At 41.8% G+C, this 72,089-nt stretch overlaps 2 protein-coding genes across 8 annotated transcripts in view; one reads left to right on the top strand and one right to left on the bottom strand.

The window, feature by feature from the left end:
- Positions 1–31,641: 31,641 nt before the first annotated feature.
- On the top strand, positions 31,642–39,960 carry LOC147613893 (CAAX amino terminal protease family protein). 7 transcript variants are annotated; one of them, XM_086781893.1, is made up of 5 exons: positions 31,642–31,881; positions 32,146–32,207; positions 38,319–38,465; positions 38,661–38,725; positions 39,202–39,840. In XM_086781893.1, exons 1-5 carry the CDS (start codon positions 31,746–31,748, stop codon positions 39,350–39,352), a joined length of 561 nt encoding a protein of 186 aa, XP_086638019.1. In that variant the 5' UTR covers positions 31,642–31,745; the 3' UTR covers positions 39,353–39,840. The 7 variants fall into 7 exon arrangements, with proteins under 7 accessions (XP_086638019.1, XP_086638021.1, XP_086638020.1 ...); XM_086781895.1 differs by having other exon boundaries at positions 31,645–31,881; positions 39,165–39,799; XM_086781894.1 differs by having other exon boundaries at positions 31,645–31,881; positions 38,319–38,460; positions 39,202–39,407.
- Positions 39,961–59,881: 19,921 nt separating this feature from the next.
- LOC147613892 (sm-like protein LSM4) overlaps positions 59,882–72,089 on the bottom strand; it is a 23,027-nt gene continuing 10,819 nt past the window's right edge. The window contains exons 2-7 of the mRNA XM_086781251.1: positions 61,212–61,253; positions 61,022–61,120; positions 60,843–60,920; positions 60,620–60,659; positions 60,365–60,538; positions 59,882–60,278 (exon numbers count right to left, since the gene is read on the bottom strand). Of these exons, the coding sequence (XP_086637377.1) occupies positions 60,256–60,278; positions 60,365–60,538; positions 60,620–60,659; positions 60,843–60,920; positions 61,022–61,120; positions 61,212–61,253 (456 nt within the window). The 3' untranslated portion in view covers positions 59,882–60,255. The remainder of the gene's footprint in view (positions 60,279–60,364; positions 60,539–60,619; positions 60,660–60,842; positions 60,921–61,021; positions 61,121–61,211; positions 61,254–72,089) is intronic.

Genomic DNA, 72,089 nt, shown 5'->3' with positions numbered 1-72,089 from the left:
TTACCCTCTCATCATTTGAATGCAAAGATTGGATATTGCCAACTGCACAAACTAGTGAAAGTTACAAGATCAGGTTGTATCAAGATATACAAAAGTCTCTTAAGGCAAAGAATGTTAGGTTGACTATTTTTATGCCTATTGAAGTATTTGTTGACTTTTTCTTTGATGAAGTTGGAACCATCCCATGAGATACAAAAATGATGTCTAGTTATTTTGCAAGCGGGCTGATATGAGGGGATCAATGACACATGTACAATTTTGTACCTCTTTTGGTAGAAGTGATAAACCATACCTAAAGGCAACAATGAATAAAAAGTAAAATTATAATTTGTGAAAAATTAGTCCACTAGTACTTACAGCACAATCATGCATCATACCATAGTGTCACACAAGTACAACTTTGTATATGTAACTTCCATGAATCCACAACACCGCATAATATGGAAATCCTCTGAATCAATGTTGGTGACAACTCGTGTGTCTCGAATTGTAAACGCCACCCTCACCGGTGTATCTCTCTACAAAACATTTAATTCTTTGGCATTATCTACTTCTATGGCATTAATTTCGATCCATCTTCTGTAGGCTTCTTGGGTTGCATAAGATATGCAAGATTAACATTTTCACCTTCATTGTGGCATCTCCCTTTGGTTGTGGCTATGCGGCATCTACCTTTGATTGTGGTTGTGCCTCTGGTTATGGTTGTGCGGCATCTTGCTATGGGTGTTGTACTTTTATTCTTTTCCTTGTCTGAGATTGGGTGTCCCTATTGTGAGAAGATTGGGTGTTCTCAATTGGCCTTGCACGAGGATGGACCGTCAAGATCTCCCGCACACAACGATTCACTAACAAAGCAAGGAACTAATGTCCGATTAAATATGTATCTCAATGTCCGGAGTGTGTTAAAATCTCTCGGCATCATTGTAAGCCTATGGGCATGCGTAGCGAGGAAGTATGAATCTTCAAAAAATTCAATCAGCCGGTCTTTAGTAATTTCCTAGAGAGACAAAATTATAGATTCTTGCCAAAGTATACCAATACTTTGCTATTCACAAATATCATGAATGAGCCTCTGAAATGGGAGCCTTGCTATTGCAGGCTGTATATGATGCTCTATCTGTCGTAGCTCTTGTAGAACTGATGTGTGGGCTTGATATCTTCTCCTCCTAGCTTGCATGTGAAGTGACTCCATAGTATGATCATCACTTGTACCTTGCCTTCAAGCAGATTTCTTGGTATGCACCATCTTTTAGCTTAACTCAGTTAGAATGACAATGAAAAACATTGCTTAAAGTCAGTACTAAGCAATAATCGACTAGCCGGATGCTCACGAGCAACGTATCTTAGTATTGACCCCTGCTAACAAGATCTTATTGGGAGTTCGTGAGCAACATGACCCTAAGGAGGGTCAATTCCAAGTGATATAGGGCCAACAGGATGCCAACGAGCCTCTTATCGCTTGGTGCTGACCCTGTGAGCAACATGACCCTAAGGGGGGTCAGTACTAAGTGATATGGGGCCAACAAGATGTCAACGAGCCTCTTATCACTTGGTATTAACTCAGTGAGCAACATGATGGGGGTTAGTACCAAGTAATATGGGGCCAACAAGATGTCAACGAGCCTCTTATCACTTGGTATTGACTCAGTGAGCAACATGATGGGGGTTAGTACCAAGTAATATGGGGCCAACAAGATGCCAACAAGCCTCTTATCGCTTGAAACTGACCCCGTGAGCAACATGACCCCCTAAAGGGGTAAGTACCAAGAGATATGGGACCAACAAGATGCCAACGAGCCTCTTATCGCTTGGTACTAACCCCGTTAGCAACATTACCCTTGGGGGGGGTTTATTCCAAGTGATAATGGACTAGCGGGATGCTCACGAGCAACTTATCGCTTGGTACTGACCCTCGCTAACAAGATGTTATGGGGGTCCATAAGCAAGATGACCCTAAGGGGTGATATTGGGCCACTAGGATGCCAATGAGCCTCTTATTGCTTGGTTACTGATCCTGCACACAACATGAACCTAAGGAGGGTCAGTACCAAGCGATATGGGGTCAGCAAGATGCCAACGAGCCACTTATCACTTGGTGCTAATCCGGTGAGCAACATGACGCTAAGGGGGCCAGTACCAAGTGATATGGGGCTAGCAGGATGCAAACAAGCCTCTTATTGCCTGGTAATGACCCCGTTATTAGCAACATGACCCTAAGGGGGGTCGATTCCAAGTGATAATGGACTAGCAGGATGCCCACGAGCAACTTATTGCTTTTGGTACTGAGGGTCGATTCCAAGTGATAATGGACTAGCGGGATTCCCACGAGCAACTTATTGCTTGGTACTGATCCCCACTAACAAGATATTATGGGGGGTCCGTGAGCAACATGATCCTAAAGGGATCAATTCCAAGCGATATGGAGTGAGCAGGATGCTAACAAGCCTCTTATCACTTTGTATACCTTTAGATAAGGTCAGCACCAAGCGATAAAGAGCTCATAGAATGCTTACGAGCCCCTAATTGCACGATACTGACCCCTGAACGATCCCTAAATCCTAAGTCAAAAAATGTCAACAGTACCTACAAACATGATGGATGTAGAGGGGTCAGTGCTGCAGAAGACCACGAAGGAGATGGTGGAGATGAACGCTCAAAGTCAGAGGAGACTGCTGGTGATGGCGATGGCATTGGCTAATATAGGGGAGGTTGATGAGGAGGCAAATGGCAATGGCAATCAATGCAGAGGCAAAAACAATAGGGCACCGTGATAAATAAATCAAACACATGTAGGAGAGGAGTGAGTACCTACCATTTTGATGTGTCATTTATGCGTTTCCACTTATGATCAATATGAGTGGAGCTAAGACCACGTGGTACCAGAAAAAAATAAAATAAATCAAACACATGCAAGAGAGGAGTACCTACCATATTAACGTGTCATTCATGCATTCGTTTCATAATCTCTCTCTCTCTCCCCTTCCTGCATATTCATTTTTTAAACCTATTCAAGATTTCTCTCTCTCTCTCTCTCTCTCTCTCTCTCTCTCTCTCTCTCTCTCTCTCTCTCCGCTACATATTCACGATCTCTCTCTAATTAATAGGAGCCAATAGGAGAGGAGTACCTACCATATTAATGTGTCATTCATGGGTGAGACCTTATAAATGCCATTTTATGATCAGTACACACCACACGCATGATGTTAAGACCACACAAGGATCTTAACATCGCGAATCTCCCTTGGGACATTCATTTGTGTCGAGTTCTCTGAGAGCCCTCCCATCACTTCGGTGTCGAGCTCTCTACCCTTCGCGTCATCCCTCTGCATCACCATCATCACTCCACCACATGGCCATCATCTAACCTCTACCTTGCCATTGCCTTGGTGTTGAGCTCCCTTGCCGCCATCCTTGTTGCCATCGCCAAAGAAGGTATTATTGTAGTGCCTTATAGCTTGTTATACTGACTCCCTTTTCTTTCATTTTGTTATCGGGGTCGGTACCAAGCAGTCAAGGGATCTGAAGCATCATGTAAGCCCCTTATCTCTAGATACTAAACCCATTTATTTTCTTGTTTTTGGGATTAGAACCAAGTAATAAGGGGTTGACCCCTTTAAGTTTCTTTCATAAAAGGGCCCAATCCCTAGCGGTGAGGGGCTCATGGACATCATGTAAGCCCCCTACCGCTTGGTACTAACCCACTTGAAGTCCCTTTTAAGCGCTAAGGGGCTCATGGGCGGATATCCCTGTAGCTCCATATGGCCTCATACTGACCCTCTTTTCTTTGCTTTAATACACAAGGTGTCAGTACTAAGCGGTAGGGGGACTGGCATCACGTAAGACCCTTATTGCTTGATATTGAACCCCTTTTGTGTGTCGCAGAGCAGGCATCGCATCCCCTTATCGCTTGATGCTGACCCCCTTTTGTGTTCTTTTGTTTTTGGGGTCAGTACTACCAAGAGACAAGGGGCTTGCACAGGCATCGTTCGCGTGAGCCCCTTATCGCTTAGTATTGACCCCTTGTGTATTAAGCATGCTTCTCCTAATTAACTGAAATGTTTCTTTAGGCATGTCGGCGAATGAGTTGGACATTCTCTTGTATTCGGATGACGAGGTGTAAGAGACATGCGTAGAAAAGCTATATATGTTCTTATACAATGCACATACCCACCATCATACTCCTGAACTGTTCTTAATGTTTGTTCAATGCACAATTTCCTTTTGAGAACATCATCAAGACCTCTTGGATTGTTCTCGGTGACCAAGAACAAGATTATGAAAAGATTGTTTCTAGCAATATCATGATGTCAGATGGTGAACAATATGTTCATCCATCTGATTTTATGACAGATAAAGTCATGAGGAGAAGGCTCAACCGTTGTCTTGAAAAGATCCCCAACTGCATCATTAGAGTAGAGGGTAAATGCCCAATAAACTAAAAAGAAGTGTTACCTTCTCCAATAAAATTATGGATTTCTTTTCTTTCTACATCTCCTTACTGATGACTATGAGCCCTAGACAATAGATTTACCAAGCAGTCAAGTGCCAATCGAGGATGATGGAGTTGAGGAATGGAGAGGGTAGAGGTCAGAAAGGAAACATTTTCGGTAGCTAGTACATCCCTTGTCCCTTTCGATGTAGCACCTATGAGTATAAACCCATTGGAAGCCAATCAATGTAATGAGGATGAATAGGGGGACTTGTCACTTCATTATATGCCGAGCTTTACTATGGTAGACCAATCTAATTATGCATTATTAATAGACATAATGCATCATTTTAATATTTGTGAAGACCATTGCTTGGCTGCTTTAGCAAATTATAGTGAAGCAGACATGGGGTGGGTAGAGTGGTGAAGAGAACAAGAGTCTCAAGATCATCTGATGCTAGTAAGTAGTTCAAAATCAATAGGTCATCAAAAGGATGCTAATCTCACTGAATATATAAGATATTTGAATCATCAAAAGGTACATACAAATTATGACACTGACACTTGATTATAATTGATAGTTAGTTGACTTGAATCATGATGATTATAATTTTGATGTGTAGATCATTATATTTCATAAAGAGTTCTCAAAAGATAATTCAAAAGTTTCTTTATTCGCATTGAAAGTACTTTCCAGGTTTTGTGGTGGATATGATGTGCCTTTGAATGTCAAGAAAGTGGTGCTAGTTGAGAAATAGTTTGCATTATGGGTGTTTGGTCAAGGGCATGGATGTCAAGCGATAAGATTCTCCTACTACCTATCATACACAACTCACGTTGTTGCATTGGGAATTAAAGAACCAGATACACTTCCTCCTTATGAGAAAAGACATCTGAAGAGGACAAGAAAGAGCCGATGTGTTCCTCATCCAGAACTGTTGCCTCCAAAGGTGCAATTGCCAAGAATAGATCTCCCGACAGATGAAGTTGAAGAAGAAGAAGAAGAAGAAGAAGGAAGACCACTGAAGACGATCAAGCCCACCTCCTCCCAAACCTGAGTCTTGACTGATGCCACAACTCATGGTGCTCTTTTTTGCAGATGACTGATTCGAGGCGCGTTGTCGTTTTTCTTTATTAATTAATTGTATTGCACGTGTCAATGATGAGGACTTCAATGTGTCTTTTTATTGTGCTCTATGAATCAATTTCCTGTAAGTCCATTGATGTAACTCTAGAAGACTATTGGCCTGATTCTTACCTCCACCATGTCCAGTGTGCTTAAGTAATATGTTCTTGCCATGTAATGTGACTTCTCCATGCCTTGCATTGACCATATTGACAATGAACTGTATGCCTTTACAAAGTACGGTGTATGATTATACAGTATATGCTACAATCAATGATGACATAACAAAATCATATGTATGTATAAATTAGACTCGAAGTATTGAGATTCTTTTAAGTCTTTTAAGTTATTACCATGCAATGAGTTACATGTTGATCACCCCACGCTGCACAATAAATGCCTTCTTCCAAGTATCTAATATGTTTCCAAATAATTCAAGCTCGCTGTTTCTCCATTTCTTTTTCTCCATGAATTCAAAGATTTTGTCAAGTGAAATCCACACATCTGCCTTCCAATTTTGGATTGCACCTCCATTTGCATTGTCCTTGACTGCATTATGGAGATCTTTCCATCGATATATTGACTATCTCCATGAATTCAAAGATTTTGTCAAGTGAAATCCACACATCTGCCTTCCAATTTTGGATTGCACCTCCATTTGCATTGTCCTTGACTGCATTATGGAGATCTTTCCATCGATATATTGACTATCTATGACAAAAATCTTGCTTTAACACCACCTATTGATGGTTTTGCCTGTTCCTATATTGACTGTCTTTGAGTCACTATGACAAAAATCTTGCTTTAACACCACCTATTGATGGTTTTGTTGGTGACTTACTCCTCGACTCTTTGCATTTTCACCTTTGCTACCATTATACATGCATTTTAGAGTCTTCAAATCACCTGCCATGTGCCACTCCATTGTATAGGCACCGAAACCATCCACATGAAGCACCCTTCCATTTCTTTTCTCACTAATCAGTGATGGAATTGTAGTTTGATAAAACACCCAATGCAAAATCTCAAAGTCTTCTTTATCCACCTGTGTCATTGTCAAGTAGCTCATGTTCAATATATATTTCATGTTCAATTTAATTCAATGCAATACACAATAATATTTAATGATTAAGGAGATACCTCAAAATACCCAAGTGAAAATATGTTATTCTCCGATTGGACACTAAAATATCTTGTATCATCTTTTGTAAATTGATGGGTCTAAGGCCTTGTTCATTAGAGTGATAGTAACCCTCTCCATTTTTCTGTTCTTTAAAATCTCACACTCATCTAGTTTCAAAACAAATTTCCGAACTCCGCCACATTCTTCTTGACCAATCTCAAAGAACTCAACTGTGTACCTTTGAAAAGCTTCAAGATGAAAGAAGATATTGTTGTACTGGTTAAAGACTACCTCTCTGTCTTTAGCAACATATGTTGCTTCAATATGTATTGGTGAACTAGGCTTCTCAAACACCTCTGAGTTCACATGTTGGCGTGCAAAGTGTAGTTGCATTGGTTTTGGTAGTAATGAGGCTTTATGCTTTTTACTTTGACATTTCTCTGCTAGTGCTTTAAAAAGTTTGTTATATCCTTTTTGAGAGATGATAGTCTCATCCAAAATCACCTGCACACACCTGCATTGCATCGAGCTTGTTCTTATTCATAAAGAAAGACACATGCATCTCATTGATTTTTTGAAACTTCTTTTGATCCAGCATCTCTTCCACTATTTTGTTTGGTGCCAAATGACTATAATGCACTCCAGCTTCGAAATGTATATTGGACTCTAGATGAAGTAAAGCTCTACAAATAGAACAACATCATTGATTACTAATGACTACTTTCAAACAAACAACCTAATTAGAAACAGGAATATATATGAAATGAGAGTCTACATTACCTCACAGCTTGTTCTTGCTTCTTCATCTCTCCACTTCTAACTTTCATTTTCTCTATGTTGCTAAGTCCCCTTTTCCTTTTATGTGGCCCTAATGTTGTGTCCTCTATCCTCAAAGCATCGATCTTCTTCTCCAAGTCTTTAATTGTTTTATTTCGATACTTTTCTTTTGTAGTAAATCCCTCTATTATTCTACAACTATTGCTTTTGCTTCCAAGTGTTGAGTGTAACCCAATAAACCTTGTCTACCGAGTCACTTGTGAAATGTAGTAGGTTAGTAATGTTGGAAAATGAAGGTGGTGCATTTGTAAATCGATCCTTGGATACATTGATTCATCAGTTCCACAAGTCCAAATGGCTCTCTCCGTTGTTCCTCCTTTGTTCTTTTTTCTCATGGGATAAATAAAATGCCTTGTTATGTTTCTTCAGTGGGCTGGCACTCAGATTGTACATCCACATGAAGATGGTAAGTATGATATCTACTTCTTTGTGCACCATTTCTATTACTGTTACTCAGTACTTGAGTGTCTCCATGTGTCGACGTTGGATTAATTGGAATCCCCAAATTAGGATTAATGCTCTCATTTGCAAATCTAGTGTTCTCTATTGCCATTTTTAAGATTAACAAGTTGAAAAGGGAATTAGCTCGATCATAACATTTTTTGAAAAAACCCCCATGGGCGCGAAATTCTTTATTGGTAGATGAATCATTAAAACTTCCATACATAACTACCTCAAATCTACGAAATATTCATTTTGACAAGGTTAACGTGCATCCAATCAAATATTCAAGAGAATTAAATCATTGAAGCTACATTTTTAAATTATGAATGCGGCCACATCTGAAAATTGATTGAAAGTAGTAGTATTTTATGCGTATTTTAATGTATGGAAAATATTTATTATAATATTAAATAATGGATGAAAATGAGCCGAAATGCAATTTCGGAAATTTTTTTGACCTTTTCGATTATCTCTTTCTAAGTTGAGTTGACACTTCGTAGGGGGCCCAAAATTGAGTCCAAGTTTCTCCTAATGCCTTCAACCAGACCCAATGCTAGTTGTAGGATAATTGACTCCACATATGCTTAGGATAGCAATGGACATAGGGAGGGAGGTAGCTAAGTGGGTAGCAACAATAGTTGTAGGAGTATTGACTCCAGTATTGCCACTTATGCTATTAATGGAAATAGGGAGGAGGGTAGCAACATGGATAGCACCATTAACTAAAAGAGGATTGACTCTAAATATGCTTAGGATAGCAATGGAAATAAGGAGGTTGGTAACTATGGGCATACCACGAGAAGTTGCAACACGATAGCACCTAGACAATTTGACAAGTTCAACCTATCCAAATTGTAAGCTCATGATTTGTCAAAATTCAACTAGAGTATAGATTTTATTTCTCATCTAGAAATATTTGACCAAATGTGTGAACCATGTGGTTGACTAGATAACCAAGTAAAGGTGGGTGGCTTTGGCTTCACTGTGGAGGGAAAAGCCAAGCAATAGTTTTGAAGGGTCACTTAAACGACAAGGCAAACTTCAATGCCATAAAGCTTGCTTTCACAATCAGAGGGGAACTTGATGGAATCCTTGGATTAGCTATATCATGTGAAGAAGCTTGAGAAGGAAACAATCAACAATTATATTAATTGGGTGATAGAAAATTAACCAAGAGATTCATAAAAAGGACTCCGAAACGTCACATTGCACAATGCTTTATATAGACAAAAATATATGTCCTTTTAGCCATGTTGCATAGACTTTCATGATAACCTCATGGGAACACACAAGCACACAATAACATACATACATTATTCAAATCAAGTGCTTACCTTAGCCTTGTCAAATTATATGTTGTTAGGCCTTGCATTTGAGCTGTAATGTGGAACTCCCTAATGTGGGTGCACTAGCTTGTTTGTCACATCCTCATTCCATCCTCATTGTTATGGCCTAGTTTTACCCTTCCAAGAACTCTCTCTCATTCCATAATTATGGCCTAGTTTTACCCTTCCAAGAACTCTCTCTCATTCCATAACATACATACATTATTCAAATCAAGTGCTTACCTTAGCCTTGTCAAATTATATGTTGTTAGGCCTTGCATTTGAGCTGTAATGTGGAACTCCCTAATGTGGGTGCACTAGCTTGTTTGTCACGTCCTCATTCCATCCTCATTGTTATGGCCTAGTTTTACCCTTCCAAGAACTCTCTCTCATTCCATAATTATTGTTATGGACCATTTCTACCCTTCCAAGAACTCTCTCTCATTCATGAAAGTATTGAAACAAATAACAATTGTCATGGGATTCTTACCTTGCTTATAAGACCAAGATCTCCGTGACCTCCAAGCTCCACCAGTGGTTTCTAGCTCTGAGCTTCCAAGACTCTTGTACCTCATTGCAAGGGCTCACCTCTCTCACTCTCTACACTCTCTCACACTAAGCATAGAAAGGCACATGTGCAAGGAGCAAGAAAGCTTCTCCTCTCAACTCTCTCTCTCTCTCTCTCTCTCTCGCATACATATACACAAAAGAAAGAGCAAGGAGAAGATGAGAAATAACTTAGCATAAAGAGGGATTGCTTCATTTAATTATGAGAAGGTATCTTATATATGACTGGCTCTTATTCATATTTGGCCACCCAAAACTTAAAACCTAAGTAATATAGGATTGTGTCATTTCACTATAAGAAAGTACCTATATATAACTAGCCCTTATTCACAATTGGGGGTGCCTAAAACTTAAAACCTAACTAATAAAATCAGCTAGCTTTTTTCATAATCTTTACAACTCTTATAGTGCCTTTTCATGACACTTATTTGCTACTCTCCTATATATAATAGAGAGTGCTTTTGTTAAACCTAAAATGGGGTTAATATTCCCCCCTACCTTATTGAAGTTTTGTAAGATCCCATTCCCAAGCCTTAAAGGTATTAAAATGATAAATTAAATTCTTTATAAAAAGAAAGAGAGTGCACATAAAGAGAGAAAAGAGAGCGCACATTGATTCGGAAAACATGCTCGAGAAATAAGGCTAAATAAATATCTGAGATTATTTTTCCAAGCAAGCTAGACAAAATTTAATGTGTATAAAATTTAATGGAATTTTCTCATGTGCACATATGTAACCCCAAAATCACAAAAAGGTTAGAAAGAGAAACATTAGCAAACCTTGTGAAATAGTAAAATTATAAATTAATAAAATGCAAGAAAATAATAAACTAGATTAAATAGAAAATGTTTTCTCTCCTAGAGTTAGAAGAAATCTCCTTTTGGAAAATAGTGGATTAGTATATGCTTATGATTAGAAATTTATGAGGTTGAATCAATAAATTTTGAAGAGATAATATTGAGACAAAGAGAAAATTTCTAGCATATATCCTTAAGTTGATAAGATGTAAAGGCGTAAATGTATCTACAACCATGTATATATGCCTAAGCCTTTTAGTCTCAAATGTGTGTTTTCCATGGGAATAGATGTTATAAAATTAAGGTCTATTTATGATTAATATGAAAGAAGTATTTTAAAGAGGTAAAAATGATAAAATAAGAAAATATACATATATTTGTAGACTCCACTTAACTCAAAAACGAATTTGCATGACGGCTGTAACATGAGTTGCATGAAGGCTCTACCAAGAGTTGCATGGGAGCTAACTTGAGTGCATGAATGGTTGCATGAGATTGCATGTGATCTCTCCCCCATGCACGGTGGGCTAACCCTTTTTCTATATGAGAAGGTTTTTCTATATGAGAAGGCTTTTCTATATGAGAAGGCTAGAGGGAGGACAATATACAACACTCTTCTTCTCTAAGAATGTTGTTTTCAAACACCCTTGATAACACACATTTTGCACCATCATAATAGTCAAATTTTCTTTGGGCCGAAGCTATAAAGCTGTGCAACTACTCGTGGGATTTCAAATGCACTAATTTTGAGTTTGGGAGCTCTAGTTATGAGTAAAACACTAAATGATAGATTTCTGTAAAATTCTACAAGGTATGATTTTAGTAGTTCTTCAACCGTTTATCATTCTTGGGGGCCAAGGCATGGCCCGAGCTTCTCTATTGCTTATTGATTATGAGAGAATTGATTGATTAATCATTAATTAAAGTTTAATTAAGAATATGTTAGGATTATGCTAGAGATCATTGATTCATTAATTAGGTCATTCATATCAATGGTTAAGCCCCTATTTCAGAAGCTCATACATCATAGATAAATTGTAAAGAGATAAGAATTATGTTTATGGGTTTGATTATCCATGATGAATGGGTTCCCAAAGCATAGATCATGCATAGTTGGAATGAGAGATATAAAGGAAATAACCCTAGCATTACCTATAAGGTTGCACACATGCCTAAGTGCATAAGTGCATCATGTCAAAGTTTTTATGTGACTAAACATAGATCTTAAAGATAAGAAATCCACTAGAGCTTCATGTAGAGAAGATTAAGATCAAGGTAAGGTGGAAATGTAAGATTGGGGAATCTCATTAAGAAAAAAATTGTACTACACCTTCCTTAGTAGTTAAGGCTAAACAAAACAAGAGTAAGATTTGAAAGAATTTGAACCTTAGGAAATTATGAGTTCTATGATTAAAGTTATCAAAGCAAGGTAGGAATTTGTGAGCCATGTGATCTTTAGGTAGTCTAGTCTCTTATGTTTAAGGGAATAAGATGACCAAAGAGTTTAGTAACTCTTGACTAATGTCGCGGACCTATAATTTGATCAAGTGTCTCATTATTGAAGTGTTACCTTAAGTTTACCTAAATGGGTTGGAATTGATAGTATATCTGAGGTTGGAGTCAATCTTGAGGAAAGAAATATGACCTTGGCAAAATCTTAAGGCTGGAGTCAATCTTGAGAGAAAGAAATACGACCTTGGCAAAATCTTAAGTACATTCATGTTAATAATTCTAGTGTTGTTGAATGCTTCATGGGATATTAAGCCTAAAGAAACTAGAAAGAATGTATGCAATAGAATCCCTTGTTGTGTGATTGGGGATAACCTCGGTAACCTTGAAGGATCATTGAAGAAATTAAGCCTAAAGAAACTATATGCAATAGAATCTCTTGTTGTGTGATTGGGGATAACCCTTGTAACCTGGAAGGATCCTTAAAGAAATTAAGATAATTATAATTAAATTGAATCATGTGAGCCATGGTAGAGACTCACCAAAAAGGATCAAGTTATTGAGTCTGATTTGTAATGGTTTACTTGGTATAACTATGGATAAAATCGGTTGGTGCAAGTACTTAATAAAAATGTGCTATGAACTGTTGTGATCTCAGATGGGTAAATCTTGGGAAATTTGGACATATAATTCCCACGGTATGAGAATATTAAACTCAATTGGGTAATACCTAAGAATCACAAAAGGGTAATTCTTAGGCTATGAGAATATTAAACTCGGATGGGTGATGCCTGAATGACCTAGAAGGGTAATTCCTAGGCTATAAAGGTTTTTATTTATGTTGTTTTCTTTTGTAAAATGTATATTTTTATTATGTTCTTTTGTAAAATGTATGTTGTAATGGGTTTAAGTAAATCAAATTAACAAGCTAATATATATTATAATACTTGAATTAAGAATTGTTTGAGAGAGATGGGTATGCTTATATTTTGAAGTGTGCATGATAGTCAAGTGTTGATTAGGGAGCATGGGAGTAAATCCCCTAGTATTCATGCACAAATCAACAACTTTAATTGAAACGCTGGATCCATAGACACAGTGGTCAAGTGGAATGCCAGACCCATGCGATTGGGTGGGCCTAGGCTATGGGCCTATGGAACTAGTCAAAGTATATAAAGGATAAAACCATTGGAAAGTGGGTGGTAGGGTGGACCCAAGCTTGCGTGTAGTTTTTGAACAAAACCAAAATTATTTTAAAAACTTAAAAACTTGGGATAAACTAGAACTAGATTTTTAGAACATAGGAAACCTAAGTCAAAATGTGTCAAGGTTATTATCTTCATTATCAAGGAGTAAGACATTGGTTGAGCCTAGGGAGCCAATAAATCACCTCTTACTTGTTATTATGAAGGAGACATGCATTTGGAGGAATCATATGCATTTCTTAGTGGATAAAGAAGCATCGAGAGGAAGGGATTGGCATAACATTCAATAGTGATAGGAGACAAAGGATTTGATGGCAAAGCTTGGGTTGGGCCCTCCAAATCAGGCAAAAAAGAAGAGATTCAAGACCACCCTTCAATGCTCGATATCTATGTGGGAAAGTACCACAGGCAAGCAAAGTCCCCAATACCCCACCACCAACTTCTCCATGTCCACGAATGACATCCATGAGTGATGAGGTCACTCTCCCTAGCATGCCCATCCTGGAGCCTAAGGTATTGAGCACTTTATTGACCCAAAAAGAAAGCCTACCTCTGTCATAACAATAACACCAAGCGGCATCTTCTTAGGATTCAACTGGCCCTTTTGAGTTGGAAAAGAACTAATTTCTTGAGTCCAAACCCGAGCCTCATAGATGAACCCTCATCCTCTAAGAAGCATGCACAGATAGAAAGTATTCAAGTAAGTTATGGGCGAAGAGTTGGAAATGGTAGCAAAAGCGAGAAGAAGAGCACAAAGAAGAGGAATCCTTCAAGTCGTGTCTCCTACAAATACAAGACATGGACACAATAGCTAGGAGGGTGGTTGTACATGAGCTCGAGAAGGGACTTCTTCACTGCCTTGACCCAAAGTACAATATGGTGGAAGAGTACCTGAAATATCCACCCTCCTACAACTAGGAGGGTGGTTGTACATGAGCTTGAGAAGGGACTTCTTCATTGCCTCCACCCTAAGTACAATAAGGTGGAAGAGTACTTGAAATAGGGAAAAGAGAGAATTATGAGATGGAGGCCTTTATCTTAGACCTCAGCATCTTATTAGCACAAATGATGGAGCACAATTTCTACATGTTAGCCTTTGCCAATTGCATGCTCAAAAGATAGCACCTTGACAAGGCTCAATGCATAAGTGATGGGGCAGAGGTGGATCAGGTCACCAAAGAAGCTGAGCTTAAGCAAAAGGAGGAAACCAATTCCAACCAGCCCTCACAAGACAAATACAAGTGCTCCTAGCAGCTGGAGTCCCATAAGCAAGAAGTGATGAATGAAAGATCCCACAATACAAAGATGCATATCCAAGTGGAGAGCCTCATCAAATAGCACAAGCTCAAAGTTATTAAATTACATGCAAAGGCACATACCCAAATGCTAGATACATATAAGCCAAGCTAACTGATGAGGAAGATAGCCACCATGCCCTGGCAAAAAGACTAAAAGAGAAAGATAAGGAACTGCATGCTACTGAAACGGGCTTAAAGGTGTAAATGATAGCTTTGGAAGGTTAATTAGTGTAGGCCAAGGATATATATGAGATCAGCTATGAAAATTATGAATTCCAAGAAAAAGATCTCAAAGAATACCTGTAGAGCTTGCAAACAAAAAAAGTCACCATGTTTTAAGGCATCAAAAAAGTGATCCACATTTGAATGAGAAAATTTTGGATGCCCACAAAGTAACAACATGTCTACAAGCCAAATTGGTGGTCCTCACAAAGGAAAAAGATGGCCTCATCACTCAAAACTTGCACTTCACTAAAGCTCGCCAACAAAGGGAACTAGAGGTGGTGTGGCCAAAGCCTTACCCAACCACCAAGTTGTTGTTGGAGTGTTATTATATGAGCTTCATGGTTCAATGCCAACCAAGCCCTCACAAGACAAATACAAGTGCTCCTCAAGCATCTGGAGTCCCATAAGCAAGAAGTGATGAATGAAAGATCCCACAAGATATAGCCTGTAGATCTAGGTGTAGAGCCTCATCAAACAACACAAGCTCGGCTTCCTTAACTCTTCCAGCACATTTGCTTCTGTAGTGCTTCCTTAGCTTACTTCTCTTGCTTGGCTTAGCCATAAAAGCCTTAAATCATTTTATCATTGGCTCTACAATGTCTTCACCATGCATTTTCTTGGCAGTTTGGAAGGCTACATTTCTCTTTGTTAACTTCACTTGGGTGATGTCGGTGCTATGTTCAACTCTCTTCCATTGTCATCTATGAGTCCTTCTGCATCTTCCTTACAGTTGTGCTTGCTTGTAGCTCCGTTTTCACTGCTTGTATTTTTTTTTTCAATTTTCGTTTGAACTCTTGAATAACTAATCCTTCTAGCTCCTGTACGTTCACTTTGAGTGTGGATTCACTATTCACTTCCATCAGCACGTGCTCCTTGAGCTCATTCAATGGTATGATGTCCATGGCTTGTGTGTTGGTCTCCACGTCACTATTTCTTTTCCCCTCTTTATTCGTTCTTGCTAAGTCAACACCTTCTTCCCTTTTGATTTCAACTTTGTGAATTTCTTTATATAAATCTCTAGCTCTTGCATCAATTTCTCATTTTATGTTGAAGTTCCTCCACTTCTTTGTTGCTCCTTGCACTATCACCTTCTTCTGGTCCAACCAACCTTTTTTCTTTCCTACTCTCCAGTTAGCTTTCTAGATTCCGGCCCTATTTTGGAAATCCTCCCTTGTTGTTCTTTCCCTCCATATGGACTCTAGTTCTGTTTCCCATAAGAGATTATTTGGCTGCAGGTGGGTGCGGAACCTTCATGATAGCTTTTTAACTTTTTTTAAATACTCATCCCAGACCCCCTTAATCTTGTTCCTCTATCTCTTCAACATCAAGCTCAAAGATTTATGGGCACTTGTCTTTATCTAGTACCCCCACATCCCCTTAATCTTGCTAGCATGTTCCTCGCACACCCCCTTAATCTTATTGGCATCTTCCTTCCATTCCTCCATCAAGCTCAAAGATTTCTGGGCACTTGTCTTTATCTAGTAGTACTAGTCAGTGCTGTTTGGGCTTTCAATTTCTTTTGATCTCTTAATATCTAACTCGCTTTGGCCTCTCTATGTTTTTAAGTCAAAGCAAGGCTACCTCCAAATATTGTTTCATCTTTAGTCCCTACTCTTATTTGAAACACAATACCTTTCAACTCCTTGACTTCCCTTGCCATCCCTTTGTTTGCCTCTTATGGCCCCCTTATCACGTGCAATTATAGTTCCTTATTCTAGGTTGCTTCTCTCTTCAGCTTCTTTACTTCTTCTTACAAGGATTCCTTATAATTTTCCCTTGCAATGCATTGGATTTTTGTTGTTTCCTTCTCTTTAAATTTTGTATACATTCTTTGAATCTTTCTTTACCCCTTAATCATGTCAATTGTTTCTAACCTGGCTCATCTAGGCGATAATAATAAAAACTTCAACCAATCAAAATAAAGACAACTGAGGGAGCACCTAAGACTGGAGATGAGGAGTGCTCTGTTGTAGCTTGACAGTGACAGGTGCGGGAGCAGCCGACGTCGAGGGTATATCTTTAGTATGAAAATTGTTGGCTGCGGTTGGGGGTCACAGTGTCGTTATGAAGCTTTTGCTTCCCTTTCTCCTATGTGGTCATCATGGTGGAGGCCACTTTGGGTATCGAGTGAAGGGAGGGTGACTGCAAAGTGACAAGAGTTGGGAGTTGGTGCCATGGTGATTTGGGGACCTAAATGTGGCGATTGCCCTCATAGAAATGTTGAGCCTGTAGGTAGAAGTTTTGGGATCCACTAGGAGGTTGTTTCTGGGCATGGCTAAGGGTGTGATTGAGGATAGTTGGGCCTTGGAGAGAGTTTGGGCCGGCATTTGTCCTATACCCTATGGGCTTGTGGTTGTTGAATTGGTTGCCTATGAGGGAGACGAGGAGCTCGGGGTGCCAGTGTATGAGAATGAGAGTTGGATCATCGGGAGATCCACAAAGTAGAAGTACCCTCATAATACCCTTGAGCATTTAGGAGCCTTTTAGGTACCCATAACGAGAAGGCATGCCCTGTGTGTGTTTGCTAGTGTGGTTAGTTTTTTGTGGTAGGTCAGTAGCTTGAGTGGCTTTTGAGATGTGGGAGTGGGCTGCTATACTGAGTGGGGTGGTGGAGAGGATGTGAGAGGCAGTTATGTGTTCGAAGTGAGGAGTGGCCTATTTTTGAGTGGTATGGATTTGTGTTCGAAGTGAGGAGTGGCCTATTTTTGAGTGGTATGGATTTGTGTGGATGGGAGGGGGGTGGTAGAATGATGGTGGTGAGTGGAGGAGTGACTTCTTAGCATGGGGGAGCAACGGGTAGTACGAGTTCTTCATCCGTCATGAGGACAGTAACTTGGTCGGAGGCCAGCTATAGGGTAGGCGTCCTTGCATCCCAGTCAATGTTTAGATTATGTCCCATCCAACCCCTTCTGAGAGGAGTATCTCTTTGCGCATTGTCCCATCCAACCCCTTCTGAGAGGAGTATCTCTTTGCGCATTGTTCCTACATGCATCACATAAAACTTCCCTTCCAAGGGATTATTTCCAATGTGGAACAAAAGTGTGACTGTGCCTAAGCAGTAAACTTCTTGAGATGCCACTGTTGGGACCGTTGTAGGAGTCTCTTTCAATGGGGGTTGCTCGATGGAAAGCCATGTCTCATGAGACATTAGGTTGTATTTAGCCCCTATATGTACAAGAGCTAATTTTTGGGTGAAGCTCGTAGGGCTGTCATTCCTAACCATAACCGAGCAAGCTTCAGCTCCCAATCTTCTTCTTCGAGGTCGACCACTTGGGCCATGTTGACCATGATATTTTTCTGTCGAAGCTTGTTGGCTTGCCTCGCTTTAGCCTCTTGTCGAGTGGCTTGTTTCATTTCCTCATGGTCTTTTTTTGTCATGAATGACCCTGAGGGTAGTTTTGGTTAGTGGGCCATAGTAGTGTTCTAACTTGCTACCGTTGAAATGTCCCGCCGTTTCGACACAGTCAAGTGTCTCTATGCGCACAGCGCCTTGCGGGTTTATCTTAGTGACAAGGAAAGGTCCTAAGCCTCCGAGTTTGAGTTTCTTTTTATGTGTTTTTGTGCTGAATAGGATGACCATGTCTCCCTCGTTCATTTTCTTGTCTTTCAGCTGGTCGTCGAACCATTGTTTACGCCTTAGCTTTTCTGCAATCATGCTATATATAGCTAGAAGGCATGTTTCGTTAAGCTTTTCAAGCTTGAAAAGGCGACAACCTAAGACATTCCCCATGAGTTTCTCTTGTACACAGCAATGCGTAAGCTTGGGACCAAGAACTCCATTGGCATAAAATCGCTTCAGTACCACATGTCAAACTGAAGGGTGTGGCATTGGTAGCTGCCTCTTATAGGAGGTTCTATAGGCCCATAATGCTGCCGGTAACTTTTATTCCTAATTGTTACGACTAGCCTCAACAATTTTAGTGAGAATAGCACACAAAACTTTGTTAGTTCTTTCGGGTCGACCATTAGCTTAGGGGTAATATGGGGAGGACTTTCTATGAGTGACAAGGAATTCTTGTAAGAGGAATTGGATCACCTCATTAATGAAGTGCGTTCCATTGTTGCTCACAAGCTCAAGAAGGTAACTGAAGTGTGTGATGACTGACTCATAGAGAAATTTTAAAGTCGATCGCACATCAGCTTTACAGGTAGCCCAAGCAATAGTGCGTGGCAGCGATTATATATCTAGCTTAAGTGTGCTGGACTAATGGGCCCAATGAAATCAATGCCCCACTTTTTGAATAGTTACAAGGACACAACAAGGTTCAGGAGCATGTTGTCCTTAAAGTGGGGGATTACCACTCGTTTGGCATTCATCGCACCACTTGATGTACTCTGCTACATCAACCATTAAGGTGGGCCACCATAACCTAGCTGTGAGGACTTTGCGTATAGTGATATCGCTGCAAAGTGCCCCCCAGTACAGGTAGAGTGATATTGTTCTAGAAGGAAGACATATTCGTCTTCACGGACACAGCGTTTGAGAATCTTGTCTTTCCCCTGCCTCTAGAGTTGGCCTAGAATGAGTTGGTAGGGGGCTGCCTATTTAATGAGGTGTTGGGCATGATCCTTGTTTAGGAGGGGGTCCACTAGTAAAGCCATTGGCTAGAAAGTGTGCTACCTCCTCGCCCCACTCAAGAATTAGATATAATTAGAAAGTTTGCTACATCCTTGCCCCACTTAGGAATTAGATATAATTGGAATAGGGCAGCATTTGGTAAATCATCATCAACTCCCACGGGCGGCTCACCACCGTAAAGGGATTCTTGACATGTGGTCTGCCAAGACATGCTGTGAGCCCTTCCTCACCGTGTGACGGTGAAGTTGAACTCAAGCAAGATCAACAGCCACACCTGGTGATTCTTCTTGTTGTACAGGGCTTGTTTACCAACAGGTATAGAAGAGCTTGATGGTCTACGAAGAAGATGAATTTGGTCGCCCCCAGAAGATAATGGCGAAACTTCTTAACGGTGTAAACCATGGCCAACCCTTCCCTTTCATTCGTGGTATAATTTCTCTCGGCCTCATTTAGTCAGCAGCGGCTGGCAAAACTGATGGGAAAATCCATCCTGTGTTTACGGAGTTGGGCCAACACACATCCAACAGCAAAAGTAAAGGCATCGATGTGGACATGAAAGATAATGTCCCAATTGGGGGACATAAGAATAGGAGCACTAGCCAAGGCTTTCTTAAGGGTTATATAAGCCAGTTGGCATTCCTCTGTCCACTCAAAAAGGACCAAGAGTCCGTAAAGAGGTCGAGCTATATCAATATACATAAAAATGAAACGCGTCGATAATAGCCAACATGTCCCATGAAACACTGGACTCCCTTAAAATTGGTGGGTGGGGGAAGCTCAAGGATGAGTTGCACCTTGCTATCATCTGCGGAGATTCCCTGTCGGGAGACAATGTGTCCTAGGATAACTCCATTCCTAACCCAAATTGGTATTTGAGTGGGTTCAATGAAATGTGATACAGCCTGCATCTTTCTAACACCTTACGTAAGCTGTCAAGGTGTGCCTTCCATGAGGTGTTGACACAAAGGTCATCCATAAAGACCTCAAGGAATTTTTAAAGATATTCCTTATAGGCCGTGCACATTAGTCGTCTCGCTAGAAGGTGCTGGGGGCATTGGTCAACCCAAAGGGCTTGACGCGGTATGCAGAAGTTTCCCATTCTATGGTGGCAAAGGCTATTTTATGCTAATCCTTGGGTTCGATCAATACCTGGTTGTAGCCGAAGAATCCATCAAGGAAGCTATAGGCTTCCTTTCCTGCTTCTGCGACCCGTTCAAGCACATGTTCGGTGAAGGGTAAGGGGTAATGATCTTGTATGGTGGCGGCATTGACCTTTTTAAGGTCCACGCACACTCTTACCTTCCTATTCTTTTTGGGCACTATCACGATGGGTGATACCCATTCTGTGTGCTCTATTTCGTAGATGAATCCGACGTCAATGAGTCTATCGATTTCTTCCCGCACCATCTTGGAATCCTTCTGGTTCATAGGGTAAGCCCTCTGTTTGACCGATCTCGCTCCATCGACCATCGGAATAGTGTGCTTGACTACTTCAGGAGGTACACCCTTCATGTTCATGTACTTCCAGGTACAGCAATTCTAGAATTCTGTGAGTAGAGCGATCACCTCGATCTCTTCCCTCTCGGTAGCGAGGTCGTCTCCAATGTATAGTGGCCTCGGGTCTTCACCCGAGCCTGCCTGGTTAATTTCTTTTACCTTGGCTGGACCATCATATGAGGTCCTTGGTTGTCCATTGTGGAACCTTTGGGCCGAGACATATTGCACAAATCTATCGATCATCTAAAGTGTTTGGGCACTTGTTTGCCGCCAATGCTAACTTCTTATTGCGTGCTTTGCATGCAATGAGTGGCAAAGCTTTTCTGGCTCGGGTTTCGGATCAATGGGCTCCATTGGCTTTGGGGTGGTCATGTGGACTAGAAGGGAGCTATTTATGAACTCCTTTTGCCATATTTGGTTGAAGTGATCATGTGCTTCAACCGCCCCAACATATTTTAGCTAGTGGGTGTCTGAATCATCAAGGAAAACATAGCATTCTGGACCTAAGGAATCCATCAGGCTTGGGAGTTCTGTGTGAGCGTGTTTTCCTTGATGGTTCCGCTTTAATGGCCTATGCAAGTTCCTGAGTGGTGACATTAGGCAGGTATGCAGTGCTAAGCATGTAGAGAGATGTGATCTCCTGCCCTTCTGTTATGGCGCAAACCTAGTTCCTATATGTGTCTAGGAAGTATGTCCAAGGTAGCAAGGATATGCATCCAATTCTTAGAGTCTTCTGGCTCTGAGAGGTGCACATTCCTCACGATCCTTTTCATCTAGTGTTTTGTGGCATGTTTGACACAAATGGACTCTAGTGGATGAGTCCTCTGCAAAGGGTCTGCCACTCATGGGATGTACCTTCCACGTGCGTAGGTTGATCTTGATTGTCTGATCTTTTCATCGAATGTAGATATGGTCGGTATCCCAATCATGGATCATTTTGGTTTCCCTCATGAATGGTCTCCCAAGGATGCAGTCATATGAAACTGGCTAATGTCCAAAGTTCATCACCACAAAGGTGTGGCAGGAAGGTAGTTCCAAGGATCTTTATTTTCAAATCCTTCAATAGACCAATGGGTCTAGCAGTGGCTTCGTCAGCGAGTTTGACCACCAGTAATGTTGTGTCATCCATGGCGGGTGCTCCCCATTTTTCCTAGCATTATTTGGTAACAATGCTCACTCCTGCTCCCCCGTCCAGGATTGCTGTGACCTGGAGGCCATTGAAGGTTATCAGCAATGTATCATTGAGTTCATCTCACCTTATGATAAAAGTAACACTTTTATAATTAAAAAATAATCTTTTATGCATACTTCTATGCATGAAAATCAATTATGATAGGGGGTGCTAGTGATCTCGTGGGGTTCAACAAGCTCGTCTTCCTCTGACTCATTAGGGCTATCTAGCTCTATGGATTCTTGCATACCTTCCCCGAGGCGTCCCTCCATCCAATCCTTTAGATCTTTCCATAAGCTTGGGCTACCTTGAAGCAAGGTGCCAATGGGTATCTGGAAGAAAGAGAGACCAGCAATGTCTCTAGGAGCTGAGGCTGTTCCATGAGGAAGGTCGCCTTGGCTTTATGTAAGCTCTTATGTGTATACGGTATTTGGATGGGGATCTCTATGTCTGTTCTTTTGAGATGGTCATCCCCCAGGTTTCTGAGATATTCAGCTACCCGGTTTCCCTAGTGGGGGCTAGTTGTTGCAGTGGGTGTTGTTGCTTGTGTTGGCCTATGTGGGTGTGACGGGTCTGGGAGCTCTCTAGTATATACATAAGCTTCTTCAAAAGCGGCTCTCATGTTGAAGACCGAAGGGCATGGTTCGAGGTAAGCAGTAGGAGGCTCATCTTCTATCTAAGCTTGGCAGTCCTTGACCAATTCTTGGGCTGCCAAGAGTCTTTCCTTTTCCTCTATGGAGTTAGGATATTCGTCGGCAAGCTTTTTAGGGAGCTGGTTAGTGTCAATATGTTCCCTGGCTCAGGTGGCTAAGTGTAGCAGATCTTCCTCTTCTTACGAACAAGTTGACGTACGTGTGGTTGTGCCATCTTCCCAACCACTCTTGATAACTACCTGGCTATCTCCCTTGCCAATTTTCATAGTTTTCTTTCTCGAGCGTCTAGTTTCTCGTGCTTGTTTAGGGAAATTATTCAAAGATAAGACCTTTTCTTGTCCCTAGTCTCATAAGGTTGATGTCTCTACTACAGCATGAGCTGCGGCCCTCTGTCTATTTTGCAATCTGGTTACAACATTGAGAGCGATTGTATGAATAAAGCCATCTCTTACGTTTCAACAGGTTAATGCTGGTGTTAGAATTAGCTTCACGAGGCTTCCTTGTCGTCCCTAGTCTCGGCGGGACAATCCTTATACATATAGTCTATCCCACACCCAACACATATAAAGGGGTTAATGAGAAAGTGCCTACATAGGTACTTGCCATCCCTTTCTCTTGATTGGACACTCAGCCACTCGATGAGGTCTTGCGCAATGATAGCATTGCATGAGTGGTCGTTTTGCCATTGTATTCATGTCCCGATCCCATGGCATTGGGGCAGCTAAGTACACTGGAAACATTTGGTCACCCTCCATCACGTAGTGGCTTAGAATTTGGGAGGGTGGACTAGTTGGCTCTAGAGGATCATACGTAGGACTGGGAATTTCTCCCTCGTCCCCTTCTTCAAATATTTTTGTCCGGGTTAGTTGACGAACATGTGTGATTCACGAGACAATGGGGGGTTGAGGTGGGAGCACAGGGGGTGGTAAGGGTATTTCAGGTACCCTAAGAATTCCTCTTTGGGTCACTTCTTGGCCTGGTTGAGGTACATTGTGAAGAGCATGTGCTAGCAAGGCTAGCGATTGCCTTGGGTTTGCAGGCAAGGCTTGAGGTGGAGCACGGGCTTGAGCAACCCTTTGCTGATAGTAGTTCGTGACTTCCTGATTTTCCCATCTTTGGCAATACGTGTAATAGAGGGCGGAACGGGGTTGCAAATGTGGACACTCCGTGATTGTATGGTTAGCTCGATAAATCGGGCACCACACTAGCTCCCTCTTTGAATAGAGATGGGGTCTGGCCTTGGCCGATTCTCCAATGTTGGGTCATTTTCTACATTAATGCAATGGCCAACTGCTTGACTTGTTGTCCAGAAGTGGAATCCTTGCTCTTTCCATCAGATTTTTTTGCTGGTGGTCTTGAATAAGGCTTCTAATGTACCTTCATGAAGTTCTCGGGAACGTGTTCCCTTAAAGTTGTCCTCGAAGTTTATAGAACTCCTACAGCATTGCTTGAAGGAGGTATGGGCCAAGGCATACAAGGAATTGTGTAGGGTTGCAAATGTGGACATTCCGTGATTGTATGGTTAGCTCGATAAATCGGGCACCACACTAGCTCCCTCTTTGAATAGAGATGGGGTCCGGCCTTGGCCGATTCTCCAATGTTGGGTCATTTTCTGCATTAATGCAATGGCCAACTGCTTGACTTGTTGTCCAGAAGTGGAATCCTTGCTCTTTCCATCAGATTTTTTTGCTGGTGGTCTTGAATAAGGCTTCTAATGTACCTTCATGAAGTTCTCGGGAACGTGTTCCCTTAAAGTTGTCCTCGAAGTCTATAGAACTCCTACAGCATTGCTTGAAGGAGGTATGGGCCAAGGCATACAAGGAATTGTGTAGGGGTACATCATCTAGACCTTCTAGAAATTTCCCTATTAACCTTTTATCAGAGAACTTGTCTCTGGCAGCACAACATGAGTGGAGATATCTGACTCTGTTTATGTAGTCTCGGATGGTTTCACCATTCTTTTGTTTGACATTATGTAGTTGCGCTCCACTAGACTCCATCTAGTTCCCTGATGAGAATATTCAACCTTGAAGGTCTCTTTCAAGGTTTCAAAGCTGGCCTTGTCCTCAGCTTTCAAGGACCTAAACATTGGCTAGCTTTACCATCTAGGGTAAGGTGAAAGGCACTTACCTTAACTTGATCTTCCACATGGCCAAAGGCTTCACAGATCTGGTTGAACATCTCCAAGTGTGGGATGCTCCAAGTGTGGGATGGGGTCTCCAGTCCCATCGAATTTAGTGATTAGATTTGAGATGTTTGCACGTTTATTCTGCTCTATTTTGGGTCATGGTGCTAGTGGCATGATGCCCGCAACCACCCCCTCCCTATTTTCATGGCTAATCTTAACATTTTTGGTGTTAGCCCTACCATGATACTACTAAAGCGGGTGCTGGTTAGGGAATGATTGGTGAAGGAGCGGTGCCATGCAGATAATAGACCATTAGAGTCCCTTGTCTCATGGGTGGGTTGGACTGTGCCCCTTGTGGACCCATGTGGTACCCTAGGTATGCTCCCTGTGGTGGTGGGTATTGTTGATATACAGGTGGACTGGGCTGATGAGACGGGGTCGAGTAGGCCCTTTCTCTCTGGTATGATGTTTCCAGCTTTTGGGAAGATGGATCTGGTCCTGGGTTTTGTATGGGTCTCTGGGCCCTGAATGAATTAGCCACCCGTGAGACAGGCATGGCTCTCCAGAGCCTAGTGGTTGAGTCTGGGTCTGATGGCTCTCGCTTTTCCCTATTTCCACTCTAGGCTCTAGAAACGGCGCGGGCTCACTTTCCTGCTGATGTTCCATACCTCTCACCCTGGGTTATGGCTCTTCCGACTGTGTGTTACCCAGAATAAAGTTACAGAGCCTTGAAGCAAGGCTTCTGTGTGAATGTGTGGAGAGGTAGGGTCTTTCTCTTAGACAGGTGGTCTGTCCATACACTGAGCTTTAGGTTCTCCTGTTTCCAGGTCGGGAGTTTCTTGTCCCGTGCTAGGATGGTCTTTGTTCTCACTGGTGTTGTCAAGGATAATCACCGTTGGCTCCAAGTGGTATAGACAGATGGGTCTAACCTTATGAGAGGGAGGGAGCTCATGGAGAGTTTATATCGTCAAAGAGAGGGTTGTTGCTCACCAATTTACCCAAACATAGGTGCATAGATGTGTGGAACTACTGTGCAGAACTTCATGTGAACAGTCCTTTTTTTTAAATGATATGACCGTACACTTTAAGATGGTACATGCAGACGCTTCAAAAGGGAAGGGGCGTACGCTTCTCAGGAAGTAGATGGTGTGGGTGTACGCTTCCTGAATGACACTGACGTGGCTTTAAGAAGGAACGAGTATATGCTTTTGGTTGGAGATGGTACATGCATGGCAAGCAAATGGTACGGGTGTGGTAAGTTTGCCATGAGCATACGCTTTAGAAAACAGAAATGGTATAGACGTGGCACAAATGGCACAAACGTATGCTTGCTGTACCCAGGGCAAAAGAGAATGATAGGGGCATGGCTTCAAGAAGAAACGAGCATACGCTTTTGGAAAGGAATGGCCGTGGCATTTCCAGATTTTTTAGAATTTCTCACTACCACCTACAAAATTCTCTAACAGTGCAGTTGTACCCCTTGGTTAAATGCAATTTATGCCTACTTGATGTAAATATTCTCTTTTTAATACTAACTACCAAATTAATGGTGGCTGAAGATTTTTCAAGATTTGCCAAGGAGGAATAGAACAGGCGTGGCAAAACGACCGTGTCCTGTGTGAATCGAACAGGCGTTCGCTTCTCAAAGGTTCATCCAGAATGGGATTTTCACCTTGTTTCCTCCTTTGATTTTTGCAGATTCATGTATCTTCCCAATGTTTTTTGGATTTTTGTTTTGATAGGGAGCTAGAGCTAGTCTCTAGCTACCTATTGATGCCTAGAATGCGTAAAGAAACCTAACAAGTTAAGATTAATTTGAAAATTAAACTATGGTGCAAACTTAATGAAAGATGAACAAAAAATAAAAAATTCTATGAATGTCAATGGTTAAGATTGAACACTTACTTGTGTCTCCCGCACTTGGTGAAGACCTCGATGCTCCAATGCTCCGGTTGACCTCCATGGCTCCATGAAACACCATTAAAGAAACAAACAACAAACTCAAACACAAGCAAACAACCGGTGGATTTGCACTCCAACCAGGCTAAATGAGGACTCTTGCAAATGAAATAAGTGGAGGACCCTAAGCTAAGTGCTATCCCCGACAACGGTGCCAAAGGTGTTAATCCAAACATATAACCTTGCACACAAGAGAGGGAGAGAAGAAGAGATACAACCATGCAAGGTACGAGTCGGAGATGTGCACTTAGCTAACCCTAATGAGGGTTAAATCCCCTTTGTGAGGCCGCTAAGGGCTCACTCCACCACCACTTGTGTCACCCACGTGGAGATTCAAGAGCTAGTTGAAGAGCAAGAAGGAGGGAGCTATGGACAGCTCAACCTTCACTCCATGCCACATGCATGCAAGAGGGACCTTGGTAGAGAGACAAGAGAGGGGAGAGTAGAGGAGAGGCTAGATCATCACCATCCCCAACATGCATACACCACAACAATCAAGCATGCAAGCATCACTAATACAATCATGCATCCACAAGCGAGAGCGAGAGAGAGAGAGGCAAAACTCAAATGAGAGTAATGGGATTGTCCCTTTTCATAGTTCATAAAATGTCTTATATACAAGAACTCTCATTTTACAATGGCCGGCCACCCATTTACAATTGGGGGCCCAAAACTAGCTTCCTAACTTTATGTACATCTCTTTCCTATGACTAGAATTACACAAGCCATAAGCTCGATCATCCCATATCTCTTTTATCATTAAGCACTTTGGTGTGGTTACAAAAAGATAAGTTATAAGAAGCGTAGCCATGCTTGAAAAATAATGTTAACCGGAGTGGTTAACAGCTGTGAGATACGAGATATGGAAAAAAAAAGTGATGCACCCATTGTGAAATATGCAAGTGAAGTGCATGCTTAATGGGCGGAAGGTGTGTCCTTGTGTGTATAATTCTCCACCTTGAAGATTTCTCCAACTTACGTGCTTTCTTTGACATTTACTCAATATACCTGTCCTTGGGAGTCAAGATTATTAAATTATTGAGGCATGGCACAACAGACTTTACCCATAGCTAGGATGCAACTAGGTAGCCTATGTGGCTCAAGGTATTGGTGTTATCAAGCACTGGTGGAAATAGAGGCAATGTGGATCAATGGGTGGCAGGGTCAAAGAAGGCTACTGAAGATTCCTGCTAGTTTGAGGAAGGTCCAAGCGATGGGTCTTACCATGGGCCAAGCTTGCACTGGCCATGGTCTCCCCGTCCAAAAATGTACTTGGTGTTGTACGACGATGAGGCTTAATGCTCATGCTTGAGATATTAGTGTCTATTGATGTGTCTATTAGATGCAGAGCCCATATGTATCTTACAGGTGTCATGCATGGGCATTGGACAAAAGGTGGACTCATGTAGAAGCTCCTTTTGGTGAAAACTTCAACACATCGCTTGCTTCTTGGTTCTCATCTTCACCATCATCTTATTAGATGAGTCTTCCTCCCTATTTTCAAGTTTATTTTCAAGGATTGGTAACCTTTACTTTTGTAAATGTGATTGGTTTCCTAATCATGGACTAGCCTTACATCTCTCATGTAAGGCCTTCTAAGGATTATAGTGTATGGGTCTCTTCTCTGAAAATCTATCACCATGAATGTGTGATGGAAGCTTAGCCTAAAGGTATTAATCTTTGCATCATCCTGAAGGATATGCAAAGGTTTAGGTGTGTTCCTATAGGCAAGCTTGACCACGCAGTTTGTGTGCCTAAGTGGTGGGATTTCCTAGGTCTCCCAGCAATCCTTGGTGATTATGCTAATATAATACGAGCACCACCATCTAAGATTATAGAGACCATTATGCCTTTATAAAAAAAACAATAGGTAACACAATGTTCATTTCATTGCTTTCAAAGTAGTGTCCCAGCTTGTTTAATGTGGCATGACTCATAGAAGTGTGGACTCTTAAGTTCCTAGACATCCAATTGGATAAGTCTCTCCAAAGCTTAAAATTTCCTTATAAAACAAAACTTATTGGGACTTGAAATTATGAGGATAAGAAGGTTGTGAGGTCCACTATGTTCCTTGTGCATTATTCGCGCTCACTTGGTTTGTAGACACTCGGAGGTGTGCTTTGACTTGCCAATGTGCACTGATTCTTCCCTTAGGAGGCAATGCCTCTAATGGGATCAAAATGAAGTCATCACCTATCACATCAAAGAAAATATTGTGATAACTACGATGATCCATGGAAGGCCAACTTTCACCTCCCCCATTGTGTCCTCCTTCATTACATCTAGCAATGTGGAATCTGGTTGGATTGTTTCAAAGGCAGAGGCTCCAGAACTGGCTCTTTTTATAGCTTCTTAAGAATGGCCATGGGTTCAGCTAGGGCCTTTGTTACGCTCTTAGGTTCCCTTACTGGTTCTATGATTGACTCTTGAATGGGGCCAGAGATATGATTAGGCAGGGTTAGTGGTCTATACTTGACCACTTGCTCAAGCACAGGCTCTCGTTCGGTCTAAATCTTACAAGCGCTTGGGCTTATTTCATTCACTCCTTCTCCAATATAGGTTTGGGGTACTCTTTGAGTTTCTTTATAAGGTTTGCGTAGTCAATGGGTTTCTTCTCTTTAGAAAGATCTAGTTTGAGTGAGAGCTCCCTTGAGGTCTTTGCAAGGGAGGTAGCTTCGAAGCTATCATTTGAACCACTTTCAATGGTCATGGCATTGTTGCCCTTGATACAACTAATCATACATTGCATTTTTGGGTGCTATTTAATGTTTTCTTCTTTTGGACCTCCGGTTCCCCAATCCTTTAACCTTTTTAGGGGCTACTGCAACCTTTAGGGCTTGCGCTTCAAACTCTCTATTGGTTGTTGGCTTCAAGGTTGAGGCACTAAGCTTTCTACTTCTTAGCTGCCTTTGGATGTTTCCTTGGTAGCTTCCCTTGTCTTGGTTTGGAGCCTTTGATGGCATTAAGGGGGATTGTATGAATAAGTCTTACTCATAATGGGGGGTGTTACAGACATGAGCTAGCTAGACAATACAATAGGAGGGTGGAGCATTGATATCTAACACCCCCCCTACAATAATATTCGTCGGTACATGTATAAAAACACTTATTGCATGGACTAACACCGCATCTTTTTGTATGCACGTGTAGTAGCTTATTTTAACACAAAGCATCACACTTAGAGATGATGGCTCTACATAGAATTAATAGTTATATCTTTTCCAGGGAAAGTTTATGGGCATCACCAATGTCAATTGTAATGGCTATCTTTATGAATGAAAGTTCATACTATCTTCTCTTTTGTCTTTTGAAATGTGAGAGTAATGATGTTTAAATCTTCATTTCTATTTACTTCAATGATTACCAATAGTATTTGTGTCAATTGTAAAAAGATAACTAATTGTCCAATAATTGATAAATGGAAAATTAAACTAGTCCATTTGGGTTAGCAAATGATACAGTTGAGAATGTAGCTAATCTAGTTAAATAACTAATAGAAAACTGGAAAGCTAAACTAGCCCATTTAAGATAGCAAAAGGCACCTTCGTCCTTACCCAAAGAAATAAGAGTTAGGAAGAGTCTTAATGAAACTTATAATCAAGCTTAGGGTGTATTTTTGACATTAACAATACCTTTTAAGGTGTGCATGGTTTATTTCTAGCATTGGGGATGTGCTATAGCCATCATCCTCTATAGCTTGGTGGGTGACTTGCACAACTAATTTCCAAATGGCATCACATAGTCCATGGTTGAGTGATTATTCTAGAGACAAAACCCTAATATGCCTTAAAATATAGTGAAGGTTCTAGCCTATCAGCGTACAAACTTGATGGTCAATCATTGGTGTAGACAAATATTTTTTTATGCTCTCCAAAGTTAAAAGCTTGGATTTGTAATAAACTTGGGCCACTAACTATGCATCACTCACATCATTTCCTACTCAATAGATAGATGAGCTCATCAAAGTAGCTTCAATAGTTCCACTGCTTTGAAATGCATTGGTGACGCTAAAGTCTTAAAGAAAAACACAAAGGTGTACCAACTCTTTGCCCACTTAGTCTAGGTTATATGCCACATTAACACATTATGAAATGGGGTAAGCAACTATTGAATAATGACCAATGTATCTACATCAATCTAAATAATCTCCATGCACACGTGAAGTGCATACAAAATCAAATAGGAGCTTGACATTTAGCCCTTAGACAAGCTTATAAGATGTGTCATGAAAACATGCAAAAAGCAAGCCGAGGTGGATACACTGCTCATGACAATATCACACCAACTGAAAAGTTTGAGCAAGGTTCAATATAGTTTATTTTCTTTTAGCAAATTGGATCTCACAAAAAGGAGAGTTGAAAAAACAACAGTCTAGTCTACATCATGGCATGTTTGTGGAGTAGCAAACGTGCAACATTGGTAGTTAATGTAGTTCAAACTAGATGAAGAAATGGTGGAAAGTCAACACCCTTGAAACACCATTATTCAAAAGGATGAGACACATAATCACCAAAACCTACTTGCACCCTTATTTTAGCCATCATAGTGAAATCATCAATTTCCACAATGCCCATCGAGGTCAAGCATGTAGGAGTGCCTCCCCAATGTAAATTTGGGAGGGTGGATATAGTCCATCAGCTCAACAAACGTGCCATCCACCGTGTAGGTGTGTGACTAGCATCGAACTTGGGTCCCTATCATGGAACCTGACCGTTCTACCAGCCCAACTACACACCATTAGGCTACCCCCCCTCCCTCCCCATGTAAATTTCACATAATGTGAAGTGCCATTTGAACTATGACTAAAGGCAGCATTGTGAAAGGTCATACTAGGTGATTTTTTTCCCCTTACCCTTCTTCTCAACAGTAAACCCCATCTTTGAAGGGATCCTTCAAATTTTAGACCTGCGATTGAGGCCACCGAAGGAGGCCATGGCTACCGGCCAATCGCTTCTTCTGCCCGGCCACTGCCCTTGGCCATCTTCAGGTGGTGCGGGGAGGCAGGTGAGGAGAGGTCCTTCGCTTCGCTATTTCCGTGTTGTTGCAGGGAAACCAGATCTCTACAGAGGTGGGTCTGCTGCGTTTCTTGCACATTCAAATGTGCACACGTGCGCGCGTCTGTGTGTGTGTGTGTGTGAGAGAGAGAGAGAGAGAGACGTGTATGTGTGTGTGTGTGTGAGTGTGAGAGAGAGAGAGAGAGAGAGAGAGAGAGAGGTCTTCCGTGTTTCTTGTCATACAATATGCACACGTGCGCGCCTCTGTGTGTGTGCGTGTGTGTGTGAGAGAGAGAGAGAGAGAGATTGATTTGCCTCATTTGCTCTTCCTTTGGCAGTAATGGGTATGGCCTTGAAAACTGCCAGGAATGTTCTAGAAGCCGGAACTAAGCTAGTGCCTGTAAGTCCTTCCCTCCCTTTTTTATTTCTGTTAAAAAAAGGTTGTTAGCTACTTGATTAATTCTTTTGTTAAAACGGGTGAAACAGAGCTTGTGCCTGGAAGCTTGGCAGCTGAGTTGCCAGCACTACTCCTGTTGCTAAGAATAGGTGTGGAGCCTGAGGCTCGTTGCCTTCAGAAACGTGACATTTATGAACTTTAGGTTACCGCAGTCCCTTTCGTTGGCGTCAATGTGAGAATCATGAACTCTAGGTTACCGCAGTCCCTTTCCTTAGCTTCAATGTGAGAATCAACTTGTTTGTCGAAAATGTCCTCTTCATTTTTGAGTGACATCAAAACCATACTTGATTTGAAAAGTGATTACTTTATGCTTGCTCTTAGACTATGTGGGGAAGGCCATTGGGGGGCCTTTCCCGTGAGGAATATGGGTGAACAGCAGCAGCTGCTAGACCTTCTTCAAGGAAAAGTTCGATTGTTTGTTGCCATCATGGGCCCTTGAAGGGAAAGCAACTGGGCAAGTCGTAATCTGAGCTGACAGGATCCCTCTTAATAACATTTTTGAATTTATGACTCCTTGCATCTTCCCTCGACCGAATACTTATCATGGGATTGCGCATTGCACACTACTTGGAGGTTATTCTGGGAAGGCATGTTGGATCATGGATGTAAGGGGGATCATGTGTGGTAAGTCCAAGGTTGAGGACCCCACAGTGCACACTTGCAGCAGGCTGACCAGCTCCATGGGAGATAAAGTTGTTGTCTGAATTAGGTCGCAACTGGCAGTGCTTTATGCAAGGTGACATGCATTGATTTGGTAGTGTTGGCTGAGCATAGCTGTGTTTGCTACAGATGGTCCATTTTGTGGTGGTATATGTGAACACAACAAGCATTACTTCTGACCTCTTTTTAGGGGCTTGCATACAAGGTCTCTTTGATTGTTTGTGATTGCATATAAGCAAGCCATGTTGGAACTATGGTAGGCTAGCATACCAAGGCAATGTTGGTGTTCCAAACAAAGCATGCATGTTGGGTTTGTGGCCACCTCATGAGCATCAATTTTACTTACAATGAATGCTTGTACCGGGCACTATTGGAGGCATTTGGGTGCCAAAGAAGCCTGAAGTTAGCGTTATTGTAGACTGATTTATACATTGATTTTGGCCTTGCTTTGGGCCATCTCTTGGACTCAAAAGTTGGCATTTAGTGGTGTGCTTTATTTTCATGCTATTGGCACCTATTTGAACATTACTTTGAGCCATCTTGAGGTGATGCTCGTGGATATTCGGAGGCAAAATACCATGCAATGTCTAGGCAAAATATCATGCAAACAAAACAAGTCGCGCATGCAAGTGAACTTCACAGGCAAATGCTTGTGCGCGATGATTTGGATTAAATCTCCCAACTTGCCATCTTGTACACCAAAACTGCCGCGACCATGGGTACCACCCATGGTGGATGCAAATGCTGTACTCACTAGAGCCATTGCCCTCACATGAGCCCAGCTAACACCAGGATCACCAACCCTTCCATGAGTTAACATACTCATCGAACAGAGTCACCAACTCTTTTATAACTTTATGCAGACACTAGGGTCACCAACCCTTGCATGAATGCATAACTACAGTAGTTAGAGTCGCCAACTCTTCTTACTTAGAGTCACCAACTCTAATTACTCATTAAAGTCACCAACTTTTACATGAGTGAATTCATCATGCTCCAAGAAATCCTTTTGCATGGCACATATCTTTGGAGGATTGTGACACTATCTATGCCCACAAGTGATTGTTTTATCTTGTTACTTGAGCCCACCTCTCCTCCAAGGTGTGTGGTCAAAGTATCAACACGCGGAACATGTGGTAGCGTGGACGTGGCACTCTGTTGGTAGGGGACTTCTGTCCATGTCGAGGATCATGTGGGTTGGCACATGTTAGTGTGCCTTGAGCTTGTTTGTGCTATGGAGGAACGACACCTGTTTGTGTGCCTTGAGCTTGTTTGTGCACTGGAGTGACACTTGTTTGTGTGCCTTGAGCTTGTTTGTGCAGTGTTCGTGTGCCTTAAGCATGCTTGTGCTCTGGAATGGCACTTGTTTGTGTGCTTTGAGCTTTCTGGCTCTAGACTAGCTCCTGTTTGTGTGCCTTAATCTTTTTGGCTCTAGACTAGCACCTGTTTGTGTGTCTTGAGCGAGAGTTACGCACAAGTACGAGAGCGCCAGTATTGTGCGTGGTCTTGAAACACTTCCATTGAGAGAGAATTTTGGATATTTGTTTATGGGACTGTTTTGTCTTGTCCATTTATATGTGACATGATTAGGATATCTGGACTTATGGGATTGTATTGTCTCGCCTATTTATTTGGGACATGGATTCTTACAGGTATATTGAATTTATGAGATCGTCTCGTCTCGCTCACTTGATGGGATATGATTATATCTTGGATATATGGCTTGAAGCTTAAAGTTGCAGACAACGTTTAAGAAGCTGGGGAGGATGTCACCAGCCTGGACATTTCCTAGTATGAAAGGGGTTTGGTGGACTGGAGGACATCTAAATATTTGGAAAGTATAGACTTTGGAAATGGGGATTATCCTGGAATACAAAGGATCACTCTCCTAAAATTTAAGAAAGTTGCTATTTTTGACCCGCCTCCAATGGAAATTTTGTTCGCGTTATTACATCTCGAATCGAGCAAATACCAAGAGTTGCCAAAGTACCTATGACAAATGGGCTACTAGGTGGGATATTTTTAGAGATAAAGTTTATGGAAGGACACATCGCTTTGTTTGGATATGTGGCAAGAAAGTCGATCAAAGAGAGACAAGTGGTCTCACACTTGTGATTTCAGCTATTGTGTGGCTTTCCACTTGTCATTATAACCTTCTCTTGCCATTTTAGCTTATGGGAGGCACAAATCTATAAATTGAAGCCCTCTCTCTTCATTTGGAGCAGGCTATCTCTTGCTGTAGGCTCTCTTCTACCATGTTGGCTGCTCGCCTTCTTGTCTACATCACTCTATGGAGAGTCTACACTACTTCACTCCCTCTACAAAAGCCATTGTACCAAATGTACCAGCTGTTGTATTGATTGTACCAGCCCATGTACTTGTTCTACCGGTTACACCAACCCTTGTACCTATTGTATCAGTTGTACCATTCCTTGTACTTGTTGTACCAATTGTACCAACGGATGTACTGGCTGCATCAGCCACTGTACTTGTTGTACGAGTTGCTGTACCCGCTGGAATGAAGATTGTATGAGTTGTACATACCCATATGGTTCTATTATAGTAGAGACAGAGAGGTATTTATGGTGCTGAATATTTGCCGTTTTTCTGTAAGAGTTGGAAGGCTTGGTCATTGGGGAAGATAAGTACCCTTGACAGGTATATTGGCTTCTACATACATACTTTATATGAGATGGACAGTCCTATTGTACATTTGTTTATGGTTATGTACAAGGATAAATCCTGCAAGAACCCCTGTTATGGGTGAGCCCTCAAAGCTAGTACATATTTCAAATACTCCTTGGTAATAAAATTATCCAAGGGGAGGGGGGGGTGGGGTGTTGGCCCATTCCGGTCCTAGTGTAGCGTCATGTGTGCAAGCGTCTATTTTCAGTTTTCAGTGGATGTTTTCAATTTCTATGTTTTTTTTCTCCGAGAATCCAATTTCTATGTTTTATGCAAAGCGATTATGGAAATATGTCAAGGTTGTGGCCATGTTTCATGAAAGCATGTTAAGTAAGCATTTGATGGTATCTAAAACTGTGTCAAAGTCCTTAGTCCCCTAGGTAAGTGAGTTGCAGCCCTGCTCCCTTACACAGGGTTGGCCTACTCGGCCACCTTTGTTTCGTGTGAGAATAGCTAGAGCTAGGCAGCTCCCTACTCCATCATTGTTTTTTTACTAGCAAATTTAACACACGATTGGGATGTTGGGATTTGGAGTCGTATGTGTGCGTGTCCATCCTGTGTCCACCAATGTGTGTATATGTGTGAACACCTATCTAGGTGTGATCCCCTCTTATATGTGTAACTGTGCTTATATGTGTGTGAACCTACTCTTATGAGTAGATAAGATAAGTGTGTGTGGCCTAAGCAGTGATGTGACTGCAGGTGACATGTGTCACTGACTTATGGTTTCTTATGGTTTGTGTAACGCTGCTTGCCAAAAGCATGTACTTGGTGCAAGTTCTCACATCAATCAAAGCTAATCATTGTACGTGCAAATACTCTCGAGCTCTCTCTCTCTCTCACTCTCTTTCTCTCTCTACATCACATCATGGACATCTTTCATCTCCCTTAGTTGTGCAAGAAACCTAAACCTAATTCTATTCTATTGCCATGGTATTAGAGCATGTGTTTTTTAAGGGTCTATTCTTCTACTGCTTCGCATCTGTCCGTCATCAACATCATTCACCTTAGAGCTCTACAGGCGACTCGTTTTAGGGTTTTTGGCTTCTCATGCAGCAGCACTGAGTGCCTTTTTTTTTTGCCTTAGCATGCTGTTACTTAGTGGTTGTGAGCAGCTTGACGTCATCACCTATGGCAGCTACTTAAGTCAACACGCCTTTTGCAGCCGACCTACTATACTGTCAAGCTTGTCTCTTGCTCACTTTCACGTTTCTGTTCACACAGTTGCTCCACTTGGTGACTCTACCTCGTCTGCCCCTATTTGTATCTCTTGTCGGCGAACACAGCTCCACTTGTACCTGTAGCACGTGCATTATGGAGATCCCAGAGATTTCATCCTTTGTAGCTAGCTTTGTGTAGCAACTTGGAAACCCTAGCTGTTGAAGCTTATGTTGCTCGCCCTCGATTGCCCTCGCCTAGAGCTACTCGTTGTGGTCGCCATCAGCTTCTCATCTGTGTATGCCACAACAAAGGTAAACGATAAGGCTTTCCAAAAAAATTTAGGTGTGTAAGGTGCTTGCAAAGGAACGCATTAGCCTTGTCGGTGCTATACGTATAGATTCAATAAATTAGGGGCTTTCAGACTTGGGCCTTTTTACAAATTAAGTTGAAATAATCTAATTAAGGTTTTCCTCAAAATCAATAGATTGAAGCCTTGCACTACCCATAAATTTGGTGGGTTTTGCCAAATCGGCCAAAATTGGACTTTTTGACAACACATTGAAGACTCCATAACGCCATGGAAGGGGCGGTAACTTGGAAGTTGTGCCAAAAGTGACTCCGTTTCTCTGACACACGCTCGGAAAGCGTCTGAACTTCCAAAAATAGTTTGTAATTTTCTGTGTTGTGCGTTCGTGCGTGTGTTTCCTTCCACCTTTATTATTTTCTGTTTATTTGTGCGTCATGGATTTTCTGCTAGGGATGTCTCCCAAAACAAGATGTAACAATCTCCTGTGTGTTTTTCTGTGTTTGTTATATGTTTGTACCGCCTTATGTTATAAAAGGCTCCTCTATCCGAGTCTATCCCTATTTAGGTCCAAGGGGAGGTTGATCTTTGAGTAGACTAATGTAAGTTAAAGTCGTGTGTGGTCAAAGTCCATTTGCAAGCTTGACTGTGATTTGTTGCATCATGTCAGGTATGGCCACTGTGATCTTTTGCATCGCGTGGTGCTAGTGAACGCAAATCACCGTGCCTATTGAAGGTCTATCTTGATACATCTCCACCTTCGATTCGAAGGGGGGTTTGTTGGGATTTGGAGTCATATGTGTGTGTGTCCACCTTGTGTGTAGTCACTAGTGTATAGGTGTGAACACCCCTTATATGTGTGAGCCTACTCTTATGAGTAGATAAGATAAGTGTGTGATCTAAGCAGTGATGTGACTACCGCAAGTAACATGCGTCATTGACTTATGGTTTGTGTGAGTCAAAAGGTGGGTGCTTGTCTACAAAAGCATGTACTTTGTGCAAGTTATCACATCAATCAAAGCTAATCATTGTACGTGCAAATACTCTCTTGAGTGGTCTTTCTCTTTCTAGATCTTTCTCTCTCTACATCACCTCATGGACATCTTTCATCCCCCTTAGTCGTGCAGGAAACGTAACCCTAACCCTAATCTGCTGACATGGGAATCTATTTGAGTAGAACTATAGTTAATAGTAATATCACTCTTACTGTCCTTAAGAAACTCAAATATTGAAGTTGTGTGTAGCAAGGAAGCAGCATGTCGTGTGCGACATGGAGCAGATCATCAATTGATGCTGATGGCAAGGAGGTATGCCCAGAGAATGGTACAGACGAAAGCACCAGTACCAGCACCCGTCTCAGCAAAGAATCATGGCTTATAAGACTATGTAAGGCAAGGTTGTGTTTAAGTTCATGCTTTTTTTTAGTGTGCTTACAGCATGTAGGTGTTTGTGATATGTTCTGCTTGCTTATAGTTTATGCATCTCTCTCTTCTGTGGGCTTATTGTGGGCACATTTAATAGCGTATTTGGTCACTTAAACTGCTTCTTCATAAATTTAACTGGTATTGTATGTGGTTCTCTTGTAGTATTCGGATTCTCGAAGACTGAGAAGCCTTGGTTGGTTCCATGGACATCATTTACGATCATACAGGTGCCTCCTCTGCTCGTTTATATCAAAAGTGTGGTAGATTGTCTATTTCTAGCTGCAAGAAATCAGTATTATATACTCGCACATGCACATGTATACCTACGTACGTATGTATTCACAGGCACACACAAGCACAGGCATATCATATATGTAAATGTACATTTATATTATGTATGTGTATATGAGCATTGAGTATTCTAATGTGTATGTGCACATGCACGTATATGTATGTAAATAAATGTATTTATTCCAGAATCCAAGCATTTACATAAGTACATCTTGTCATATCATATATGTATATGTATAGTTATATTATGTATGTGTATATGCATATTCTTATGTGCATGTGCACCTGCACGTGTATGTAAATATATGTATTTATTCCAAGCATTTAGATAAGCACATCTTGTGAGGAAAATACTTATCAATACACGCCGTGCAGGTGATGTTCCTCTGGTTCTGCACCTTTTGGTTGGTAGGTTCCTGGATTATACCCTTCGGAGCCCACTACATTGGATGCAGCAAAGATACTTTGACATACCGGGGACAAGCTCTTTACAGTCTCATCACAGACATTGCAGAGGGAACTGTTGGTCTTGGCATTCTGCACAGATGCTTGGCTCGATTTAAGCCTCTTCCAAGAAATTGGTTTCCTTTCAGTTGGCGTGGCCAATGGTACATTCATGTACTCCTTGGCTGCTTAACATTTCCGGTGGTAAACAGATTATCACAAATAAATCTAGAACTGCTTCCCTTCCCATCACCCTTGACAGCCTCCTATGAGCAGTCTATCATGGCTCGTGACCCGATTGCATCAGTATTATATGCAATTGTAGTATCAGTCTGCTGTCCAATATGGGAGGAAGTCATATTTCGGGGTTTTCTTTTACCTTCCCTAACCCGCTACTTGCCCATGTGGGCTTCTATCCTTGTAAGTGCGGTTGTATTTGGCTTGGCTCATTTCAATGTGCAACGCATGCTGCCCCTCACCTTCTTAGGTCTAGTAATGGGCATAATGTTTGTAAGATCCCGGAACTTGCTTTCATCAATGCTTCTACATAGCTTGTGGAACGGATTTGTTTTCCTTGGATTATTAAGATAGGGAGATTACTCTGAAACTAATTGTAAAAAAACCACAGCATTCTTGCTCATTTTAAAAGAGGCCTGCAGAATTGAGTATTATATAGATGGAATGCATCGTTAAATTGTGGGGGGGTCCCCTCTCTCTCCCTCTCTCTCTCTCTCTCTCTCTCTCACACACACACACACACACACGTGTGCGTGCATGCGTTCTTGTGCATGTGCGTGACACGTGTGCGTGTGTGCACAAACAGTAGAAATCTACCCTAGTCTAATGCTAGTTTGGTAGCCCTATAGGACCTGAAAGTGTCCTTTTTTAAGATGTGCAATATGTTTTTTGCTAATGTGAAATTTCTCCAGTGAATATTTCTCTAACTGTGTAACATACATGACAGGACTTGAATTTAAAATAGTGAATTTGAGAAAATGCAGGCAAAAAAAAATCTAGTTTGAACTTGAATCTTTTTCTGGGTCATTACTACATAGAAAACAAAGATTGGTGGTTGCAAAAAATCACTTTAGTTCACAAAAAAAGTAACAATTGTATACAGACCTTGGTTATCTATGTTTCTATATACACGAGAAAATGTCAAAGTCTCTCATAATGCTTTCCACAACCACTTTAGATAGTTATGCATGAACATATATTCAAAACCTACGATGCCCTATAGCAAACAGCAAACAGAAAAAGTAACCGTGTTAGTAAAATATTTTATTTTACTAAGGGATAATAGATTTAAGTCCACAAGCTATGTAACTACGAAAATAGAGTCTGAATATCTAAAGAGTTTATTCCAAACAAAAGAGAATTATTACATTAACATGTAATGGGATAATATGATATTTCAAAATTTGACACATGATGTATGTGGTATAAGTTTATAAAAGCCCCTTTGTACAACTCCATTCTTCAAGCTTTCTTTATTCCTCTTCAGCGCCTTGTTTTTTTTAGAACTGTTACAGAGTTTTTCATGCTACTCTTCTCTAGGAATTAAATCTATCCATAGTTAATGCCATTAGAAGTTATATACAATAGATAGAATGTTGCAAGAATTCTTCCAAGATTGGCACCAAACATGACATATAAGTGCCTTGGAGCACTCTTATGTTCCACTACCAAACTCCCATGCCTAGTCAAAGTGCTAACTCAGATCTTTCTCGCACATGAAAGATCTGAACAGAGACCACCCCAAAAGGTTAGTTGGGTCCACCACCTAGACCAACTCTGCTGCATTAGCCGGACTGGAAAGCTTTGGGTAAATACATTCAGTTCGGTCTCAGCTCGGTCACAGCTCCTCCTGCTGCAAATCAGCTCTCTCTCTTCTCTCTCTCCTGAACGGAGTCAGGGTTTTGCCGGACGGAGCTCAGTCTCAGCTCCTCCGGCTGCAAATCAGCAGGCACCAGATCAGAAAATCTCTGTCCTGAACGGAGTCAGGGTTTTGCCGGAGGGAGCTCACCCTCTCATGTGCGCAGGCTATCTGCCTGCCACCACCACTGCCCGTCGCCTACCATTGGGCGCCAACATCTCTGCGCTCGCCTGCCCCAAGCTAACCTCACCCTTGCACCACTAGCGATGATAAGGCCATTATTGACCGTATTCTCCACCGTTTTGAGTTTCGACCTGAGATCTGAAGGAAGACGGCTTGGGCTTCGACTTTGTCTGTAATTGGCTTGGTGTGGAGAGAGGGGGACGCGCTTCTTGTAGTGGTCTCCCCTCTCCGCTCCACCCTGCACCTCCCTTGTCTTTCTCCTGTCATCCACAATAGCTCGCGAGCTCTCAGTTTGTCCCAGTTGAAGGCTGTCAAAGGAGGTCTCGCATTTTTCCACAGATCCAGCTTGTCAAATGGACATTGTGCACATTGAAGAGAATGATCATTACCCCTTTGTATCATTCAATCTTTTCCATGTGATAACAGGGAGCTCTAAGATGACAAGCTCAACATCTCTACAGCTTATGATTTGACCCGCCCCAACAACAACTACAATGTCTACTATGATGAGATAGTGGTGGATCTAGATCTTGAGAAATTTGTGGGATTACAGTCACAAGGTGATCATTCCACCACTGTTATGTCTGGGTTTCCTGGTGCTATAAAACACCTACATGGAGGTGGGATGGGAGCCACATTGCCCAATATGATTGTCCTCGAACGTGTCCAACACTTCTTGCATAAACAACAACAAGCCATGGTGAATGATCATATCTTGGGGTCTTTTCAGAGTTTTTGCATCGCATAGGGTAGTACAAACTCTTTGCCTGCAAAGGCATGACTCATGAAAAGAAGGTGTGCAAGCTTTGAGAAGAGAAGGCCAGATGTGTGAGTGGCTTAGAGAGAGGTCTTGTATGGTTGTGAGAGAGCACTGGTGAGTTGGGTATGAGTGCCTAAAAGAGAGAGGGCAAGGTCTATTTTCTTCTAAGGTTTAAACTCGTTAAATGTAATCAATTGTGAGTTACATGCTTATCTTCTTTTATGTACATGCATTTGTATATTTGTATGTGTGTGAAAGCAGGAAAGTCAAGAGTGCAAGCGTGCTTTGTGTGTGAAAGGATGAGAGTAGGGTAGGGAGGATGAGAGAGCTTGAGAAGAGAGCCTCACATTTGTAGTGCACACTCGTGGATAACAGAGGCTTTGAAAGACCCATTGAGAGAGCAAGAGAAGGGGAGAAAGAGCAAGCATGACTTCATTGCTACCACAACAAATGTCAGCCTCTCCACCGTCACCAACTTTACACTTCAAGTCAAAGCCATTGTGCCCCTACCGTCGGCAAGAATCCACCGCCGTGAAGAAGCCCACATCTGGCTCCGGCATGTGGCGATCAACACAATATCGATCTCCACCAGACAACTGGTAAGTGAAGGTAAAACACTTCTCACCCTCATTTTTTTTCTCTTATTTTGGCTTCCCAAATTGAGTGGGTAGAGCCCTCCCTACTACGAAGGGTAAGGTCACCTAGATAGTCTAATTGCCAAACCACCTGCATACCCAAAAGAAAATCCCACTACCACCACCGAACTCAAATCAGCTTCTATTTAGAGTAGTTGGATCCTTGCAAGTTTTCGGTGTGCAATCAATCCTCTTCACTCACACATCCGTTCTCCACCGGCACACACTCAGGCACATAGAGGACCGCATCCTTCCTACCTTGTGGTTCATCCGGCACCGATACATGCACCCATGCCTTTCGTTGTCGCACCCAACCTTCTCAACCACACTTATCAAGGCACTCTAACATTTGCATCCCATTTTGTATGCAACATCCATTCCCTATGTCAAGACTTTAAATGCTAGCCTTCGATCCAATTGTCTTGCCTTGTCTTCTCTTCTTCATCAAGTCTCGTTTCTCTTATCCTCCATGAATCACAATTCCGGTGTAGAGGCACACTTATAAGGGCTACTAGCTTTCCATCTATGCACGAAAAGCTTGGACTTTGTGAAGATGGCCACCAGAGAATCCTCCATCTTGCCCACCCAAATCGCAGTCTATAGAGTTCTTAGATCCATGCACCTAAACGAAGATCTTCACACACACCAACGATGTTTCAATCAACCACACTTTACATCTCCCTCCAAGGCACCCAAATTTCCTAAATCCTTGCTAATGAAGCGAGGTATAGATGTCCAAAAGGTCAAAGCAACTCTGCATGCCTAAGATTGTCATTTTCTGGCAATCCCAAATTTCACCCCAAACAGTGGAAGCACTATGTACTACGTCCCTTATTTTGGCCGACACATTGCCATGCTTTAAGCATAAGCAGGTTGAATAGCCACCAAAGTTTCAAAAAGAGGCTTAAGAAGCACCCAAATCCATTCGTCCATGTTTGACATACCACCCACAATGTGCAATCTACCAATGTACTTGGCGAGACTAGGTATCCTAAATTCTTCCATTCTCCTGGCAACATAGCTTCCTTCGCACCCACCTTATTAGTGAGCATCATTATACATTAACAACCAATTCCCTATCTCAAACCATGTGTAAGAGTCAAAGAAAGCAAAATGATAAGTGTCGAAGAAAGGAGTGTTAGAGTTTTCACTGGAAGGAGCTTCTACACAGGTCCACCTTTTGCCCGCATGCCAGCTACAGTATATCCATAGGCTCTGCATGTAATATGCACATAGGCATTGTTCTTTTATTACCCTATATTGAGCCATTCAGGTACATGCGCAAGCCTAGCCCATGGCATGACCCATCGCTTGGACCTTTCTATAATCAGCAAAAATCTTCGGTTGGCCTCATCTTCAACCAAAACACCCAGTGATCCACATTTCCTCTATCCCAAGTGCTTTTGATAATGCCAAACCTCTTAAGCCATAGAGGCCACCCAACTCCATTGTAGTTGTGGGTAGCATAGCTATGCGCAGATCTGTCGTCATGCCTCAAAGAATGTAATAGTTTCGACTCTCCAAGAAAAGGGATGTGAAGTAAATGTCAAATAAAGTAGCAAACAAAATCGAAGAAAGGAGTTGAGCTAGAGAAGTCTTCATGTGGAGAAGTGTACACACACCGGCACACCTTTCGCCCATTGCCCATGCACGTCACGTACATATTTCACATCACCTGCATATTTCACGTCACTTGCATATTTCACTATGGGCATCACAAGTTTTTTCACTTCTCGCATCTCACGACACATACAAACACATGCACTTGCAATAGTCTCGTTAATGTCAACCCTCCACGTACATCTCTTTGGATGGGGGGACCATGGTGGGCGCAAGCTTGGCTCATGGTACAACCATTGCCTAGAGAACCCTCAACCTTGTAGGTAGTACCAATGAGCTTCAATGCATGCAATCTCTCCTTTGACTCCAATTCAACACCAAAACCTCACCTTAGATGACATATTCACCACATAGCTGCCCAATCTCTTGGTATCACACGCTATGAGCTCGGGGTATAATGTCATGTTACACCAAGAAGGTCTAAACCACCACCTACCGATATAAATCATTCCATGGTGGTCATGGTTCTCATTCCACCAATTATAGAGTGTCGACTACTTCTCCCAACTACCTCATGTTGAAGGGTCCACACCACTTCCATAATCAATGAAGGCGTGGCATGAAGAACCTCTTCATTGCTTATCACCCCTTTCCATGCCGCTGAGTTGCCTTTGCCCCATCAGAGCTACCCAAATCTTCCTACCACTTTGCAATGTATCTGGTTGCAAATTGGTCCTGAACTATACCACTTAACCTTGGCTGTTAACTTCCTAGCATATCATGGACCATCCACATCTTCCACCCTAGCAATAGCTTCACCACGAACTTGGGTGATGTGAGGACACGGGGAGTATGTTACCACTCCATAGGTTAACATGGTTTCACCCACCCAATCTACCATAAAGGGCTTTGCTTACCTTGTAAACAACACTGGAACATATAAAGCAGCCTTATCTTGCGCTTATTGTTAAATAGGGAAAGTCCAAGGACTTAGTGTACATGCTTGCTTAAGACTAGTAATAGAGGCCGAATGATTTTTAAGTTTGCCTAGCATGAAAACTATTGTATGCTTAAGACTAGTGTGAAAACTATTGTATGTGAGTTAATTTCATACTAGCATGACTAGTGTGAAAACTATTGTATGTGAGTTAATTTTTAATAATAAGCAATACATAATCATTCCCTTACAGTAGTTTTCATGTGAGCTCTCCTTTGTCCCTCTTCTTGCAAGTTGCTGGCATGCTATTGAATCTTGCTTGCTTGATGGATGCATTAGATAGGTTTGATTGTAGGTTTTCTTCTTGTATTATCTTCTTCTTCTTCCCCTACCTTTTGTGAGAGAGAATCATTACAAAAAACCATCTCTTCTTACCTCCATCGAGGCATTGAGAGCTCTCTCTTTACCCCTTTGGCAAAAAGGAGCATTCCATTGTGATGACAACAGAGTGAGGTGAGATTGACGAGCTAGCGCACCCACAATGGGAAGTTGCATTTATCGCTCTCTCGAAGGCAAACAAGTCCCAAAGACACATGCTTCGGCAAGGCTAAGGTACACTCACTCCTAATAGAACAATGACACCTTTTGATCCTTAAAACCTAACACATAATTTAGTTTCTCCTTTCTTTATGATGACTCCTAGATATATTCGGATGTCTATGAAAGGCATATAAGCTCTAGGATGTGTCCTTGTGGAAGACAATGTCTCATACTATATATGTCGCTAGGAATCCCCAAATCTTGACCATGCAACACCATTGTAGCACTAGGTAGGTATTTGTAAGATTGGTACGATCTTATGGACCCAAGATCCCTATGTTGAGTATGGTGGTTTGGTAATGATAATCTGTCCATCCTTGTAGATTGCGAACTTGCCTTCTTTGAGTGTTAACAACACCTATACCATTACAATAGTGGTGTATCTATATAGGCATGTTGTATACATGGAGCGGTAGTGGCCATGACATGACAATGTAGGTCGATAGTGATAAACTATGTGGAGAAGGGCTTGTTGTGTATCTAGATAGGCACGTATATATGAGGCAACCACCACCATGACATGACTAATGCGTAGGTCCACGATCATAGTCAGTGCCACCATCATTGCCTTGATCTTTTTGGCTTTTGACATTGTGCAAACAATGAGGTTTTTAGGACCTAGACGGATGTGTTTCCTTTGTAGAAGCCCTGAGCTTCTAGCAGCTTGACAGGGATCCAATGGGACTCAGGGTTTTGGTAGAACTCTCTTGCATGGGCCTTTTGTTTGGAAGATCTCCGCTCTCATGATTAGGCTTCTTGCTCAATTGGTGGGCTACCACGTCCTTGCATGGGCATCATACTTTCCCTAGCTAGCCAAGGATACTCTTGGGTACCCATTATTTCTTGGTGGCCTTCCTAAAGGAGGGTTGCTATAAGAGGATGAGGTTTGGGGGGTGGTCTTCATTTTCATCGCGCCAAGGTGGATCCATAATGGTTTGAGGGCATGGTAGAGTAGCACGGCAAGGCAAGTGTTGTTTAATACTAGAGGTTACGTGAGCTTTAGTTGCATCTTATGAGCTTGAGTGTACGGGTGTCCCAAGCCTCCTTAGACAATTATGCATCTTGTATATGCATAATCATAGAATCTCTCACATTATGTAACTTTTACTTTAGTTGGTATCTTCTGATCTTGACTGTTTATACTATACATCTTCAATCACTAAGGTGTCTTAAGCCTCCTACGCAATTGTGCATCCTATATATGCATAATCATAGAGTGTCTCACAATGACAGACAACCAATACACAACACCTTTTTAACTCTTTCTTGCCATACTTTATATGCATGCACCTACTATTGTGAGGTGGGATTCTCTTTAATAATCTCTAGATCCTTTTCATCACTTGTGATGAACTCCCAATATTCTTTTCCTATAAAGAAATTGGTTACCCTGCATTTCCAAGCCTAGAAATTATTCTTGTCTAATGGTCATCAATGTCCCCAACACTAATTGAGCTCAATATCTCAACAATTCCTTGATTGGATTTCACTCAGATATGGTAAGACATTGTGATAGCAAGAAATCTATTTTTAGTTTTACTGTTTTCTTATTAGGCCTAGGGTTACATCCTAGATCACTAGCCAAGAAGTAGCCTATAGTGACACTTTCTTCTATAGAGGCTAAGTGCAAGGTAGCACACTTTGCTTTAATTTGATTTGAGAAGGATGTAGTTGATTGGTTTTTTGATTGGTTCACAACTTCCGGTGCTAAGACCACTTTATTTGTGTTAGTTTTGCTTTTTGATTGGTTTATAGATTTAGTTGTGCTTTCTGATTGGTTCATAGCCTGCCTATTGTTGGTGTGCTCAAATTGCCTTAGTGTGCTTCCTTGTGTGCTTTTCATGCTTCCTTTGTGCTTCTTTTGTAGACTTTAGAACCTTAAATCTAGCATTTTATTAAGGCTCTTGTTAAAAGCTTAAAGCCCTTCTCATGCTTCTCATGTAAAGTTTGGATATTTTGAGCCATTTGGCCTTGGGTTATTAGCTCTCATTCAAGTTTCCATCGATTCCTCTATTTTTGGCTTAATGCTTTCACCCTCCATCATGCATTTTTTGTAGGATGCCTTCTTGATTACCTCATTCAAAAAATGAGTCCCTTGGTCACAAGTTCAATTGGACATCAAAATCATGGTTACTTGATACAAGAATTTGGTTACAGTAGAGATGATGGCTTGTAGTCTTTCATTGCCTTTGTGTTAACTCCTTTCTGGTATATCCAAAATCCTCACCCCTAGCCTAGGATTTATTCACATTATGTATGGACGTGGGCCAATGATGTATAAAAATCCAGCCCCACAAGCCTTGTATATATGGGTATAGATAAGCAATGGGCACCTACTTAAGTTTGACAATAGCTCATCAAAGTCCATTTGTATATATACAACTTATGATAATGTGAATAGGGGGGATCCAATGATTTCTCAAGTGTAAAACTTTCTTCTCTTGAGCTCTTACTTTCTTGTTTGCTCGATTGTAGATTATTGTAAGATGCATGTATGAGTGTGTGGATGGAGTGTGTTGGCTGTGCATGCTAGCTTGCCTTGCTTGAGTGAGAGTGTGTTGAGAGTGCATGCTTGCTTTCCTTGCTTGAGTGCTTGACTGTTAAGTATGCATGCTTGCTTGCCTTGCTTGAGTGAGAGTGTGATTGAGCGTGATTAGAGAAGAAGGTGGTTCAAGATTTCTAGCTTAACCATTGCCTTTTAGAAGGATTACTTAGTTGATTAGATAGTAGAGGGAGGACTCAAACAAGAGGTATTAACGTACCTATTGGACTCTTTAGCCTCTCTAATAGGGACTTCCATGATCCAAGACAAGTGGTCTAACCACTAGCACTGTGGTTCCTTACTAGAGAGTACGAAGGTTCCTGACATGTACAAATGGCACATTTGTCGGGGATCAAACTAGTTTTGGATGAGATGAGGAATCAGAGCTATTTTTCTACTAAAACAATCTTCTAGTACTCTTACTTTGTCTTGTCATTGGATTCAAATCCTTGGTAGTAGAAAGTGGAGGAAATGTGTTCTAGAGTAGAATTTGAGTTGTGTTGTATGATTGTGTGTGCTATTGGTGTGATTAGGAGTGGATTTATGTGATTACAATAGGCTTTCCTTTAACCTTAATCTCTTTTATGTTTTATGTTGATTAATTGATTCTATTCTTTGTCTCATTATGGAGTGGTGGAATGAAAAGCAAGCTCACCTGAGTATGATTGAGGTAGGTTATCTCTCCATGTAGTTAATTTGATTATGACTATGAGCTTTAATCTTAGATTAATTAAGATATAAGTTGTACATTAGTATTTTTGTATTTTTAGCAACCATATCATGTAAAAAATCCCAAAAAACATTAATAAAACCCTAAAAATAAAAAAACTATAAAAAATTACGATTTTTTCTCCCTGGAATTTTTTGATCATCGACCTAGATCCGGATCATCCAAATTGCGATCATCAAATTTGCATTCATATCATTGGAACAAGCTTGAAAGTGGTTAATGAGAGACTATCTATGGTAAATGGTCTCCAATTACCACACACTTGAGCATAAACAATGGGGGTTGTCAAGGTACCAATCAAATATTCTCTTGTAAAGAGGATATAAAGTTGAGTAAAGACCCTTGCCATACTAAAAAGTACATAGAAGTTTGTGCTAACTACTACCACCATAATAAGGCACCCCACGTTCAATCTTAAAATCGCTAATCTCAACTCAAGAGTTTGGTTCACCAATCCTATTCTCTTAGATCATTCCAAAAATCAGATCATGTAGTGTCTTTTAGATCGCTTCCTATTTCTACTCTAGAGCGATTCCCATTTTAGATCATGGACATTTCTCTTCGATCTTATCCCTAGATCGTTTACAATCCAGATTGCAATATAATCAAATCATTGAATCGTCAAGATATTCATGCTGCTAGATTTCTAGATTGTAGGTTGTTCAGATCATAACTTGTTTGGATCGTTTAGTATCCAGATCACCCACATGTTATCTAGATCACTGACTAGATTCTAGAGAGTGGAAAAAATAAGAAAAAATAAAAAGAATTCATAATTGCATCGTTTTTATACATCGTGCATGTGCTTTCTTTTCTTTTGTAAGTTTATTGTTTCCTTGTTTAAAAAAAATATATAAAAACACCATAAAAATTCATAATTCATAAAATCCTCATTGAAAATTTCTTGCAAAACACATGATTCTAGTGCTTGATAAAGTGCTTATGCATTTGTGACCAGGTCAAATCGTTGCCCAGTTGTATTATAACCCGTTGCCTAGTTGTATTATAACCCAACTTTTGATTTAGTCTCATGCACATTGAAATTAGGAAGTGGTATCGGACCACAAGTAAAATTGACCACCCTCATTATGCCACATATGTTAGTTAAGAAAAGCATATTAGTGCAAGGCCATTAGATGCATACATTCTTATTTATGGGGATCGACCAAGACTATAATAATTATAAGTTGTAGGTACTATTTACATTCATCGGTTGGATGTTATACATTCTCATGTATGGGGATCGACCAAGACTGCAACAATGCAAGTTGCACATGTATCATTCATTAATGTGATCGCACTAGAAAAGTGTGGGTTTACTTCATTAAGGAGAAAAGTGAGGTGTTTAAAGCCTTGGTTGAGAAGGAAAAAGGTATGTAAATCAAATTTCTAAGATCGACAAAATTGTGGGGGAGAATATTTCTCCAATGAGTTTAGTGATTTCTTGAGAAAGGTATGCAAATCAAATTTCTAAGATCAGCAAAATGGTGGGGAGAATATTTCTTCAATGAGTTTAGTGATTTCTTAAGAAAGCATTGATGTGTACATTATGAAGAACAGGTTCTCCTGTTCATGGTATGCCATAGAAGTCTATAGGCATAAAACTAGATGTATCTCACTTGAAAGTATTTGGATATATTATATATGTGCATGTTATAGATGAAGTGAGAACTAAGTTGGATGATCTAAAGGTAGAGAACTGCATCTTCATTGGTTATGTTTTTGGAGTAGATTGGTTATAGATGTTATAATCCTACATGAGATGCAACAAGTAAGCATAGATGTTATCTTTGATGAGATGAGTAGATGCTTGTATGCACCAGTAGAGTGAAGGTAACTGAAGATGCATATGTAAGAAGTAACAATGCTATCCCACATGTAGAGTAGTAATCAAGGTGCTTAGTGGACCTAGAGAGTCCTCTAGTAGTGGATCCAATGTTAGTTCATGATCAAGTAGGTTGAGAACATATGCAAGGAATGTAGATGCATTATCTCATGGTACTACATGTGTTAGTACACATGCATCACACAAAGGAGCCCACACTTGGAAGTTATAAATGGGAAAATGCCATGGATGAGGAGATTTTAGCATTGGATATACAAATGCAACATGGCCATTAGTACCTTTTCCTCTAAGGACAAGAGGAAATTGAATGTAAGTGCATATATAAGGCCAAGCATAGCTCAGATGGATCTGTGTGAATAGGTATAAGGTAAGATTGGTTGTTATATGTATAGATATATGGCATTGACTATGAGGACACATTCAGCTCCATGAGAGCATGAGAGCTATCATTGCTAGGTGACTATAGTAAAGCATTGGTCTTTACATCCGATGGTTATGTATAGGTTATGTAAAACCTTATATGGCTTGAAGTAACTCTTGGGAGTGATTTAAGAACTTGCTAAGGACACCAATTGTAAAGTTGATATCAAGCCATGTATTATAATCAATTAACACCTATGTGATGATTACCACCAGCCTTATCAAAAGAGAACCTTTAATTCACAGTTAGCTATGGTTACCTATAGACAGTAGATTCCTCTATGTTTGGCACATTAAGAACACCAGATACTTTCTTATTAGTATCATCATTGTTGGAAATCATACGAAATCAACCATGGAGCTATGGAGGATAAAATCTCTCCATGATTATGGAGTGTAAAGAAGAGAGGGGAAGAAGAATATTGAGCACACAAGAGAGAGCAAGTTGGGTACAACACAAGGTGATTGTATTATGAATGAGATGGTATGAAGAACCAAGTACAATACCCCTATCTTGTGATGCAATATGATGAATAAATCCATCTCCCAATCCTAATGCAATGATAGCTAATCCTTTTTCATTCCGGCTTAACCATTTGTTCTTTTCATTCCTTTCATCCTCCAGATATTTTTCCCTTCCATTTACAACGCTCCATAGCCCATCCTTCATTAACATAAATTTTATTTTAACTCCTTGAGGTTTTTTATCTTCATAATAATTCTCACAAGCAGGTCATGTCGAGAAATGCAATGTGTTTGATTTCTCAACATGGTATCAGAGCCATGCTTATTCATTTATCCTATCTCAAGCTAGTAGGCAAAATAGGCACTATTAATCTTGTATTAATCAACTAGTAGTCCTACCTTCTATCCAACTCATTGAGTGAAGAGCATCATCAAATCAACTCATTTTAAATTCACTTGAGATATGTGGAGCTAAGGAGAGTTCAAAACAAGTCTTATAATCATCAAAGGAGCATCCAACATCAAGCTACAATGCCCCAAAAGTGAGCAGCAGGGCGGGCAATGAAAATCCCAGTAGGAAGTAGAAATCGATTTCATACTTGTTAAATTGGTAAAAATTGAGCTTGCTACTATCTAATTAATCTCAAAAGGAGTTTACCTAGAAGTTTCTATGTGATTTAGTGAGCTAATCAAGCTGCACATTGAAGTTCAAAATTGGTTTGCTCTAAAAAATAGCATGTGTTAAAACAGGCTTTTATCTCACTCATTTCTTGGTGTTTTTGGGCAATTGAGCGATAAAATCATACATTTGGGAGTTTCTATATAAGTCTATATCACTCTCATTCCCTCCCCCCTTGATTTGAAGGGTCAATTGTTCACTTGAACACTGACAAATTTTTGCATAAAAATAGTGAGCTTGCTTTTGGTGTTTCAAGGTTAATCCCTTACATTAACAATAATCTCTTCATTTATATCACTCTTGTATTGAGATTAGACACTAACCTTGAGTAGTACTCAAGTGTTAAGACCTTATCAACCCTAAAATGTCTATTTCATTTGTGCTTGAGAATTTTAAAGGGGAGTCCTTCCATACATGTTGAGGTATAGTGAGCCTTTATACCCTTAGGATGATTTTTCTACCCATTGTGAGGGGTAGGGTATCACACTAGAAGAATTTGAGAAGCACGTGATTGAACATTTCCTCTTGAAAGCTAGATGAAAGGAGGTTGTTTAGTTCGAAAGAGAAGGAAGCATTAGGTGGACTAAAACACTAAGTTTAAGATCTTTAAAGAAGATGATGTGGCATTAATATTCAACTCCAAGGTGGAACCACACCCATAAACACTTAAGAGGAGATGTGCAAGTTCATAAAACACTAAGTTTAAGATCTTTAAAGAAGGTGATGTGGTGCTAATATTCAACTCCAAGGTGGACCACACCATGAAAGCTTAAGAAGAGATGGGTAGGTTCATTTTAGAACAATAGGAAGATGAGAACATGAATATTTGAGTTAGCAAGTGTCTTGATAGCGAGAGACTACCAAAATTAGTGAATGGGTCTCGTATCATGCTGGGGTAGGGACTCTATAAAATGTGTCCTATATTATGGGGCAAGGACTCTAGAGAATGTGTCTCATATTATGGGGCACGGACTCTAGAGAATAATCAAAAGAAAGAAACAAAATACGAGAATGATGAAGAAAAAAATGGATACGAAAGGAAATAAAGTGCACATATGCAAGGTGTTGGCATGAAGAGTAGGAGAAAAGAGAGTTGGAAATCACACCATAGTACTAATAAAACTAAAAATAGCACCCCTAGCCAAACTGCATGATGGGGATAAAGGAAAAATGGTTATGTCTAGCTTTTCACACCCCTAGCTAAGTCACATAGGGGAAAAGGAAAAAGGGACTTGTTTGTGTTCACACACCCCTAGCCAAGCCGCATGGGGACAAAGGAAAAAGGGTCATGTCTGTCTTTTCACACCCCTAGCCAAGTTGCATGGGGGCAAAGGAAAAAGCATCATATCTGACTTTTCACACCCCTACCATTTTATCTCTTGTGGTATGTGCTAAGTAGCTAAATCAACCTAGATTTTGAGAAATCATGGAGAGGTTGAGCATTCATGGCTGTACCACCAAGGAATATGCACCCTGCTAATGGTCCATTGCACGCCCAAAATCCAAATGGTTTGGGTGGAGTCACAATTTCAATTTATGAAACAATATGCTTCCTCTGCATCTCCTAACTTCTAAACATTCATCTTTATTACATCTCGTGCTCCCTCTCAACAACTGACCTCTAGTTTTGGTGTGTCAAGCATGATGGTGGAATTCAAATACCTCACCTTGAACCTACACAAGGAAATGGACAAGCATGCATAATGGCTCAACAAAGTTGCACTTAAGAGGTTTGTAGAACTCCCATGGGATGAAATTCAGCACAACTTTAAAGCCAAGGAGTAGTTGGAGCACTTGAAGACACCATTACCCTCTTATCAAGATAGAAGAAGACTCTCACACCAAAATATGTGGCATAGGTATTTAGGCTACTTGCAAAAGTAGAAGTGGAAATCAAAGTGGCAGTAGACGAAGAGGAACTCATTACACAATTTGGTACTCTTGAGGGTAAAGCAAAAGGAGCATCGATGGTCCATGCTATGTGGTAGTGGCATTTGTACTTGTCCTTCTTCAGGCTTCATGTTGCTACTCCATGCATGTACTTGGCTCTATGCTTCTTGTTCCAAGTAGCCTAACACCATTAAGTCTTTTGTTTATCTATGTACTATTGGGGGTGCTTCTGGCTCGCTGCTTTGCTCCAACTTTGGTTTCTTATTTTGCTTCCTTCTACTCTTTCTTTCTTCAAATTCAAAACATCTTTGCTTTCCTTGAGAGCTGGTATAAATAATTCCTATTCTAGAGTCTTCTTGGGTTGAGGGGGCATAGCCAGTACCTTAAACATCTCTGGCCCTTCATGTTCTTCTATAATTTGTGTTTCTTGCTAGCCTCATGCCTCCACTCCTCCTTAAAATAGGGCCTTTAAAACTTGGTCTTATTATTGGATTTGGACAATTTGCTAATATGTTATTTGACGTAATTGTACATGATTTTCCCACATGCTACCTTAGTTCCTACCTCCTTTGTAGCCTTGACCATGTAGTAAGGTTTGTGTGTCAGATTTATAATCTTGACCATAAAATTCATATGCTTTTGTATGTTTTTTTCATGGTTTCTTATTATCTTACACCTATCCCAAAACCAATATTCCATGTTGCCCTCAGGTGGCCCGTGAGAGCTGATAACATAGATGACCTATTGCATTTACCGCTAGCAGAGGTTGTAGCAGAGGCACAGCAAAAATGTTGCTTGAGAAAACTAAGGAGCGGCAAATTGTCAATGATATGTACACCTCTAACTTGAACAACCTCCATCTTCAAACAGTTATTGATGAGAAGGAGCAACATTTGATTAATGCTCTCTCCACCATTTCAGCACTCCAACGCCAGCTCCAAGCAGCACAGGAAGCAACACAAAGAGCTACCAACAACTTGTCTCTATCCCCAAGCCCCGCTGCCACAAAGACTTCCGATAAAGAGCTACAACCTGTGCAGAAGAAGCCCTCACCAAGAGATATCTCAACTTCCAGCACTACCGGGAGATAGCTAAGGAGACACTCCACACCAGAAAGAGGCCCAGGCCATAGAGGCAAGAGTAGCATAGCCTGCACACCGACACTCTCTGTCCCCTCCTCCACAGTGCCACTGACAGAAAGGTGGATGCCTTGATGGACACCGTGATGGAGCTCCCCGACCTTGCCATCCCGCCCCAAAACCCATTCTAGCTCCTCGACCTCAACTACAAGATGGTCCACCTCAGCTTGTTGCAACATAACATCTTCATCGAAGAACCAATCTCCTGTACCACCTACGCATACATCCTCACCAAACTCCCCATCCACAGCATGACCCTCCTCCCCCATTTATTTTTCCAAGGTCTCATCTCCTTCACCCACCCCCACATCTTATTCGACCATCCTACCCACTCTCTCCAAGAGAACTTGATGAGTTGGTTGCATCTGCTCCGCATCGGGATGCCCTAGGACCCGAACAACATCATAGATCTCTCAGTCCCAGACGATCTGTGTCCATACCGCTATCCATCCCAAAGGAGAGTAGCAGCCCTTTGCTATCTCCACCAAAAGACCCCCAAGCACCACAACACTCCCCCTATTCCCCTCCCAATCATCTACACCTATCTGTTTTCCCACACCACCTTCCTCACCAACCAATCATCTGTTTTCCCACACCCCCCCTCACCTCCCAATCATCTACACCTATCTGTTTTCCCACACCACCTTCCTCACCAACCCCCCCTCACCTCCCACATTACCATTGAGTTTAGGCATGCACACCACCCTCATAGATTTACCTTCGACATCGGCAAAGCCTCCCCCCGTGCTTCATGCCAACCTTGCCCCATAGTTACCTCTTCATCACCAACCCCTCTAACCTCGTCTGCCGCCACCCAGAATCCCCTCCCCCCCCACCCTTGGAAGGAGGAGAGATCTCGTCTCGTTGCCACCACTCGAGCATGAGGAAGTCAACCCTCTACTCAACCGACTAAATTGGCATGACCCACTCGACAAAACGGAGTATGAGAAGGCAATACAAATCCTACTCGGTCGACAACTCCAGGTGGTGCCACTCACACGGGTCACGGATCACATGGATATCCATGTCCTGTGTCCATACATCGACGCGAAGCATCGCACAACTGGAGGCATGAGTATCCCCCCGACAGAGAGGCGGCTACCATCGGCCACCCGTCTCTTTTTGCCCCATAATGTTTGATCTCATGGGCGAGTAGCTAGCCTGGAGGCGCCCATTCTTACTAAAACCCTACATTTTGGAGAATTACTACAAGGTGTCGCGCCCCCTTCGAATCAACCCCAAATACCTCCCAATCAAACGAAGATGGGCCTGGAACCTCTCCACAAGGAGCAGAAAAGGAACCCCGAGCAGCTATTCAACTTCCCATTGTTCGCTCCTTCGATGCCCCAACAGCAGTGCACAGAAGAGAGCATGTTAAACCAACTCACAAGTTCATCCGTAGATATGATCAGGTCCCTGGTCCTGCAGTGGTTGACACTATTAGCTTTTTCAACCTCATCATCACAATGTTGGAGGCATTCCCTGATTGGAACCACTACCATGAAGGCACGAAGGGATTGGCCTTCGACATCAACAAAGGGCCAACACTAAAGCAACTCTTTGGCTACAACAAGCACGTCATGTGGATGCCCGCCTGGCGCCTCCAAACTTTTGAAGACATGATGGAGACTACCTTCTGGACCATCTACCAAGTCTTCCATCAAGCACCCCCGACTTCTACCTTGCGCCACAATTTTGTCAGAACCTATTCGATCTACTACCACTAGATCGGCCAGCTCCGATGACAGACCTGAATTAGGGAGGGGGATATGTTAACCACTCCGCTTAACATTATTTTTGAAGCATGACTACGCTTCTTGTAACGTATCTTTTTGTAACCGCGCAAAGCGCTTAATGATAAAAGAGATATGGGATGACCGAGCTTACAGCTTGTGTTATGCCGGTCATAGAAAAGAGATGTACATAGAGCTAGGAAGCTAGTTTTGGGTCCCCAATTGTAAATGGGCGGCCGGCCATTGTAAAATGAGAGTTCTTGTATATAAGACATTTTATGGAATATGAAAAGAGACAATCTCAATAGTCTCATGTGAGTTTTGCCTTTCTGTAAATGTATACTTCTATTGTTGATGCTTGCATGCTTGATTGTTGTGGTCTATGCCTGTTAGGGATGGTAATGATCTAGCTTCTCCTCTCCTCTCCCCTCTCTTGTCTCTCTACCAAGGTCCCTCTTGCATGCATGTGGCATGGAGTGAAGGTTGAGCTTTCCATAGCTCCTCCTTGATCTTCACCTAGCTCTTGAATCTCCAATTGGATGACACAAGCAGTGGTGGAGTGAGTCCCTAGCGGCCTCACAAAGGGGAGTTAACCTCATTAGGGTTGGCTAAGTTCACATCTCCAACTCGACCCTTGCATGGTTGTTTCTCTTTTTCTCTCCTTCTCTTACATGCAAGGTTGTATGATTGGATTAACAACTGCACACACAAACACATGCACCTCCAAACTAACCTCATCAACATTAACCCTCCAAGTACGTCTCTGGATGGGGCTATCAATTGCCTCGAGAAGCCTCAACCTTGTAGGTACCTCCAAAGAGCTTCAATGCATGCAATCTCTACTTTGACTCCAATTCAATACTAACACATAACCTTGCCATGACCGACATATTCACCATGAAGAAGGTTAACCTAAGTATCGTGCTATATGCTCGGGATATTATATCATGTCGCGCAAGAAGATCTAGACAACCATCTATCTATTCCGTCTCACAAGGCTCAGGTGTCACTTTTACCACCCGCTTGAATTTGAAGAGCCCATGCCATTTCCACAATAGAAAGCGGCCTTGCATGACAAACTGCTACTTCACATCTACCTTCTATGCTGCCTCGACAAGCTGTCTATCCCTAGGACTACCCAAAGCTTATTACTAATATGCCCTATATCATCGGATCCCAAACCATACCACTTAATCTCCCACACCAACTTCATGGCATTTCTTGGACCATTCATAGCCTTTTACCTCGACAGTAACTTCATCATGGACTTGGATGACTCGAGAATGCAATCTCACCATAAAATAGAGAGGTATGTTAACCACTCCATAAGTTAACATGGTTTCACCCGCCTAACATACTTTAAGGCGCTTTACTATCTTACTCACTCGAACGAACACTTATCTTTTATAAGCAACGTTGGAACATATAAAGCGACCTTACCTTGAGCGTAAGGTCAAATAGGGAAAGGCTAAGGACTTCGTGTATATGTCTTCTTAAGACTAATAATAGAAAATGTGCCATTTTTAAGTTTGATCAACCTAGTGTGAAAGTGAATCATTTGTATGTAAGTCATTTCTGACTCTAAGCAATGGATAATCATTCCCTTACATTAGAATACTTGTGAGTCCCTTCTTCTCTACCCTTGCTTGCTTGTACTCTATTGAATTTTGAGTGCTGGATGGATACTTGCTAGATAAAATTACTTTTAAGGTTTATGCTTGTGTTAGCTTCATCTTCTTTCCTCGCCTTCTTGTGAGCTCACCCTTCTTGCTTACTTGTGCTCTATTGAATTTTGCATGCTTAATGGATGCTTGCTAGATAGAATTGTTTGTAAGTTCTTTGTTTGCCTTAGCTTCGTCTGCTTCCCTCGCTTCCATGAGAGAGAACCATCGCAAAGGACCATCTCTATTTGCCTCCATCTAAGCAAAGAGAGCTCTCCCTTCACCCCATTGGCAAAGAGCATTCCAGTGTGACAATAGAGCAAGGATGCGACGGACAAGTTAGCGCACCCACACAAAGAAGTTACAATTGCGGCTCTAAAGCAAGATCCTACATTAAATGCTTCGCCAAGACTAAGGTAAGTCCTCGACTTAAACATCTTGGAAGAAAACTCAAATTTTTATCAATAAGAACGAAGAACATAGTAAAAAAGCACTCAAAAGCACAACTTTTTTTGTTTTTGCTTTTCGAGCTGGGGTCAGAAACGAGTAAGCTCATCCTGAGACTCAAAAGCACAACTCGAAAGCTTTCTAGATGCTTGTGTGCACAAGCAATAAGATTGCACAAGGAAGGTTGAAAGAACTCAAAAAGCACTCAAATGTTATAAAGGATGCAACCTGAGTGTGTCTCATAGTGAATTGGAACCACGAACAAAGGGCCCATTATCAAGAAAGGAGTATGAAGGAAGTGGCTCAACAAGCAAATGGCACTACGATTTTTACATAGCTTGTAAATCTATTTTTGTGCACAAAAAAGCAAGGCTATGTTTCATTGCATACATATAAATCATGGTTCACATTGACCAAATTAATGCATGCAATGACAAGAAACCACAAGCTAAGCAAGATCCTCAAAGCTCTCAACATATGCCGCCTTTGTCCAACCTCACATTAGCATGCTTTTAAAGAAGATTCATTAAATGAACTTTGAAGCATTGGAAAAACAGTAATCCACATGTCAATCTTAGCTGTAACATTAAATACATGCAAATTCAGATGGCCACAAATAAACTGTCAACATCTAGTGCATCTTTAAAAAGTGGTGTGTCCAGCCTTTTACCTGTACCCTTCATCTGCCCCTATGTTCAAAAAAATCTAAAATACTCAAAGCCGCAACTGTCCCCTCATAGGTCTTCCATTTTGAGCAATCTAAGTAAAACTTGAGAATGATACCAAGGAATGAATTGTCGGGTTGTTTCTAGACAGAACTGCCTCAAATCTGGTACTTGATCTCTCATAAAGAGCACCCTCATATACAACTGCATCTAATGTATAGTGTGTTCAAGCCTTAGCACTTTCCAAGCATACATCACCCACGTCCTCTGCTGCCGCCTATGCAGACAAATATATATGGTCATGCTAGTGACCCTTCATAAACCTTGGTATTATGAAGTGTGATATAGCAAAAACAGCCTTACCTCTTCCTCCACCCCTGCCGCCACCACGAGGCCCACGACCACCACCACCCCTCCCTCCACTCCCATCCTCTTGATAGCCTCCACGTCCACCACCAGTCCGACCACCACCTCTTCCACCCCCTTCATCTCCTCTCCCTCTCCCCCGCCCACGACCTCCAATCGGCGGCTTCCTATCTGCCATTCACAAACCATAACATAAATACTTGACACCATACAAGTATCAAGACAAACATTACTCAGCAGAAACTGCCCTACCAGATCGCCTAACAGTCTCTTCTTGAACCTTGTCGATCACCTGGATCCGAAACCCAAAACCATACGAGTGAACAAAAAATGAAAACCATCCATCCATAAAAGCATTACATTCACTGTGTACCTACATTCCATCCATCCATCCATCCATACATGCTTGCAGGTGTGTCAGTGTGTAATGTATGTATATGTATATGTACAAGCAACAGAGGAAAATACAACACACCTCATCTGGCACTCTCAAATACTTTATTGTATTACCACGGATATAACACTCAGGCATCCGCCAAAATCGATCTCCATCCTGCATGACAAGCCTTCATTTCAGAGCCAAGCACACATCAGGCAAGAAATGCAAACAATCCAAGTGATTAGCACATGAGCTATCAATGCAACTGTTATCACCTTTGATGTGCATATGACCTCTCGTAGATGTATGTTCATCCAAGTGTCACAATTGACTAGATGGCCATTGTACGTCTCCCCGTTCTTCAGTTCCACCAGCTGAAAAAAAAGATACACATCCAATGTGGTTACATACACCTTACATAAGTGAATATAAATACTCCCAAATTCTCACTATTATATTGCATACCATTGGATGTCCTTGTGCAGTCTTGAGAAGCGATAACGGAAGCTGCATCAAGACAATAAAATCAAATTGTTAGAGCTTAACTAGGACACGGAACACACACACGGGATCGTTGAATCAACTTGGAAACAAACATAGATTATGTACAAGACAATAAAATGGTGGCACTTTCGTAATACTTGTGTAGGATAAGAACCTTCAAGATCTATGCAGAACTTCTTACATACCAAATAAAGACTTGCTTTCAAGATGTCGAAAAATATTTCAAAACCTTTAGTTTGTATCAATACAATTTACTAAATTATATTGACTAATAGAATTCAAGAAGTTATTTTGACTGAAGTTCAATATGAGCATGTGCACACATGCATGCAGGGTGTGTGCGTGTGTGTGTGCGTGTGAGTATGTGTATGTGTATGTATGTGTGAGAGAGAGTATGTGTATGTGTGTGTGCACGTGCATGTGCGTGTAAGAGATGATGATGATGATGATATTAACATCAAGAGGCCGAATATGGCCTATGGGACCAAGAGCACAAGTACAAAAATCATCAGTCATGTGAAGGCTATCCAAGTAGAGCCTGATGTTGTGCACAACAAACTCGTTTGGTGTGTATGCTAGTGGCCAGCTAAGCACACTTTGACGACTTTGAGCCTAGTGTCAGCATCCACCATAGCAACCCATTCTTTGAACTTTGTAAATGTTTGAGATTTCTAGGACAAGCAAAAGACCTAGACCTTTCTCGAAAAATCATCCGCCAATAACAAAAAATATCTGGCTCCTCCAAGTGTGACCGCAGTCATAGGGCTGCTCAAATCCATATGGACAAGCTGAAGAGCGGTGGAAGCCCTGAAAGAGGCCTCCTGTGAAATGAATCCCGATGTTGCTTCCCTTGAAGACAAGCTGAGCATATGCCTGACATCCAAGGTAGTCGAGGCAAGCCTCCACCATTTGGCGGGAGACAAGAAGCTCTAGTGAAGAGAAGGGAAAATGCCCATAACAGGCATGCCAAAGAGTAGTATCCTCGTCTGTGAGAAGAGCCTGATGAGAGGCTAGAAGTTGGAACAGATGAAAGTGATCAAGATTGGGTTCCTCCTGAAAAATGGTGATCTTGTAAAAACCACCCTCTTGTATGCCTCGAGCGATAATCCTCTGAGAATCTCTGTGAATGATCTCCAAAACCTAATCATCAAAGTATAAGAGACAGAGTAAGTTTTTGGACAACTTTGAAACATAAAGGACATTCTCCAGGTACTTGGGCCTCCCTGAGGGAGTAACTAGAGAAATGTTACCCATAATCGGTGTATCAACAGGTTGATTGTTAGCAAGTCGGACTTGCATAGAGACAGAGTGAGAGTCCTCCAAGATATCCTAGTTGTGAGTCATGTGAGAAGTAGCCATGGAATCCACAATGCAGTCCTAAAGAGAGGTAGTGGTCCGCGCCTCAGTGAATGAGGTGCACTCTTCGACTAGAACAAAGGCCACATCTTTGTCTTTGGGTTTGGATTCTTTGTCGCCAAAGTCCTTTTGTTTTGACTTTTTCTCCTCGTCTCTCTTCTTCTTGAAGCAATAGGGCCAAAGATGACCAACCTTGCCACAGTAGAGGCATTTCCTCTCCGTAGATTTTCTCTTTTCTTTTCCTCTATTTTTATCCTTGGAGCCTGTAGTAGACGACTCCTTGGATTTGCCGCCGTTTTTATTACCTCCTTCGGGTTGCCACTTGGGCTTCCCTTTGGCTAAAAAAGCTAACTTAGTAGAAGAAGAGTCAGAGATCTTCATGAGATCTAGCCTTTCTTAAAGCATGCCCATCCACTGGGGGAAGAACAAGGCGAAAGGCAATGGTATCCTTGAAGGATTGAAAGATGGAGGAAGTTTGCCCAATAACTCAATGACAAAGTCATCATCGGGGATTTCGACTCCCAAGATGGCTTGTTGTTGACGGATCTTCTTGAGTTCTTGCCCTTTGCCCATGACATCATCCGTCTCAGTAATCTCGACTCATTGAGTTGGGCTTCTAAATGAAGCTTGCGGCTGTAAGTGTTCCTCTGAAAATGGGCTGCAAGTGTATCCCATAATTCTTTAGAGGTTTGGGCAGCTTTATCAATACCGGAAAATTCTGAGAGAGATGGCGGGTTCAAGTTGTAGGAGATGATTGTGCGTGCTCGTAGATCCATGCTGGTCCAGGAATTCACAGTCTGTGGTGAGTTAGCTGTGGGTTCGGCTTTGGAGTAGAAGCATCGACGAACCACCAAAGATCAAGACCCACCAGAAGGTTGAAGATGGCATCCTTCCACTAGGGCTGATTGGAGCCATCCTCTGTCGTGAAAACAACTCCTCTACAGCATAAGAAAACGCAGCCTGCAGATCTGAGAAGGCAAAAAAGAGAGAGGGTTCAGAAGCAAGAGGGAGGGAATGGGTCGGAAAAAGGTAGAAGAGGTTAATTTAGCAAAAATATACCTGTAGATGAGAACACAGCCCAAAACCGACCACCACTAGCCAAAGCGTAAGCTGAGGTGAAAGTAGAGGAGTGAAGACGGGAGTCCCTCCTGATGCACGATGAAGGTTGGGTGGGTGTGGCAACTAGAAGTTCACCATTCATGATTCTTAACATATGGTAATCTTGGCACACAACAATGATTTGGAAGAGAGAAGTGTCAGCAAGATCATTATCGGCACCATTCAAGATTCTTTAACATATGGTCGGCTCTTACATGCATTAAGCCTTTTCTCATAAGGATATTGAAGTTAAACTCAAGAAGCAATAGCCACCTTGTGATGTGCCATGTGTTACATGGTTTGTTCACTCGATAGAGTAAGGCTTGATGGTTAACATAAAATACAAACTTGTTTGCTATAATAAATAATGGCAAAACTTCTTTGTAGCATATACCATTGACAATCCTTCTCTCTTAGTGGTTGTATAGTTCTTTTCAGGTTTGTTCAATTGTCTATTGGCATAGCAAACTAGAAAATCCATATTCTTTTCTCCTAGTTGATCTTATATATACATCCTCTGGCATAAGCTGATGTGTAAATATGCACATGGAAAATGGCATCCCACCTTGGCGCTCTCAAAATCGAAGCTAAGATCAAAGCTAGTTTTAGTTTGTGTGGAATGCTACTTCCCATTTCTCTGTCCACACAAAACATACTAATAGGACAAATAAAGGTCTTGTGATCTCTATACATATGAATATGATTTTTTTTTTGTCCCTCGTGTGTCCCATAACTCTCTAGACATGCTTTTGGCTTTATGGTCTTTTGAGGTTTATAATAACTTGGATATTTACTTTGTATGCGGTTCTCCCATTTTTGGACACCATGAGCCCTAAGATTCTTCCATGCCTAACCATGAATTTTCATTTATTTGGGTTCAGGCATAACCTATAGTATTTGCATCTTTTAAACACTTGCCCGTAGATGTGGGATATTATCTTTCCTTAACTTTGAGTTCACACAAAGGTCATCCCCTAAGAATTTCTATAGGAAAACCTTGTAAGCGGTGGACATCAATCGTTGGAGCATCGCAGAATTACTCAATATGTGAATGTTCCCCAGTGCCAGTTGTGAGCGTGCTCTTATCTTAGCCCTTGGGATCTATGGATACTTGATTGTATCCCATGAACTTAAACGTTCAAGAATCTATAAGCTTCTTTACCTGCTACTCTTTCCAAAACATGTTTAGTGTATGGTAATGGGTGATGGTCTCGCACAATGGTAGCGTTCACCTTTTTCAAGATTATGCATACACAGATCTTGACATTCTTCCTTTGTAGGTTGCCCAGGCTGAAAGCACAGCAATCTGCAGCTCTTTGGAGAAAAACACACCTTGTAGGCTGACCATGCTGAAAACACAGCAAATTGTAGGCTGTCCACGCAGAAAATGCAGCAATTTGCAGAAAAACGCAGCCTGTAGATGAGTCCACAGCCCACCTCCTCTGAGAAGTAAAAAAGTATAGGTGTTGTCTAGCAAATCCTCAATCTTGAACCTGCTCTGATACCATGACAAAGTGCCAAACAATGAGAGAGAACTGAAGTTCACAAATACACGATGCACGGGAACTGAAGGAAGATCATATACACCAAAAGGTGGTTACAAAGCTGGAGTAAGCAGCACGAGGCACACCATAGGTGCAGCCAATATCCCAGAATATGCGGAAAAATGAGATGATCCAACTAAGGGCAAAGCCCATGCTTATATAGCACCTAGAGAGCCCAGTCGGCCAGCATAAAGCAGGCTGATTGGGGCATAATGTGAATATGCCAGAAAAGGTGCCAAAAAATGTGGAAATATCTAGAAAAATATGGGAAAATTTCCCAGGCTGGGGGAGGTCCTCCAAAGGTGTAGGCATAGCGAGGAAGCAACCAGAACAGTGGAGATGACCCCTCCAACATGACAAAGTGCCAAACAATGAAAGAGAATTGAAGTTTACAAATACATGATGCATAGGAACTAAGGAAGATCATATACACCAAAAGGTGGTTACAAAGCTAGAGTAGGTGCAGCCAATATCCCAGAATATGCAAAAAAATGAGATAAAACAATTGAGGGCAAAGCCCATGCTTATATAGCACCTAGAGAGCCCAGTTGGCTAGCATAAAGCAAGCTGATTGGGGCATAATGTGGAATATGCCAAAAAAAAGTAGAAAAAACCAAAAAAAATATGGGAAAATTTCCCAGGCTTGGGGAGGTCCTCCAAAGGTACAGGAACAGCGGGGAAGCACCCAAAACAGTGGAAATGACCCCTCCAACACCGCCTCTTCAGCTCCACTGAAGAGGACCGATACCAGCGCATGGAAGTAAGTGATCCAAAGTTGGTCTAGAAAGCGCCTTGGTGAAGATGTCTGCCACATTGTCCCTAGTAGGGCAGTACTCTAGTGTTAAGGCACCGAGCGCCAAGTAGTCATGAACCATATGATAACGAACAGCAATGTGCTTAGACTTTGAATCGAAGACTGGGTTCTGTGCAAGAGCCATGGCACTCTAATTGTCGAAGTAGACAACGGCAGGCATCGGAGGTGGGACATGAAGATGATCAAGCAATTGATGAAGCCACAGAACCTCTTTGACTGTTTCAAAGTAACTACGATACTCTGCTTCCGTTAAAGAACGGCAAATGTAGGCTGCTTCTTCGTTTGCCAAGAAATAAGTCCATTACCAAGTAAGTAACAATAGCCCATAGTAGACCTCACGGTATTTGGATCACCTGTCTAGTCGGAATCTGAATATTCAACCAAATCAAGACTAGAGCCATATGAAATCCCATGTGTCAAGGTGTCCTATATGTATCTGAGGACACGAACAGCAGCCTGCCAATGAGAAGTATGTGGTGCTGAAAGAAACTGACTTAGGATACTAACGCTATAAGTAAGATCAAGCCTAGTAATGGTGAGATGAATAAGCAAGCCAACAAGCTCTCTATACTGAGTCGGATCATGATAGGGTGGAGAGTCATTGTTTTTACTCACCTCTTGATTTGGGTCCATAGGCAAGATAATGAGCAACAGTCCTTCATACCAAACCTCTCCAAAATCTGAGAAGTGTACTTTTGTTGAGAAAGAAATACCCCCTATGGGCACTACCAGACCTCCATGCCAAGAAAGTAGTGAAGTTGACCAAGATTGGTCATCTCAAAGGTATGACTCAGAAGATCCATAATCATAGCAATGCGGTCGGGGTCGGATGTAGTGAGAATAAGATCATCGACATACAAAATGATAATCACAATATGATCCTCCTCTATCAAAACGTAAAGGTTACTGTCCCCCGTGGGAGTTCTCTCAAAGGAATGAGAGAGAGAGAAAGCATCAATCTTTTGGTACCATGCCCTAGGAGCCTTTTTAAGGCTTTCCGTAAGAGATAAACGTGGTCCTCCAAGCCATTGCGGATGAAGTCAAGGGGTTGTTCAACATATACTTCCTCCTAAAGGTCCTTGTTGAGAAAGTCAAACTTGACATCCATCTGAAAGATGGGCCAAGGGAAGTGAGGAGCAATGGCAAGAACAATGCGAGTAGTGGTATACTAGTTGGAGCAAAAGTCTCCGAGAAGTTCTTGCCTTCCTTCTAGACATAGCCCTTAGCCATCAAGCGGGCTTTATATTTGTCGAGTGAACCATCGGCAAGAAACTTCACTTTATAAGTCCATTTGACGCCAATAACCTTCCTATGAGAAGGCCAGGGAACAAGTTCCCATGTGTGATTTATGTTAATGGCATCCATTTCCGCCTCCATCGCAAGCTGCCACTCAAGAATTTGTAAGGCCTCCTTTGGTGTAGAAGGCTCCGCATGATGCATCAAGGAAGTCATCAATGCAAAATTAATTGTAAGCATGCCATCACTCTGGGATTGTAATCTGGTAGTTCTTCTCAATCTGGAGGAGCAATCGCAGACTGATAAATCGTCAGAGAAGGGACTAGAGAATCCCACAATGTAGAGTGAAGCCACCGTGGAGGGAGAGAGGTACTTAGCAGAGGCGGGGGAGAGTTAAGAACCAATAAGGAGGGTGGACCAAGGAAGGAGTTGATGAAGCTATTGGTGATTCCGGGGATTTGAAAGTCTCCAAGGTTTCATCAAAGCACACGTCCCAAGATAATATAACTTTCTCTTTGTTGGGATCCCAAAGCTGGAAGGCTTTGGAGTGTTCGTTGTAGCCGACGAAGATCATTTTGGTGGATTTGGGGTCAAACTTTGTCCAATGAGAATTGGGAACATGAACATGAGCATCACATCCAAAAACATGGATATGAGAAACTAATGGCTTTCTCCCAGAATATGCCTCCTCTGGAATCTTCCCATCGACCGCCTTTGTGGGGGAACAATTGATGATGTACACAACAATATTAACTGCTTCAGCCCAAAACATTTGAGGACGCTAAGAATCTTCCGTTCTACTACCCCGTTCTGCTGAGGAGTGTGGAGAGTATAAAACTGTCTTTGTATATCGTGAGAAGTACAAAAGTTAGTGAATGCTCGAGAAGTAAACTCACCACCATTGTCAGAGCGCACTTTGACGACTTAGAGAGAGTGTCGGCCTCCACCATAGCAACCCATTCTTTGAACTTCGTAAATGTCTGTGATTTCTAGGACAGGAAAAAGACCTAGACCTTCCTCGAAAAATCATCCACCAATAAGGAAAAAAATCTGGCTCCTCTAGGTGTGACCGCAGTCATAGGGCCACTCAAATCCATATGGACAAGATGAAGAGCGGTGGAAACCCTGAAAGAGACCTCATGTGGAAATGAATCCCGACGTTGCTTGCCTTTGACGACAAGCTGCACAGATGCCTGACATCTGAGGTAGTCCAGGCAAGCCTTCCACCATTTAACAAGAGACAAGAAGCTCTAGTGAAGAGAAGGGAAGATGCCCATAACACGCATGCCAAACAGTAGTATCCTCCTCTATGAGAAGAGCCTAATGAGAGGCTAGAAGTTGGAACAGATGAGAGTGATAAAGATTGGGTTCCTCCTGAAAAATGGTGATCTTGTAAAGACGGTGCTCTTGTATGTCCCGAGCGATAATCCCGTCATAGTTGTTTCTTGTACCGATACGAATCCGTTCGTACCGTACGGTACGATGCCGTACGATATCATACAATACGAGGTTTCCCCCCCCACCCCCCACCTTGAGAAAAAAATTCCAAATGCTAAAAAAATATAGAAATCTTGCTTAACGAAGATTCCAAATGCCCGCAATACTTCGCAACTTTCGTGTCCACTGAGTATTCCATATGGGGTTGCTCAGAGACCTAAAAAATCTGGCAAGATAGACTGGTAGTGTACACATGATTGGTAGGATGAGAGAATCTTGTTACATCACTTGGAGATCCCTGGTATAGGTAGGCTAGACAATCAGATCCTCAAGTTATGTACGAGGGAGAAGATTTGGACATGGCCATTTTGATCTAGAGAGGAGTCCCTAAACCTATCACCCTAGATGCACTGCTCGTATTTGTGTAAGGACGGTCCCTTAGTCGTAAACACTACGCTGGGAGACCTTTGGTATTGCATTACCCATGTAGGTTCTTTTTTGGAGACAATTGGGAGATCCAACTGGGAGAGACACATCTCCATGTTTTGGTTCCTCAAGCACTGTAGACTCTCCTCGCCCCCCCCCCCAACCTTCCCTCACATTTAAGCTTGAAGCTCCATAGTTTGTAAGTGTTAAAGAAAAAACCGTATTTTATCGTACAATATCCGAAAATTTCATATCGTACCAAAAATTCCCGTACGGTATCATATTTTCATACCATGACAACTATGAATCCCGTGAGAATCTCTATAAATGATCTCCTAAACCTGATCATCAAAGTATAAGCCATAGCCTTTTTGGGCTATCTTAGAGTAGTTTTTGGATAAATCTGGAACATAAACGACATTCTCCACGTACTGGGCCCCTCCCTGAGGAGTAACTAGAGGAATGTTACCCATAATCGGTGTATCAATAGGTTGATTGTTAGCAAGTTGACCTGCATAGAGACGGTGAGAGTTCTCCGAGATATCCTTGTTGTGTGTTGGGGTAAAGGCATAATGCCCACCCTTATAGTGTGTACAAGCCCATAAGTTATAGTACATAGTACACTTAGTACTTTTAATGTACTAAGTGCACTATGTGTACTAGTGCAATATACATGTGTGATAGGGGAGTCACACACTCATGCCTCATGAGTTGACTTATCCCCACAACTCTCTCTCTCTCTCTCTTGTTCTTCTCTGTGTATGTCTCCCACATGAATACTCTAACCTAACCCTAATTCCTGTTTCTCCCACACAACTGGTATCAGAGCTTTCAGTTCCTTCGAGGAGAAAGAAGTGGGATTTTCTTCAGATGTTGCTGAGGACAAGGCAGCTGCAATTTGAACAGGCTGGCCGCTATCGCTTGACGTAGGCAAGCGAACACGCAGGCGTGTCAGGCGCCACCCGAGCTGTCGACTACAAGCGTGTAGCGCTGGGCGTAGATGCGCTAGGCGAAAGCAGCACGGCGAAGCAAAGCGAAACACAAGCGCACAGCAAGCGGGACACCCAAGAACACGTATTAGCGCGTGAGTGAGCGTTGAGCGAAAGCAGCGAGCGAAGAAGCGTCGGCTGGCTGGGCGTCAACACAACTACTAGGCGAGCGAAGAAGCATCGGCTGGTCCACAAGGCTGGCGCTAGGCGAAACAGGCGAAGGCAGCATAGCGAGGAGGCCAGCAGTGAACCCGATGTGAAGCGAACACAAGCAATACGTAAGCGTTAGACAAGTAAGCGAAGGCTACTAGGCTACAGGCGAAGATGGCGCTGCTCGTCACCTTCCCCACTCCGATTCAAATCGTCGCTGCTCGTCACCTTCCCCCACAGAAGCTAAGCGTAGGCAGCCTGCAGCGTGGGTGTACAGCGTGCAATCGATTCAAGAGCACATTCATAAGCCCGTGCATCAGCTACAGCTGCAGAAGCATCAACATCAGCATCAATAGCAGCACCAAATTCTTCAACTTTTTTTTTTTCTTGCAACAACAAAACCCGCCTGCAAATCAGAGAAAAAATCAGAAAATTACAAGGTATTTTCCTCAATTTTTTTTTTGGGATTTGCAATTGAGCAAGTACAATCAACAATTGAGCAGATACAGGTGTCGAATTGCTCAATTTTGAGCAAAATTGGCAAAATTGGGTGACATTGGTCACAATCAGGATCAATTTGCAGGAAATTGGTCACAATCAGGATCAATTTGCAGGAAATTGGATGTCGAAATTTGGGGCTTTTGATGTAATTGTGCAATTAAACACTCATACATGCTGTATGATGTGAGAAATCGCACATTTGGGCAAAATTGCAGCAAATTGCAATGCAAATCAAGGGGCTTTTGTGCCGATTTGGTTGATTTGCATACAGGCAATCGCATTTGATGCTGTGGATAATGTGTTGATGCCTTACAAGCACTCAATGTGCCTGTAAATCAATGGGCTTTCATGTATTTGATGTATATGTGGCCAGGGGGAAGCATCGTGAACACTCTGGATGCCTTCATGTGCGTCAATGTACCATGTATGATCAGCAATTGATCTTAAATCAAGGGGCTTTTCAAGTTTGTATGCTTGTTGAGCTTGGCAAAGCAGCAGGCAAGACATTTATGCCTTGAATCCTCAAAAATCAGCTTGCAGTCAAGGGGCTTTTGCCCAATTTCTGTTCGGGACTGTTGTATGCAGTGTTCGGGACTGTAAAAGTCTGATTTTCACTCATTTGGACAGCCAGGAGAGCATTTATTGCTATTGTACCTGTTGGTACAGATTTGGCACAGATTTGGCACAGCTTTGTGCATGTTTTGGCATGGCTGTACACTGTTTTGAGTGACCAAAAGGTTCAATTTCAGCTGCTGTACTTGCCGGTACAGGTTTGGTACATCATTTGTGAGCAATTGGTACTGTTGTACAGTACTTTGGAAGGGAAACAGAGCACATTTAAGGTGCTGTCCAAAATCTGCAGCAACCAGATTTTTGGTGATTTCATCACATAAAGTGGGAGAAAAGTTGCATTCTTGCTTCCGCAGTGGGAGATAAAGCTTGGGAGAAAAACTGTGAGCACTTTGTGTGCTTTTGGTGCAGTGTTTGCACATTTTGCAGAGAGTCAGGCATTGACAGGTTGCATATTGCTATGGCAACCACAGGTGAGAGCTCTTCATTGCTTCACATCAAGAAGCTTGAAGGCTCGCATAATTATGATATTTGGCAAACCCAGTGCTACAATGTGTTGCTCCAGAAAAAGCAGCACAAGCCTATCAAAGAAAGGGGTGTGATGCCCGCTTCTCTTACTGCTGAAGAGTGGGAAGATATGGATGAGCTGGCAAGATCTACTATCATGTTGTCTGTGTCAGACTCATTACTTTTCAGCATTCGTGAAGAGAAGACAGCT

The sequence above is a fragment of the Cibotium barometz genome, chromosome 43 (genome assembly GCF_041138505.1).
Source record: "Cibotium barometz isolate CiBa-2024 chromosome 43, ASM4113850v1, whole genome shotgun sequence".
Classification (NCBI taxonomy): domain Eukaryota; kingdom Viridiplantae; phylum Streptophyta; class Polypodiopsida; order Cyatheales; family Cibotiaceae; genus Cibotium; species Cibotium barometz.
Note: the sequence above shows the minus strand (reverse complement) of the source record. Positions and strands in the feature narration are given on the sequence as shown.

Coding starts and splice junctions, on each gene's coding strand:
- LOC147613893 (XM_086781888.1), top strand. CDS start 31,746: ATGGCTACCGGCCAATCGCTTCTTCTGCCCGGCCACTGCCCTTGGCCA. Junction 32,208..38,318: donor CCGGAACTAAGCTAGTGCCT/GTAAGTCCTTCC, acceptor AGTTGTGTGTAG/CAAGGAAGCAGCATGTCGTG. Junction 38,461..38,660: donor ATCATGGCTTATAAGACTAT/GTAAGGCAAGGT, acceptor GTTCTCTTGTAG/TATTCGGATTCTCGAAGACT.